Here is a 72,089-nt window from a genome sequence, read left to right on the forward strand (position 1 = left end):
AGTCTGGCTTGCCAGGCTACAAAACCGCTGGCTGCTAAACTTGGTGTACACAGACTGTGCACTGAATCCATGCAGCCTGCTGGCGGATCCGGACGTGACGTCACGAATCTGGCTCTATAAAAAACCGTTGGGATTTTTCCAGACGCGTTTTGTTATTTTATATTTTTTTTCTGCTGTAGACAGATGGCCTTGTGCAAAATGACCCTTCTGGATGAGTGTGTAAAGGGACATACTTTCATATAAAAGAGAAAAACACGAAATTGGTGCAGGATATGCACTTTAAAGCCTAATAATGAAGAGCAGAGCTGTTATGTAAACAGAGCTAGCCTGCCTGCCTGCCTGCCTGCTCAGGGAATGAAGGTTAAGTGTAAGAGAGTTCTCTTCTAACAAACCCACAGCGCATGAGGAGACCGAGTGTGAAGGTTCAGTGAGCACCAGCTCTCAGAACCCCAGGAGGACGGGATGATCTAAAGGGCAGGAACACACTGAGCTCTGTGCGTGGAAGCTAACAGTCACCTCGCCCTCCCTGTGCTAACTCATAAACACACACTCCGAGCTCATACTCACGGGTTTAAAGAGTCAGTGCGAGCGCTCAGACACGGGACAGCGCCCCAGGAACACAACCAGCATCTTCCACACGATAGATCACCACTAACGCTCCGCTTCTTCACGCCAGGAGAGCTGCTTTACCACCGCTGAGGAACAACCGATTCTCACTGACGCGTCCCCGGCCTGAACACCACTGCGCATGCGTAAGAGCTAAAAGCGAGCGGCTAGCAGTGCGCATGCGTAAACTCTGAAACCGAGAGGCCGGCAGTGCGCATACGGAAACTATGTTTAAAATGTAATTTACATGCACTTTATTTGTTCTTGTATTTTTTCCCTTACATGAATCCCCTAATCGTTAATTTTAATCCATATCCTCCCTGAGAGTTTGTATTTTTCCACTGTTCAATACTCTGAAAGCGAGCGGCCAGCAGTGCGCATGCGTAAACTCTGAAAGCGAGAAGCCAGCAGTACGCATGCGCAGGACAGCTCAACAAGCTGGCAGTGGATTCAATCACAAGGGGTTTTTTGATAGAATTGTTAAATGTCTTGTAGTTGCATTGTATTCTTCTCATCTCATCTCATCATCTCTAGCCGCTTTATCCTGTTCCCAGCTGACTACGGGCGAAAGGCGGGGTACACCCTGGACAAGTCGCCAGGTCATCACAGGGCTGACACATAGACAACCATTCACACTCACATTCACACCTACGGTCAATTTAGAGTCACCAGTTAACCTAACCTGCATGTCTTTGGACTGTGGGGGAAACCGGAGCACCCGGAGGAAACCCACGCGGACACGGGGAGAACATGCAAACTCCGCACAGAAAGGCCCTCGCCGGCCCCGGGGCTCGAACCCAGGACCTTCTTGCTGTGAGGCGACAGCGCTAACCACTACACCACTGTGTCGCCCCAAAACAAAAATAATACACAAATCTTGCAGAAAACGCTGAAAAGAAATGTCTCGTCTTTACCTTTATGCCTTTTGGTGATCAGTTCAGCTTCTGCTCACTTAACTATTCACAGTAACAGACATTTTCAGTAAGGGTGCTCAAACTTTTGAATGCCACTGTAAAATATATTATTAATGATGATGATGATTGGTTAGTTATTACTATTTTTATGAGATACTATTGGCCCTTTTCCACTACCCTTTTTCAGCTCACTTCAGCTCGCTTCAGCCCGACACGGCTCGCGTTTCGACTACCAAAGAACAGCACGACTCGGCTCGCTTCAGCCCTGCTTAGCCCCTAAAACTCGCACGGTTTTGGAGTGGGGCTGAAGCGAGCCAAAGCGAGCCAAGTGAGGCTGGGGGCGTGAGCAGATACTCCCCTGTGCACTGATTGGTGAGGAGGAGTGTCCTCACATGCCCACACACGCCCCGCAAGCATGCTGGGATCTGTAAACACCGTAAACCCGGAAGAAGAAGAATTACGAATTACGAGAATTTCTGAAGCCTTATGCGCCTCGCCTCATCTATACGCTCTTGCCAGTATCTGTTGGCGTTGTCGGTGACAACAAGCCACAGCACCAAGACCAGCAACACTAACGACTCCATGTTTATTGTTTACTATTCAGGTCGTGAGACTACCGCTTAAAAGCTCACTGATGTCACTGTTTGCGCTGCTTAACGACATCACGTGACGTCCACCCACTTTCACTAACTCCACCCAATGTGTCCACCCACTTCCAGCCAGCACGGTTCAGCACGGTTGTAGTCGAAATGCAACTCCAACAGCCCCGCTCAGCTCGACTCAGCCCGACTCAGCCGTGTTTGTAGTGGAAAAGCGGCATAAGAGAGTAAGAATGTTTACTCTGAATTGCCTGGTTCTCTGTACTCTGGTCTTACCAAGAAAAAGCAAGATCGTCTGCAGACAACTCAGAACAAAATAGTTCGATATCTACTCAGTGCCTCTCCTCAGACCCATATACAGGTAGGTCATGTTGAGTTTGAGCAGGTCAAGATGTTGCCAGTGAGCCTACGAGTCAAACAGCTTAAATTACATCACATGCACAACATTATTCATGGTAACGCTCCGCAATATCCAACATCTGCCTTTGTTCCAAATTCTTCCCGCCGTAATACCCATTCAGGCCCCGTCTCTCTGTTTATCCCTTCTGTTAGATCTTCTGGACAGTCCTCTTTCACACATACTGGTGCTTGCCTTTGGAATGGTTTACCTAGTCATATCCGGTCTCAGTCTTCCAAACACCTTTTTATCTCAACAGCTTTTAGAGGAAGAACTCAACCCTTTTATGATGTTATAATCGAACTAGTCCTCTGTTATTATATTGTCTTTGTCCTGTTAATTTTGATACAGGTATTTGTTTACTTGTATTTTGCACTAAGTACTTTTGTACAGTATTATCTTTTTATATTATCATATTTATTTATACTACTCGTGTAATTTGTTTTGCAAGATCCTCAGCAACTTCTACAGCTGCGTGATTGAGAGCATCCTGACCAACTGTATCACTGTGTGGTACGGCAGCGCTACAGCTATGGGCCGCAAACACCTGCAGAGAGTGGTGAAGACTGCTGAGAGGATCACCAAAACTCCACTGCCCTCTCTGCAGAGCATCTACCACCGCAGAGTCCACAGGAGAGCTGCCTCCATCCTCAAAGACCCCACCCACCCCCAGCACGGACTGTTCACACTTCTACCCTCAGGCCGGAGGTACAGAAGTGTGAAATGTAAGACTGTCCGACAGAAGAACTCTTTCTTTCCCACCGCCATCAGATTCCTGAACAGCTGACAGGAGTCTATAACCATGGACTGCCTCCCTTGCACATATTTGCACATTACTGCCCTTTTTATTTATTTATATTTTTTGCTGCTACATCCGATCATTGCCTTATTTTTATATCATACTGCCTATTTTGCACTACATTTACCTTTATTTTATGCTATAATGGTTTTTTGGGGTGTTTTTTTTCTTTTATTTTGCACTACATTGCCTTTACTTTGTATTATTTATTTATTTGGCGTTCATGGTGGACAGCAAACTAAGGTGGTGTTTACATTAGACCGTATCCGTATCGTTGTCGTTGCGGATGCACTGTCCGTGCACATTAAAACGCCGGGAAACGACTCCACAGGCGGAACAGTTTGAATCCGCCAGGGCCCACGTATTCAACCCAGTACGTATCTGATCCGGTGCTGTGTAAACATTGAGGAACGAGGATACGCAGTGCTGAGCTCTAGCTGACGTCGTCATTGGACAACGTCACTGTGACATCCACCTTCCTGATTCGCTGGCGTTGGTCATGCCACGTTGGTCATGTGACGCGACTGCTGAAAAACCTTCTCCTCTTTAGTCCCAATGACACGGCGTCCCTGATTTCCATAAAGAACTTCAAATTTTGATTCTTATGCTCTCTCACACTCTCTCGCTCACTTGCTCTCTCTTTCTCTCTCTCTCTCTCACACTCTCTTGCTCACTCTCTCTCGTTCACTCGCTCACTCAATCTCTCACACACTTTGTGCTTGCAAGTGGTGAGTGACTTGCGCATGCCCGATATGCACTGGGATCATGTGACGTGCCGTCTAATTAGTCATGTGATTAGCGTATCCGTGTATTGGCGTTGCTGTGTGCACGGGGAACGGTTTTGTTGTGGGCACAGAAATTTTGTGTGTGTACGCGAATCGTTTTAAAAACGTTAATCTGATGATCCGCTGATTCGAAATAATGTAAACAGGGCCTAAGAATTTCATTGAGCAAAAGGACATGTCCTTACTGTGCATATGACAATAAACACTTTGAACTTTATTATCAATATGTATATATACACCGGGCAATTCCACGAAATGGTCAACCCAAGGGCTGAAAATTCATTTTGTTTATATGGTGTTAAATTTGATTGGGTTATTACTCATGTCACATGACTGGTGGCCATTTTGAAATTGGCAGATCCAAGCACATACTTTAAAGTGCATAGCCTGGACCAATTTCGGTTTTTTTTATATGAAAGTATGTCCCTTTACACACTCATCCAGAAGGGTAATTTTGCACAAGGCCATCTGTCTACAGCAGAAAAAAATAAAATAAAATAACAAAACACGTCTGGAAAAATCCCAAAGGAGTCTGGAGCCAGATTTGTGACGTCACCTGCGGAAGCGCCAGCAGGCTGCGAGAGCTTGCACGGTTTCAGTGCACAGCCTGTGTAAACCAAGTTTAGCAGTTAACGATTTTGCATTGAAATTTGGAATTGTCACCTGAGCACAATGTTACTTCACCTTTGGATCAAGAATATAATGAGATGTCAGAATTGGGGCTTCATCTGCTTGGATTTGATTCAAGTAGTGAAGACGACGGAGACAACACCAGGGATGTAAATAATACGGTCGTTTTCTCATAAACAAACCAGCACTGACGTAGGATTCAGAGGGAGGCGTCCCGCACGCGAAGTCACAAAAATCAATGTTTCCCGGGAAATCCAAATGCCAAGTTTTTTCAGAGGCGGACCAATTCGCCTCAAATGGCTTGATTTCAACTGAATTTTTCTGGTATTGCGCAAGGTAAAAAAATTGCACAAAATGCAGAATGTTACAGATATTTGACCAAAGTTGAATATAAAATAGGAGAATTACATTGATCTTGCTCCTGAATTTACCCGTGATATGCACTTTAAACCCAAAACTAACAGACACAAAGAAGCACTCAAACTGCTGTCAAAAGTCCTCACCAGCAGAGGTGGACAAAGTACCCAACTTCATTATTTAAGTCAAAGTACAGATCCCACTGGTCAAATGTTACTCCGATACAAGTGAAAGTTGTCCAGTTAAATTTTTACTTAAGTTAAAGTACTGAAGTACTTGCTTTTAAAAATACTTAAGTAGTAAAAGTACATTTTCTGTCAACGCATCGTTGTATTATTGCCACAACGCTTACAAAACCTAACGCCTCTGAAGCAACGGACTGGATTTTCTGACTAACTTGTAGAACCTGCAGTGCTGAAGCTCCACCTGAACTCTTTTCAAACTCGAAATCATACTGGGTCACTAATGTTACTAGAAAAGAAAGATTGCGACATTGTTTATGTGGCAAGATTATGCTAATGTTAGCGTAACTCCATTTTTACATGCTACTGTAACTAACAGTGTCCAAGTTAAACGTTAGCCGTGGACAAGGCTACGGCAACTTGGCAGGCAAATCCATAGAAAGTCATTTGACGAACCAGACTGCATAGCTATTGCAATGTTATCGCTAGCTCTAAAAGCACACACAACTTTGTTGCAAGCTTTCTCTTGGAATAAAACGTTTACAGACCTCAATATGCTTCCGCGGGTTGGATGGCGAGTTTTTGAAGGCCGTGATGTGGTTCGTTTTCGACAAACAAAGCAAACATTTAAAATGAAACGAATCTTTAGTCCTTTCTGAAAACTGAAACATGGGTTCGAGGTATGGCCATGAGTGTGTGAAATTGAACTTGATTTCATCCAGTCTATAAACGTGACCCTAGCGATTACTGATCGGCTGTCTCAGTATCACCTGCGAAAAAAACAATCACGTTTTATAAAAGAAAACAAAACACATCCACTTTCAAAGCCGCTTCAGATTAACGAGGACCTTGACAGAAATGTAGAAGAGTGAAAAGTACAATATTTTCTTTTCAAATGTAGTGAAGTTAAAGTCATAGGTTTCCAAAAAAAATAATACTCAAGTAAAGTACAGATACTCAAAAAGTGTACTTAAGCACAGTACTCAAGTAAATGTACTTCGTTACTGTCCACCTCTGCTCACCAGGTAAGTTAAACTGTGTTTTATATCAAATGGACCTTATTCTTTACATTTCCATGAAAAAATTGATACCATTGAGCAGGGCTTTGAACCGGAATTTTTTTCCTATTGGTTTGTTCCGAACAGAAACGGAATTTTAACGTTTCCGGTTTTGGGTTCCACCATTAAACAGACATTCCCGAACCGGTTAGAACAAAAAAATTTCGTTCCCGGAACGGTTAATTACGTTCCCTGTCAGCTGTTTAACAAATGGCTATAAAATTATGTCTCTGTCTCATCCAGCTTAAGCCAAATGTAGGCTAATTCTATTACAACCTTCATTAAATAAGACAAGAAATAATTCAAAACAATTATTATTTCAAATGTTGGCAATTTGGATTCTCAGTATGTCTTCCCATCTACACAAACAGAAAAAGTGCCAAAAATGAAAGATAATTCGTTTAGTGTGTTACCAAAGGCTAGTCAGGCCCTATAGAGGGCTACCGCATGACGTCACCGCGCCGCGAGATTTTGTTAGGCGCCATATTGGAAGACCAAGTACACATCTATGCAAGTACATACATACATAAAACAAACTACACCTGAAATGTAGCCAGGGCCGGTTCTGCCCTCATCTGGACCCGGGTGCAACATCGCGCAACCCCCCCCCCCCCCCCCCCCCCAAAAAAAACACCAGTCTAAATCAGGACAACCATCACATAACTATAACTATAAACATTTTATATCAACTATTTTAACTAAATGGGCTATAATAAATAAGCCTGCAGGCAGCCACGGCGGGCTGCCTCAGAAAAGTAACCATTTGTCCTACCTTAAAACTCGTTTTGCATTTTCTGCCTCCTTTTTTGTATTTTCAACCCTCCGTTTATTTTCTTTCCTTTTCTGAAAACCCGATTTGTGTCCAGACATTTTGTTCTGCTACCAACGAACTAACTCGTCAGGTCTCGTCTCTCGAGCCCGCGATGATTCCCGTGGGAAGGGCAACAACTGATACATTTTTACAAACAGCCAATAGGGAGGTTGCAACGTTCAGGCTCTTCTTTGCTTAGACGCTCAGTAATTCACTTATTATCACATGGAGACGTGATAGTAGTCCACCTTCCCGCTCTCTCCATTCAGTCAGCGACCGTCACACAGGAAGTGAACCCCAGCGGGTCATAGAAACTTGTGCAGGATAAGAATGGCTTTTTTATTTGTAGGCTACGGAAACTTTGAGGAACGAAATAAAAACCGGTATTAACCGGTTACCATTATTTTTAATAAGCGTTTCTGTTCCGGAACATAAAAAATAATAAAGTTTCTGGTTTCGTTTCTGTTCCATGTGAAATAGAAAAAGTTCCCGGTTTTCGTTCCTTGAACCGGTTCAAAGCCCTGCCATTGAGTAATTATGACAGCTCTGGGGCCTTTTAGATCTAACAAGTAGCTTTGTTCACTGATTGATATTATGACTAAGAAAGAGAAAATTACCACATTTCTCCTCTGTCTGTACATCATTTATTTATAAGCTTCGCCACAAAGGCAGGGCGACCCCACAGAGCATCGCTCCACTACGGGGACCCAATAATCAAATTACATCAAATCATACCGTATGTAAATTTGTAAAGTGTTGCGTCAGTTACTGTACATTCCATGATCTCAACTATCAGTTCTAAACATTTTTCATAGTTTATTTCTTTTATTGTACATGTATACTATGGCGTATTAAAAGCAAAGTTGGAAAAAATGTTAATAAAATTGCAACAAGTTTTGCAGAAATTGCCGTTTGTACTTGTGTGTGTTCACAGTTGTTGAATTCTCCAAATTGCGTCAGTTACCGATGTTATCTGCATGCCACTAAATAAATTATTCATATCTGGGAAAAACGGTGGCGTAGTGGTTAACACTGTCGCCTCAGAGCAAGAAGTTCCGGGTTCGAGCCCAGCGGCCGAGGGCCTTTCTGTGTGGAGTTTGCATGTTCTCCCCGTGTCCGCGTGGGTTTCCTCCGGGTGCTCCGGTTTCCCCCACAGTCCAAAGACATGCAGGTTAGGTTAACTGGTGACTCTAAATTGACCGTAGGTGTGAATGGTTGTCTGTGTCTATGTGTCAGCCCTGTGATGACCTGGCGACTTGTCCAGGGTGTACCCCGCCTTTCGCCCGTAGTCAGCTGGGATAGGCTCCAGCTTGCCTGCGACCCTGTAGGACAGGATAAAGCCGCTAGAGATAATGGATGGATCTGGGAAAAACTCTGTGTTGCCCAAGATGGCCTTCGGGCCTTAAGTCATCATACATTTGTTTGAGTTTGCTCTTTCTATTGTATCATGTACAGCACTTTGGTACCTTCTGGTTGTTTTTAAAGTGCTTTATAAATAAAGCTGGATTGGATTGGATTTCTATAATAGCCACATGGTTTAATTTTAAACCCTCTGAACGTTGCGTCAGTTACCCTACCATGTTCTTCTTTATTTAAATTTTAAGTAAGCACAACTTTATTCAGGGCGGCACGGTGGTGTAGTAGTTAGCGCTGTCGCCTCACAGCAAGAAGGTCCGGGTTCGAGCCCCGTGGCCGGCGAGGGCCTTTCTGTGCAGAGTTTGCATGTTCTCCCCGTGTCCGCGTGGGTTTCCTCCGGGTGCTCCGGTTTCCCCCACAGTCCAAAGACCTGCAGGTTAGGTTAACTGGTGACTCTAAATTGACCGTAGGTGTGAATGTGAGTGTGAATGGTTGTCTGTGTCTATGTGTCAGCCCTGTGATGACCTGGCGACTTGTCCAGGGTGTACCCCGCCTTTCGCCCGTAGTCAGCTGGGATAGGCTCCAGCTCACCTGCGACCCTGTAGAACAGGATAAAGCGGCTACAGATAATGAGATGAGATGACAACTTTATTCATCACACACTTGTGAAATTCCTCTCTGCATTTAACCCATTTGAAGCAATGAACACACACATGCGCACAAGTCAAGTTTATTTCTATAGCGTTTTTAACAATAAACATTGTCACAAAGCAGCTTTACGGAATTTGAATGACTTTAAACATGAGCTAATTTTATCCCTAATCTATCCCCAATGAGCAAGCCTGTGGCGACGGTGGCAAGGAAAAACTCCCTCAGACAATATGAGGAAGAAACCTCGAGAGGAACCAGACTCAAAAGGGAACCCATCCTCACCTGGGCAACAACAGACAACATGACTATAACATTAACAGTTTTAACATGAAGTCAGTTTCGTTGATGTTATAAACTCTTCACTGACGGAAACTTGAGAGCAAAACTGTTCATGACAACTGCAGTCCTAAAGTTAGCAAGTCAACTGTAGTCCTCAGCCATAAAAGCATTACTGTAAGTGTCCGGAGCGTCCTCCAGGTGTAACTTTCAACTGTCCATATGGAGCCGTCCTCCACAGGAGCGATGTGATGAGACTCCAACCAGACACAGGGCACCAGGACGGATCAGGCAGGTCCGAGGAGCAGAACAGGTCAGGATCTCGATCCCAGGACCGACATGTAACTCACACACACATACCCAGAGCAGTGGGCAGCCATGCTAACAGCGCCCAGGGAGCAGTTTATATTTTCCCTTCATTTTGTCACTTGATTTTATGGCCCACAATAGAAATAAGCGTGGCACGGTGGTGTAGTGGTTAGCGCTGTCACCTCACAGCAAGAAGGTCCGGGTTCAAGCCCAGCAGCCAGCGAGGGCATTTCTGTGCGGAGTTTGCATGTTCTCCCCGTGTCTGTGTGGGTTTCCTCCGGGTGCTCCGGTTTCCCCCACAGTCCAAAGACATGCAGGTTAGGGTAACTGGTGACTCTAATGCTGTGTTCACACTTATACCGGTACGAAGGTGGTATAACTGTATCGATACAAAGTATACCGGTACAGTTTAGTGCATCTGTCCACACTAGCGAGAAATGTTTGCGGTTTTCTTTCACGATAGTTGAAACGCGCGTGCGCAAAATGTTTCCGTGGTTACCGAGTAACTTCCTTCCGAGAATATGGCAGATGAAACAACGTGTGTGTGCTTTTTGTTGTCAATGTACAGTCTGTATTTCTGGTGGTCATTTATTCAGTCGAATCGTATAAAACGCGCGAGGCAGTTGAGAAAGAAAGAAACAAACGAATCTCTGTTCTTCACTATTTTATTCAGCGAAGACATCGATTGAGGTGTGTGACTTTGCGCATGCGCATTATATTTGTATCGATACAGAACCGCTTCATCTGTCCACACTATGTGAAGTGCTACAGTACCGATACTGTACCGGTACGAAACCCATACATTTGTGGGTTTTGTACCGATACAGTTATACCGCTACAGTACCGGTATAGTTGCTAGTGTGGACAGGTGTTGCGGTACGAAAGTAGTTTCGTATCGGTACAAAATCCCTAGTGTGGACAGGGTATAAATTGAGCGTAGGTGTGAATGTGAGTGTGAATGGTTGTCTGTGTCTATGTGTCAGCCCTGTGATGACCTGGCGACTTGTCCAGGGTGTACCCCGCCTTTCGCCCGTAGTCAGCTGGGATAGGCTCCAGCTTGCCTGCGACCCTGTAGAACAGGATAAAGCGGCTACAGATAATGAGATAGAAATAAGTGTTTTCACTTTCTTGCGTCATCCATGTATTTTTAATGTATTTACATAAAATCAATCAACTTGCATGAAAAATAAAATGTAAATATTATTAAATTTTATTAATATTCTTACCATTCATTGATTTATTTGTTTATACTAAACTTTAAAAAAAATAAAATAAATTTTGATTTAAAAAAAAAAAGTTTTGACGCACCCACGTGATCACTTCCCACCAATCCCGGAACAGCACCGGAATACGTCACACAGTGACCCGTTGCAATGCTCCATTTTGTCTCGGCGCAGTGAGACTCGGGCTGAGTGTGATGGAGAAGGCCTGAGCTGAGCTGAGCTGAGCTGAGCTGGGCTGAGCTGAGCTGAGCTGAGGGCTGTGAAGCAGCAGGTCCTCTGTATTTGTGTGTGCGCCTGTAAGAGTGGATTTTTTTCCAGTTCCGGTGAGTAGCCATGGTAACCCGCGGTACCGGTGGGCCGATGGCCTGTCTGTTTTGATTGGCCCGTGTGGTTTCTCTCGCCATGGCGCGTGCGGTGTGGGCGGTTCTTAGGACGGTGGCCGGTGAGGGACAAACGCTGTTAAAACCCGTTACAGTGGCCAGCCGGAGGCCTTCAGAGAAACACACAGTCCAGCTGTCTGCAGGGCTCTCCAGGTAAAACAACAACATTATTATTATTGGATTATATTCATGCCTTCGATCAAATTCAATATCGTTTCCATAGTAACAGCTCGTTCACAGGGAAGACGAACAAAACCCAGAATTAATAATAATAATAATTATTATTATTATTATTATTGGATTTATTATATTTATAATAATTTATTATTATTGGATTATATTCATGCCTTCGATCAAATTCAATATCGTTTCCATAGTAACAGCTCGTTCACAGGGAAGACGAACAAAACCCAGAATTAATAATAATAATAATAATAATAATTTATTATTGGATTATATTCATGCCTTCGATCAAATTCAATATCGTTTCCATAGTAACAGCTCGTTCACAGGGAAGACGAACAAAATCCAGAATTATTATTATTATTATTAATAATAATAATAATAATAATAATAAAATATTATTATTATTATTATTATTATTATTGGATTATATTAATGTCTTCAATCAAATTCAATATCGTTTCCATAGTAACAGCTCATTCACAGGGAAGACGAACAAAATCCAGAATTAATAATCATCATAATAATAATAATAATAACTAGACTGCATTTCCGCAGAGAAAATGCAGTGTGCTTGCTGAGCTGTTGCAGAACAGCTACCATGCTAGCATGCTAACAACTAGCATGCTAACAGTTAGCATACTAACATGCTAAAAGCTAGCATGTTAACATGCCAATAGATAACATTCATTCATTCATTATCTCTAGCCGCTTTATCCTTCTACAGGGTCGCAGGCAAGCTGGAGCCTATCCCAGCTGACTACGGGCGAAAGGCGGGGTACACCCTGGACAAGTCGCCAGGTCATCACAGGGTTGATACATAGACAACCATTCACACTCACACCTACGGTTAATTTAGAGTCACCAGTTAACCTAACCTGCATGTCTTTGGACTGTGGGGGAAACCGGAGCACCCGGAGGAAACCCACGCGGACACGGGGAGAACATGCAAACTCCACACAGAAAGGCCCTCGCCGGCCACGGGGCTCGAACCCAGGACCTTCTTGCTGTGAGGCGACAGCACTAACCACTACACCACCGTGCCGCCTGCCAATAGATAACATGCTAATGATTAACATGCTATTTGTTAAAATTCTAACACTTTAAGGTTAATATGCTGACAGCTAGGGCTGGGGCTAACCGATTATTTTTAAAACGATTAATCGGACGATTATTTTATCGATTAATCGACTAATCTAACGACTAATTGGACGATTAGTCTAACGATTATTTTTCCGTTGTTCGATTAATAAAAGCCATTTCGTATCTCAAATAAATACCAAAAAAATCTTAATAATATAGTTTATTAAGCAGCACTGTTGTTTTGCACAGTAAAATAAATAATATAGAATAAAATAGAATTGGAATAAACAAAATAAAAAGGCCAGCCTGTTTCTCTTAAAGTTCAACAAAAATCTCTCTTGTACAAAATTTAGGCCTGTAGCGACGCGTCGATGACGTCGACGAGTCGACATCAAACTTGGATGTAATGTTAATTTTAATGTTTTCAATGCTCATAAAACTGATTCATTCATGACCACTGCGCACGGCCCTTGCCTGGACATTGTTTGGCTCCGTTTGACACTGGGCCTGGCGAACTAACGTTAACATAGTGAATCATGACAATAAGCTGGCTAACGTTAATGTTACCTTTCACCTGTAAATGACCACAACATGAGCTCTCTGTCTAAACGTAGTTTGTTTGTGCCGGTAGCGGCCAGGCAGAGCTGTGTTCTGCAGCCGTAAGCTAGCTGCCATTCCAGCCAACAATAAATGCCAATACAATCGCATGGATAGTTAGCTGGCACTACAGAAATGCTCACAGCTCAAGCTGCACAACACACTACACAAAAGTGAAATCAACTTAACGCTAACCAAAGTTAGTAGGCTACTTACTTATTGTTGTCCCCTCCACGAGAGACAAGGGGGTGTCTCCGCTTTAGATGTTCCAACATCGCCGTTGTGCTGGTGTGATATGCCAGTTCGATTTGGCAAAGACTACAGATGACGATGCCTTTGCGTTTGGTACTGAGTTTAAAGTATTCCCATACCTTCGATGACCTCGGCCGAGCAGTTTTCTTAGGGCTTTTTTCAGGGCTTTTTTGCTTTGAGGAGGTCGCCGTTTCCTTCTCCATTTTGCCGAGTGCCAACTTTGTTTTGTTTTTCTGACTCACGTGTGCGTGGCGATACGTCGACGACTAAATATGACGTCGACGATATTTTGATGTCGACTCGTCGACGTCATCGACGCGTCGCTACAGGCCTACTGACAGCTATCAGGCTAATGCCTAATATGTTAACTTTTAACATGCTAACACGTTGAGGGTGACATGTTAACAGCATGCTAACAGTTAGCATGCTAACATGCTCAGGTGAACTCGCTAACAGCAAACATGCGAACTTGACTTCCGGTTCCAGCTGAGTGAACGCTGGCGCAACTGGCTGCCACTGCTCACCGGCAACTTCTAACCACTTATAAAGTGATTTTAAGGGTTTTAATGTTATTTGGACCGATGAACTATGTAAGGGGGGCGGCACGGTGGTGTAGTGGTTAGCGCTGTCGCCTCACAGCAAGAAGGTCCGGGTTCGAGCCCCGTGGCTGGCGAGGGCCTTTCTGTGCGGGGTTTGCATGTTGTCCGCGTGGGTTTCCTCCGGGTGCTCCGGTTTCCCCCACAGTCCAAAAACATGCAGGTTAGGTTAACTGGTGACTCTAAATTGACCGTAGGTGTGAATGTGAATGGTTGTCTGTGTCTATGTGTCAGCCCTGTGATGACCTGGCGACTTGTCCAGGGTGTACCCCGCCTTTCGCCCGTAGTCAGCTGGGATAGGCTCCAGCTTGCCTGCGACCCTGTAGAACAGGATAAAGTGGCTAGAGATAATGAGATGAGATGAACTATGTAAGGTTCTCATATGGGAGTTTCATCCCACATAGCCGGATCGACAATTGAGCTGACTCTCCCATGTGGACCTGTGCTGCGTGCGACTTGTTAGCCTACCTGTCCTGTCATATCCAGCCTCACCTGGCTCTGCTTGCCCTGGCGTCCAAGGGACTGGGTCCCTGTGCACAATGTGGTCCGATATAATCCATATCTGGTCCATGATTATCTGGCCTCTCCTGTTGCTGGTCCACCAACCCGCGACTGGTTTGCTCCAGTACTCAGCTGTGGAGCTTCTCCAGCTGCGTTTCCACCTGTCTGCGCCTCCGCCGGCTTTACTTCACCTTCATCCGGACATCGCCTCCCAGCCTCGCCGGAGATACATTCACCGTGGATCCCACCAGAGCCTTCATCAAGACACCTCGACGGCAATAAAATCCATCTGGTCCATCTCTCGTCGCCCTCCACGAAACACCAGTCGAGTTGTTGACCACAGTGTGCTAGCCAGCCCGGCTCGGTTGGCTAACACTGCTGTCATAGGCGACAACACCACTGTCGACTTCGGTCTACTCAACATCCGCTCCCTTACGAGCAAAGAGTCTCTCATCCAGGATCTCCTCATTGACCGTAAGTTTGACTTTCTCTGTTTAACCGAGACATGGCAACAACCTAATGACTTTTCCCAACTCAATGAATCAACTCCTCCGGGGTTTGTTTACATCTGTCAACCTCGTGGCTCTGGAGGAGGTCCCGCGATAATTTACCGCGATAAATGGAAAGTCTCCCCAGTGTCTCTACCTGCCTTCAGCTCCTTTGAATTTATGGTATGTCAATTGTCTGGATCTACTCCCACCATCATTGCAATTGTCTACCGGCCCCCCAAACCAAACAAAAACTTTTTAAATGATTTTGCTGCTCTGCTGACACACCTCTCCACTCTCTCACCAAACATTATTCTGTTGGGAGGTTTCAACATCCACATGGACACTATCAACAACACTCTTACCAGAGACTTCTCATCCTGCCTTGAGAGTTTTGGTTTTCAGCAGCACACCAATGTTCCCACTCGCTCCAAAGGTCACATCTTGGACTTAATTTGTTGTTCTGGTATCTCCCCCCTTGACTGTACAGCAGATGAACTCCCTATAACTGACCACTTCCTCCTCTCATTTAATACCAAACTCTCTCTCCACTACTAAGCTCCCTCGTCTTATTTCTTTCCGTAAGGGCATTATTAAAAAGCGTTCTGTTTCCGGTCCACCGGCCGGGCGAGTGCCGTTTGTGCGGTTGAATTTTTTTTTTTAACGCCGGTTTTTCGACATTTTTTTCGGGTTTGTAAATCTAAAATCGAACTTGACATTTCCGCATTCCCAGGGCTTTCCACTAAGGCTCATACTAGCCAACCATGACAAATAAGTAGCCGGGGGGGAGTAAACACAAAATAAACTCCTGTGCACGCAGTTCCCAGGATTAAATGTATTTTCCACAGACCATTTATTGATTCACTTTACTCAAATACAAAGTAAAATGGCAGTAAATCTTCTTTCTTTTCTTGCGTATTGCATCATGAGGCGTTCCTGGCTTGTAAATCTCTTATTTTCGGTGCATGACACATTCACGCAGCTGAGCATGCTATGAATTAACAACGACAACGGTCTGCAGTGGGGCGACACAATTACACACTCAGCCAACATTTCTCCATTTGTGTATGAAAATCCACTCCAACCACTCAGTTTGGCTTCATTTACAACCAACGGTGTCTTTTGATGCCAGCACGGAATTGAACGAGAGAAGACTGGTTTACCGGAGACAAAATAAGCGTTATCTCTGCTTCTGTTCCCTCCGACGGCCCCGACACACTACTGCCTCCGCCGAGTGCGCGCACACACCGCATGTCGGGGCCGCGGATGAGTTACTCTCCCTTGATCAACGAAGTCGGCGGGGAATTTGTGGTTATTATCGGTACAAACAGCGCGAATCACAACTTAAATGAGTGTGGTTCAGTTTGACATTATTGTCAGTCCGTTAGATACCGTATTTTCTGGACTATAAGCCGCTACTTTTTTCCTAGGTTTTGAACCATGCGGCTTATACAAAGGTGCGGCTATTCTGTGGATTTTTCTTCCACCGCTAGGGGCGCTCTAACCGGAAGTAGAATCAAAAATAAGATAGACGAAAAATCAATGCAAAGAAGAATTAGCAGATCTTTAGCAGATAGAACACGCACGACAAATTACTAACTGGTAATTATTTTCAAATCCAGCAAAGATGATTAAAGTGACTTGTGGTTTCAAACACAGGAGAAATGAAGGTAAATAAATACCGGTTATTTTCTCTTGGTTCTGTTCCGTTTTAATCAGCAAAGCTGCTGCCGTGTTAAAAGGCACTGTTCGGAAAGAATCTGTTCAGGTACATACATGTACATTTACAGTACAAAATCTTTCTGTACATGCAGTAAATATCTAATTTTTCAACATGGATATCTGTAGCTTATAGCCCGGTGCGGCTTGTATATCTTTTTTTTTTAAATAGAGCGGATGCGGCTTATATACAGGTGCGCTCTATAGTCCAGAAAATACGGTAAACATTTAATTTTAGTCGGCTGTATGGCCGGCGGCCGGCGCTTGTGGAAAGCCCTTCATTCCGCACAGAATATAGAATCGAATCAGCTCTGCGCATGCGCCGTGCGGCACAAAAAAACGCCAGCCACCATGAAGGAAGGAGATCCGGAGTTTTCAAACATTTGCTTAAGTGTGAAATCGCAAAATGGTATTCTAGCGAACAACAAAATAGTAAAGATTCAGAAAAACAAATCATTCAGTGATCATTTTAATAGTGTAATTTCATCCGAACTCGGCCTAACGCTCGATTTAGAACTACAAAAAGTCCGTGTGTCGGACATTTTAAGTACCTTTGTAAAAGTTTTGCAAATGTTGCAGTCAGCATTTAAAATGCTAAAAGTTTTTGTACAAGTTTCAGTTGATTAAACTGTCATTTTATTAAATGTGTCTGCTTTTGTAATAAAGTACTGAAAGAAAAAGCAAACACAGCATCGCGATTTCTTATCCATCCATAATAAAAAAAAAAAAAAATCCCTCCCTCCCGACTGAATTTTTTTGCTCACCCGGTGGACAGGAAACGGATTTTTTTTTTTTTTTTTTAAGGATGGCCTCATATAAAGGATATCAAGTTGAATTCTCTCTCCTCTAGCATTGACTCCCTCTTGGACATTCACAATTTAACCACCCCGGAAGAGCTGGTCTCACAGTACAACACTGGCCTTCGCACCATCCTTAATTCCTTTGCTCCACTAAAAACCAGGTCCGTCTCCTTCTCCCGTTCTGCTCCCTGGTTTACACCTGAACTTCGGCTCATGAAAGCCAAAGGCCGACAACTGGAGCGACTTTACAAGAAAACTGGACTATCTGTTCATAAAGGCATGTACAACAATCATGTACTTCATTACAAGGACTCAAGCCAAATCCAACTATTTCTCTGGTATAATCTGTTCTAACGAAGGTAACACCAAATCACTGTTTTCACTGCTCAAGAACTTCAGCCAACTCCCAGACTCCCTACCACCTCACCTGTACTCACCTGCTTTCTGTAACTCCCTCATGTTATTCTTTGCTGAAAAAATCCAACCAATTCACCAGCATCTCGGTTCACAATCCACCCCCATCAGTTTACCTGAACTTCCTCCACCCTCTCACTCCTTCTCCTCCTCCTTCCAGCTTCCCACCGCCTCAGAAATCTCAGATCTCATCCGCAAGTCTAAGCCATCCACATGTCAGCTGGACCCCCTCCCTACTGTTCTTGTTAAAGCCTGCCTTCCTTCTCTGGTCCCTCTCATCTCTGCCATCATCCATTCCTCTCTTTCCACTGGAACTGTTCCTACATCCTTTAAGACTGCTGCAATAACACCAATATTGAAAAAACCTGGTGCAGATCCTACCAACTTCAATAACCTACGCCCTACCTCTAATCTACCCTTCATTTCCAAAATTCTTGAAAAAAAACAGTAGCTAATCAACTCCACTTCCATCTGTCTCACAACAACCTGTATGAACAGTTTCAGTCTGGTTTCCGTCCCCTCCATTGCACAGAAACGGCTCTAATCAAAATCACCAATGATCTCCTCATGGCAGCTAATTCTGGTTTACTCACCATCCTCATCCTCCTTGACCTGAGTGCAGCCTTCGATACCATTTGTCACTTCACCCTCTTCAATAGATTAGCATCTATTGGTATCATTCACACCCCCTTGACTGGTTTAAATCTTATCTCTCCTGCCGCACTCAGTTCATTCAGCTTAAATCTTTCACATCCTACCCTTCCCCTGTCACTTCAGGTGTGCCCCAGGGCTCTGTCCTGGGGCCCCTCCTTTTCATCATTTATCTCCTTCCCCTTGGCAACATCTTCTGTAAATATAACATCAGTTTCCACTGCTATGCGGATGACACCCAGCTCTACCTCTCCAGTAAACCCACTTCCAACCTCCCACCCTCCTCCCTTACTGACTGCCTAGCAGAAATAAAAACCTGGTTCTCCTCCAACTTCCTCAAACTAAACAGTGACACAACTGAGGTTCCCCTCATTGGCACTAAATCGTCACTATCCAAAATTGACAGTTTCTCTCTTTATATTGACAATTGCTCCGTCTCCTCCTCCCCACAGGTTAAGAGTCTGGGTGTCATCCTCAACAGCACTCTTTCCTTCCAATCCCACATTAATAACATTACCCAGTCTGCGTATTTCCATTTATGCAATATCAACCGTCTCCGCCCCTCCCTTACTCCCCATGCCACTGCTATTCTTGTCCACAGCCTCATCACTTCTCCTCTGGATTACTGCAACTCCCTCCTCTCTGGTCTCCCTCACAAATCTGTCCATAAGATCCAACTGGTCCAGAATTCAGCTGCCCGCATCATCACCAGAACTCCCTCCATCCACCACATCACGCCCATCCTGCAGCAGCTCCACTGGCTCCCAGTCAAGTTTCGAATTGAATTCAGAACCCTTCTGTTAACTTTTCAAGGCCATCCACAATCTCGCTCCCCCATATCTGTCCGATCTCCTCCACGTTACCACTCCCTCTCCTTACCTCAGACCTTCTTCTTCCATCCACTTGACTGTCCCCTCCGCCCGTCTCACCACCATGGGGAGCAGAGCTTTCAGCCGCTCTGCTCCCCGGCTTTGGAACTCATTACCTCCCGAACTTAGAAATATCAACTCCCTTCCACATTTTCAAATCCTCACTCAAAACACATCTCATTATCTCTAGCCGCTTTATCCTGTTCTACAGGGTTGCAGGTGAGCTGGAGCCTATCCCAGCTGACTACGGGCGAAAGGCGGGGTACACCCTGGACAAGTCGCCAGGTCATCACAGGGCTGACACATAGACACAGACAACCATTCACACTCACACCTACAGTCAATTTAGAGTCGCCAGTTAACCTAACCTGCATGTCTTTGGACTGTGGGGGAAACCAGAGCACCCGGAGGAAACCCACAGGGAGAACATGCAAACTCCGCACAGAAAGGCCCTCGCCGGCTACGGGGCTCGCACCCGGACCTTCTTGCTGTGAGGCGACAGCGCTAACCACTACACCACCGTGCCGCCATATATAAAATATTTTGTAGCTGGTCTCTTTTTGCAAGCCACTGTCTCTGTCGTGTAAATGGTTGTCTGTGTCATAATAAATTGGCAACCTGTCCAGGATGAATCCGACCTCTCACCCATTGTCATCAGAGATTGGGAATCCGTGACTCGCAGTGGATAAAATGTGAACGTCAACATCATACTCATTACCTTACAGGGTGTGATTTTATATCTACAACAGTTAGGGGTTAGGTACCTTGCTTAAGGGCACTTCAATCATTCCTGCTGGTCCAGGGAGTCGACCTGGTGACCTTTTGGTCCCAAAGCTGCTTCTCTAACCTTTAGTCCATGGCTTGTTCAGTAGATAAGCTCATACCATATATAGTAGTACTTTGAAAGTTTGTGAACCCTTTAGAATTTTCTATATTTCTACATAAATATGACCTAAAACATCATCAGATTTTCATACAAGTCCTAAAAGTAGATAAAGAGAACCCAGTTAAACAAATGAGACAAAAATATTATACTTGGTCATTTATTTATTCAGGAAAATGATCCAATATTACATATCTGTGAGTGGCAAAAGTATGTGAACCTTTGCGTTCAGTATCTGGTGTGACCCCCTTGTGCAGCAATAACTGCAACTAAATGTTTGCGGTAACTGTTGATCAGTCCTGCACACCGGCTTGGAGGAATTTTAGCCCATTCCTCCATACAGAACAGCTTCAACTCTGGGATGTTGGTGGGTTTCCTCACATGAACTGCTCGCTTCAGGTCCTTCCACAACATTTCGATTGGGTTAAGGTCATGACTTTGACTTGGCCATTCCAAAACATTAACTTTATTCTTCTTTAACCATTCTTTGGGAGAACCACTTGTGTGCTCAGGGTCGTTGTCTTGCTGCATGACCCACCTTCTCTTGAGATTCAGTTCATGGACAGATGTCCTGACATTTTCCTTCAGAATTCACTGGTATAATTCAGAATTCATTGTTCCATCAATGATGGCAAGTCGTCCTGGCCCAGATGCAGCAAAACAGGCCCAAACCATGATACTACCACCACCATGTTTCACAGATGGGATAAGGTTCTTATGCTGGAATGCAGTGTTTTCCTTTCTCCAAACATAACGCTTCTCATTTAAACCAAAAAGTTCTATTTTGGTCTCGTCCATTCACAAAATATTTTTCCAACAGCCTTCTGGATTGTCCACATGATCTTTAGCAAACTGCAGACGAGCAGCAGTGTTCTTTTTGGAGAGCAGTGGCTTTCTCCTTGCAGCCCTGCCATGCACACCATTGTTCAGTGTTCTCCTGATGGTGGACTCATGAACATTAACATTAGCCAATGTGAGAGAGGCCTTCAGTTGCTTAGAAGTTACCCTGGGGTCCTTTGTGACCTCGCCGACTATTACACGCCTTGCTCTTGGAGTGATCTTTGCTGGTCGACCACTCCTGGGGAGGGTAACAATGGTCTTGAATTTCCTCCATTTGTACACAATCTGTCTGTCTGTGGATTGGTGGAGTCCAAACTCTTTAGAGATGGTTTTGTAACCTTTTCCAGCCTGATGAGCATCAACAACGCTTTTTCTGAGCTCCTCAGAAATCTCCTTTGTTTGTGCCATGATACACTTCCACAAACGTGTTGTGAAGATCAGACTTTGATAGATCCCTGTTCTTTAAATAAAACAGGGTGCCCACTCACACCTGATTGTCATCCCATTGATTGAAAACACCTGACTCTAATTTCAGCTTCAAATTAACTGCTAATCCTAGAGGTTCACATACTTTTGCCACTCACAGATATGTAATATTGGATCATTTTCCTCAATAAATAAATGACCAAGTATAATATTTTTGTCTCATTTGTTTAACTGGGTTCTCTTTATCTACTTTTAGGACTTGTGTGAAAATCTGATGATGTTTTCGGTCATATTTATGCAGAAATATAGAAAATTCTAAAGGGTTCACAAACTTTCAAGCACCATTGTATCATATGTTAGTTATCTTAGTATGCAGCATGTTAGTGCAGCGCTCCTGTGTACCTATTATACTTGTTTATGGATTTGTGGATGTTTTCATAGGTGTGGTGCTGCTTTCTGTAACCGGGCCGGTGTCAGGATGCCAGAAATAAACACGGATAATCTGGATGAGAAGCAGGTCCGCCTGCTGGCTGAGATGTGCATCGTGGTTGACGAGAACGACCAGCAGACAGGAGCAGATACGAAGAAGAACTGCCATCTCAACTCCAACATCAGCAAAGGCACGTCTCATCTCATCTCATTATCAGTAGCCGCTTTATCCTTCTACAGGGTCGCAGGCAAGCTGGAGCCTATCCCAGCTGACTACGGGCGAAAGGCGGGGTACACCCTGGACAAGTCGCCAGGTCATCACAGGGCTGACACATAGACACAGACAACCATTCACACTCACATTCACACCTACGGTCAATTTAGAGTCACCAGTTAACCTAACCTGCATGTCTTTGGACTGTGGGGGAAACCGGAGCACCCGGAGGAAACCCACGCGGACACGGGGAGAACATGCAAACTCCACACAGAAAGGCCCTCGCCGGCCACGGGGCTCGAACCCAGGACCTTCTTGCTGTGAGGCGACAGCGCTAACCACTACACCACCGTGCCGCCCTTGTTTTTAAAATCTTTAAAAAAAAAAAAAATCAAATGAAGCAAAAAATTTACAAGTACAAATGATGCAGTAATTTTTAACATTTTACTTTTAATAATTTTTACTTTTTTCAATGATTTTATTTTTGTTTCAGTGGTTTGTCTTCGATGTGTTATAAAAAAAATCAATTATTGGACGAAGTTGAACAAAATATCGTGGGTTTTGTTTTGTTTGCTTGCTTTTTTTTTAACACAATTATTGGACGAGGTTGAACAAAATTATCATGGTTTAATTAATTTATTTATTTATCTTGCACAATCCATTATTGGACGAGGTTGAGCAAAATATCATGGGTTTTTTGTTTGTTTTCCACAATTATTGGACGAGGTTGAACAAAATTGTGTTTTTGTTTGTTTGTTTTTACACAATAATTGGACGAGGTTGAACAAACTATCGTGAGGGTTTTATTTATTTATTTATTTTACACAATCCATTATTGGACGAGGTTGAACAAAATATCGTGGGGTTTTTTTGTTTGGTTTTTTTGTTTGAGTTTTTTTTTTACACAATCAATTATTGGACGAGGTTAAACAAAATTATCATTTTTTTGTATTTTTTTGGGGGGGGTTGTTTTTTAAACACAATCCATTATTGGATGAGGTTGAACAAAATATCGTTTTTTTGTTTGTTTTTTACACAATCAATTATTGGATGAGGTTGAACAAAATGTCGTGGGGTTTCTTTGGGGTTTTTTTTGTTTGTTTTTTTACACAATTGGATGAGGTTGAGCAAAATATCGTGGTCCCCCCCGTGGTGAGCAAGCAGCAATTATTTACCGATCTCGAAGGCAGGCACTAACAAATCACAATATTTTACTTTATCATTGAAATAATGTTTTTTTGGAAATACTGATTATGAAATTCACGCAACAAGTGAAACGATGACAAAGAAATCGGATGCAGTCACTGTTTGTTTTATTTACATCTACAACTCAAAATACAAGTGTGAAGTAACTGTGCATGAGCAGACGATTATTTACAGTTCACTCAGCCAATCAAAACAGCATGAAAATAATTCGAATGATAAAAACTTATGTTTGCCCAAAATATAATAATAATAATCAGATTACGTCACAGAAACAGCAGGATGTTTTTGTAAGCCTGTTTATTAATATCGTTCTTGTTGTTTATCTCGTCAGGATTACTGCACCGAGCTTTCAGTGTTTTCCTGTTTAACAGTGAAGAAAAGCTGCTCTTGCAGCAGAGATCTGACGCCAAGATCACTTTCCCAGGTTTGTCTCTTTTGGAAGAAAAGAAAACAAAAAGGCACTCTTTACAAATTTTACATCCATTAAAGCACACTGCTGATGTGTTCATGATTGATTACTGTACTGTACCATCCTGTAGCGGTCTCTGAACTGGAACGAATGAATAATATTCATTAATCATTAAATGTGCTTCTTATTGTGCTCTTCATCAGGGTGTTTCACGAACACGTGCTGCAGTCACCCTCTGTACACACTGCCCGAGCTGGAGGAGCAGGACGCCATCGGGGTGAGACGAGCTGCACGGAGGAGACTGCAGGCTGAACTGGGCATCTCCACCCATCAGGTACAGAGTCTCTGATGACTGTTTGTTAAAATGCTTGTGTAACTTAACTTTTTGGAGTTTTACAGCCTGGAGTTGAAACGGACTAAACATGAGGGTTTGTATTATTGATTTACGCAATCTGTCTAACGTTTAAAGGTCCAAAATATATACTTCTATGTGTCACACAAGTTAATTACACATAATAGCAGGCAGTATTGACCTGCAAGTCCGTCCATCCATCCATCCATCCATCCGTCATCTGTACTGAATGAATAAATGAATGAACCCTTTATTGCCACTGTTACCAGTGAAATTGACCATCAACCTGTCCTTACAGAGGGGGAACAGGACAGGAAGACAGGGATAAAAGAAACACAGTAGTAACATGAGGAAAGATGAGGGAAAAAGAACACCCCCCCCCCCCCCCCACTATGCTTCTGTCAGGAGTACAGTGTGGGAGCATTTAAAAACCTCCGCACAAGCACACAATAACACAAACAACAACACAAGTACACTTTAAACACGGGGCTTGAGGGGGGGAATCAGGGGTAGGGGAGGAGGTAATCCAGCTCAAGCAAGCAGCTGTCCGCTCCTGCAGCCATGAAGGCGCTGGTCACGCACCCGCTTGTCACACTGGGGGTAAAAATGGCGACCGCGGAAAGTTAGAGAAGGAATGCAAGAGTGTCTCCCGGCAGTGACCTTCAAGGGGAAATGCTTTCTCAGCAACGGCCTGAACCAAGGCCGATGCTGTCTCAGGGAGCCGAATGTTGATAAGATATGAATTGTTTGGTCTTTCCAGACGCAGTCTTTGCACGTCCTCACTGCTTGTCCATATCTGTCCATTCCATCCATTCTATTCAAATTGATCTCCGAAAAACGTATTCCTTGCAAAGCTGAAAGCTGCTCCGAGATAACCATTTTGTGGTTAAAGTTCTGAATGTCCACAGTCTGAGTGCCAACAGCTTTGCCCATCACTCCAATCATATCGGGCAGCTTTGTGGGGCTTTGAACAGCTGTCACCGTTGTCTGATTTCCTCGATATACCAGGGCAATGCCTAATCCAATCAGCAAAAGTCCTGTAATCATGGTTCCGAATAGGTAGATATCTTCAATGTCCTCCACAGAAAGAATCACCAGGCACACGACCCGCCTCCGCTCCCACGCGTCCATCGTGTAACCAGCCGCAAACGTTCCGGCAGGACAGACGGGTTCCCCCGAACCCAAACTTCTCGTCGAGAAAACTGTCAATTTCATTAGGAGACCAGTTTATCAATTCCATGCTGTTTTAGTTTAGAAAGTAATGCAGGGAGAGTCTCTTCAAAAAGTGCAGCAGACGAGACAAGACACAGAAGCACAACCAGGGAAAAAAAGGAGGGAGAGGGAGAGCAGAAAATGCGACCGCCTTCCGTGGAAGCACGGAGAGAAAAAAAAAAACTGCCAGGGGAAGCTGGAACCAATCCCAGGTGCGAGGCGGGGCACAATCTGGACAGGTTATAAATTCTTTGTGTGCAATCACGTGACAAAATAGTGTGACATATGCATCCGCCGCCATGTTGGATGATGTACAAATCCAGAATGCAGTCTCATGTGAACAATAACTGTGATGCATCTCTGACTTTCTGAAAATATTCTGATTCTCTGGAGTCCTCTCTCTGCCAAGTCAAGATTCAGAGAAAATGGTGAAATTTGTGGCTTTGAGACGTATATGTTAAAGCCGTCCGATTATACAGAGGATTTAACCTCATTACCACTGACTGAATACCCTGATATCAGTGTGAACTATCTCGTTCTATGAAAAAAAAAAAAAAGTGCATAAGTAAACCTGGCTTACTGGAACGGCATCGCTAATATCTCACCTGGCAAAGTCGACCCACACTGCTCTCCTTGTGTATCCAAACTCGCTAAGGTTTCTCGTGCTGCTTCTAATCTGGCTTTCTTAGCAGATTATCCTGTTGCTTCTCGATACCGCGAGATGAGTTTTCTTTCGTCTTGATCTTATCGTGTCCTAATTTGAGTCTTGGTGCCCAATCTGGATTGGTTTTATCGTGTAGGTTTGCCGGTGCTCCTGTGAGGTGAGAAGCAGAGAGAGAGTTCGCGCAGAAGCTCAATTTAATGAGCAGTAAACTCTTACCAGATATAAAGTGGTCACCGCACGCACGCACGCGGGTGTACAGTGCCGAGCGTAAATGAGTCCACCCCCTTTGAAAAGTAACATTTTAAACAATGAACACAAACAATTTCCAAAATGTTGACAAGTTTAATATAACGTCTGTTTAACTTATAACGTGAAAGTAAGGTTAATAATATAACTTAGATTACACATTTTTCAGTTTTACTCAAATTAGGGTGGTGCAAAAATGAGTACACCCCACAACAAAAACTACTACATCTAGTACTTTGTATGGCCTCCATGATTTTTAATGACGGCACCAAGTCTTCTAGGCATGGAATGAACAAGTTGGCGACATTTTGCAACATCAATCTTTTTCCATTCTTCAACAATGACCTCTTTTAGTGACTGGATGCTGGATGGAGAGTGATGCTCAACTTGTCTCTTCAGAATTCCCCAAAGAAAATAATTTCTTTCCACCACAAAGGTGAAGGCTACAAGAAGATCAGCAAAGCTTTACTTATCAGTCAGAATACTGTAGCAAAAGTGGTATAAAATTGAAGAAAGATGGAACTGCAACCATCTCACAGAGACGTCCAGGTCGTCCACGGAAGTTAACACCTCGACAGGAGTGTCTTCTGATGAGAAGGGTTGAAGAAAATTGGCATGCAAGTTCACTGCAGTTATCTAAAGAAGTAGAAAGCCAAACTGGGGTGACTATTTCCCGTGACACAATACGGTGTACACTGCAGAGGAATGGCATGCATGGATGCCGTCCACGAAAGAAGCCTCTCCTAAAGCCCAGGCACAAAAAAGCCCGCCTAGAGTTTGCCAGGGCCCATGCTGACAAAGATGAAGACTACTGGGACTCTATACTCTGGAGTGATGAGACCAAGATAAATGTTTTTGGAACTGATGGCTTCAAAACTGTATGGCGTCGCAAAGGTGAGGAATACAAAGAAAAATGCCTGGTGCCTACAGTGAAACATGGTGGTGGCAGTGTCCTTATGTGGGGCTGCATGAGTGCTGCTGGTGTCGGGGAGCTGCATTTCATTGATGGCATCATGAATTCACAGATGTATTGCTCTATACTGAAAGAGAAGATGCTGCCATCACTCCGTGCCCTTGGTCATCGTGCACTTTTCCAACATGACTAAACACACATCTAAGGCCACTGTTGGATTTCTGAAGAAGAACAGGGTGAAAGTGATTCAGTGGCCAAGTATGTCTCCTGATCTGAACCCAATCGAACACCTATTTAGCTTTTTTTTCCTCCGTTAAGTCCTTACGGTGGATGTTTTTGAACCCCAGCGTACACGTGGTGCTCTCTGGACAGTTCTTCATCTCTTTTGTCACCGTTTTTAATTATTTTGGGAGTTCTTTCTGAAGAACAGTTTCTCTGTCACGAGTAGCATTATTATTACTGCGATTATATCCCGCACACACAAAGTAGGGATTGTCTTTCTTCAAAGGCAAAGAAATCAAAAGAACATCACGAAGCGTTACAGCAGCTCACATATGAAGCGCCACCATCTTGGTTGTCATCATCAAACATGGCGGAATTCCGGTTTGGAAAATAAGCATGACGTCACTTGTACACGAAGAATCTATCATAGGGTTAAGACGGACACGAACAACCATCGCACTCACATTCACACCTACGGGCAATTTAGAGTAGCCAGTTGACCTAATCCTCATGTCTTTGGGACTGTGGGAGGAAACCGGACCCGTCTGGAATATTTTTCCATCAGCTTTGCGGAGCTCGAGCCTGATAATTTTCCCGTTCTTCTTGAAAACATTTATTGTCGTCATCTTCTTGAAGAGCAATTTTGAAGTCTTGCTGCTGATTCCAGAAAGAATTAGAGTCTGGGCTGTGATAAAGTTGTTCTACAATCGGGTTCTTGGTTTCATTCGAAGATTGCCCTGAATTTGGTGCTATCTATCTTGACCACAACCCTGAGCTTGTTTCCCCAGTACCTGCTGATGAAAAGTATCTCCATAACATGATGCTCCCACCACCATGCTTCACTGTAGGGATGGTGATCTCAGGGTGATGACTTGTGTTGAGTTTCCAGCTCCAGCAAACGTAGCCAAACTGTTCAACTTTTAGTCTCAGCAGACCAGAGACAGTTTTTCACATTTTTTTTGAGTCTCACGTGGCTGCGATCATTTTACATTTCGTGTATATTTATGCAGTCACAACATTTAGTCTTTTTTTATGGCTTGTAAGAATGAGTGGAACAATAGTGCACCATGCATACGCATAAGCATAACAATCACCAGAACGGTGAATCGTGATCTCGCGATACGAACAGTTGATCTTGCGTTATCAAAGGTACACGAGAACGAGTGGCGAAGCCGCTAGGTCATCGTGTTGTAAGAATGAGTGTAACAATAGCGAAACTTCATAACCAATCAGCACTCATCCTGATCAAGTTCGATTACCCGTTCTATTTCTTGATAAACTTCGGAACCAATCAGAACCAGAAATGAAACAAGAGAAACCTTGTTATAACTTCGTAGTATCTGAAGATAATCGGCAGATAAAAAGATAAACAAAATTCACCTCGTGGATCGCCAAGCCTATTGGTTCGATATTAAGTAAGTGGTGTTGATTTTAAGAAAATGTACCTTTTGATTATCACAGCTTTTCTTTGGTCCTTCTGAAAGGTCACATGAAAGGGTTTTTTGAACGTTTTGGCAGATATTTACGCCAATAATTCCAGCCATTCAACAAAAACTCAAGAAGGCAGCGAAGATGACGTTGGAATCTTTTGAGCGATCCGCTCGGTTTGCGATTATAAAAATCCCATGTGGGAATAAATCAGCGACTTTGCGAAAACTAAGAGTAAAAGTAGAATTGGTCAAACTTCTGCTATTCGCTTTAATTTTTTAATTTTGTTTTTTATTTTCAAGTCTTTACACTACACTTGTGAAACAAAATGTGCTCATTAGTACAACCCCGATTCCAAAAAAGTTGGGACAAAGTACAAATTGTAAATAAAAACGGAATGCAATGATGTGGAAGTTTCAAAATTCCATATTTTATTCAGAATAGAACATAGATGACATATCAAATGTTTAAACTGAGAAAATGTATCATTTAAAGAGAAAAATTAGGTGATTTTAAATTTCATGACAGCAACACATCTCAAAAAAGTTGGGACAAGGCCATGTTTCCCACTGTGAGACATCCCCTTTTCTCTTTACAACAGTCTGTAAACGTCTGGGGACTGAGGAGACAAGTTGCTCAAGTTTAGGGATAGGAATGTTAACCCATTCTTGTCTAATGTAGGATTCTAGTTGCTCAACTGTCTTAGGTCTTTTTTGTCGTATCTTCCGTTTTATGATGCGCCAAATGTTTTCTATGGGTGAAAGATCTGGACTGCAGGCTGGCCAGTTCAGTACCCGGACCCTTCTTCTACGCAGCCATGATGCTGTAATTGATGCAGTATGTGGTTTGGTATTGTCATGTTGGAAAATGCAAGGTCTTCCCTGAAAGAGACGTCGTCTGGATGGGAGCATATGTTGCTCTAGAACCTGGATATACCTTTCAGCATTGATGGTGTCTTTCCAGATGTGTAAGCGTCCCATGCCACACGCACTAATGCAACCCCATACCATCAGAGATGCAGGCTTCTGAACTGAGCGCTGATAACAACTTGGGTCGTCCTTCTCCTCTTTAGTCCGAATGACACAGCGTCCCTGATTTCCATAAAGAACTTCAAATTTTGATTCGTCTGACCACAGAACAGTTTTCCACTTTGCCACAGTCCATTTTAAATGAGCCTTGGCCCAGAGAAGACGTCTGCGCTTCTGGATCATGTTTAGATACGGCGGCTTCTTTGAACTATAGAGTTTTAGCTGGCAACAGCGGATGGCACTGTGAATTGTTTTCACAGATAATGTTCTCTGGAAATATTCCTGAGCCCATTTTGTGATTTCCAATACAGAAGCATGCCTGTATGTGATGCAGTGCCGTCTAAGGGCCCGAAGATCACGGGCACCCAGTATGGTTTTCCGGCCTTGACCCTTACGCACAGAGATTCTTCCAGATTCTCTGAATCTTTTGATGATATTATGCACTGTAGATGATGATATGTTCAAACTCTTTGCAATTTTACACTGTCGAACTCCTTTCTGATATTGCTCCACTATTTGTCGGCGCAGAATTAGGGGGATTGGTGATCCTCTTCCCATCTTTACTTCTGAGAGCCGCTGCCACTCCAAGATGCTCTTTTTATACCCAGTCATGTTAATGACCTATTGCCAATTGACCTAATGAGTTGCAATTTGGTCCTCCAGCTGTTCCTTTTTTGTACCTTTAACTTTTCCAGCCTCTTATTGCCCCTGTCCCAACTTTTTTGAGATGTGTTGCTGTCATGAAATTTCAAATGAGCCAATATTTGGCATGAAATTTCAAAATGTCTCACTTTCGACATTTGATATGTTGTCTATGTTCTATTGTGAATACAATATCAGTTTTTTGAGATTTGTAAATTATTGCATTCCGTTTTTATTTACAATTTGTACTTTGTCCCAACTTTTTTGGAATCGGGGTTGTACTAAATAGTGCTTCTAAGACGATTCATGAACAAGTGCGCTCTTACTATTTTGAAAATAGATCTAGTTCACAGCACTGTATTTTGAACAAAGCCCTGATGCTGCTCACAGCTTGGTGATGCTTGTAAGAGATGAGGCGAGTATAATTGATAACATGTATATATGCTATATTTACTGTCTGGACATGGGATCAGAAAACTATTTTATTTATAAGCAGTAGCCACGTGTACACACAGGGTACCTATTTTTCTTTATAATAAACACTATTTTCCACTCCACTTCCAATCTCAGTCCACGTTGTGACACTACAAAATGTGGAGATGTTCAGGGGGTAAATACTCATGCAAGCTTCTGCAGCAGTAAGTGATGAGTTCAATGCTTTACTGCTAGGTGTCTCCAGAGGACATGACGTACCTGACCCGTATCCACTACAAGGCCGAGTCGGACGGGGTGTGGGGCGAACACGAGGTGGACTACATCCTGTTCCTGCAGAAGGACGTGGAGCTGCAGCCCGATCCCAACGAGGTGAAAAGCCATCGCTACGTCTCGAAAGAGGATCTGAAGGAGCTGCTGAAACAGGCGGAGCGAGGCGAAGTGCAGATCACACCATGGTTCAGCCTCATCGCCAACACCTTCCTGTTCACATGGTGGGACAACCTGCAGAACCTTAAACAGTTCACGGATCATAAGCACATCCACCGCATGTGATGGGATGGGATCAGTGCCGCTTCAGACACCGAGATCCACTTCATCATCCGAACAGACCTGGTGTAAGACACCGAAGCATCTCAGGGTTTGTCCACAACCCTGACCAGTTTCCAAATCTCTGCACGTGATACTGCCACCACCGTGCTTCACTGTAAACATAGGGTTCTCCGGTTGATGAGCAGTATCATGTTTTGTTGCACTTTGTGCCAACGTCAAAATGTTTGATTTTAGCTTTTATTACTGTAAAGAAAGCACGTGTAACGGGTGAAACTACACTAGTAATTTAATTCATGGACTGGTGTTTGCTCTCAGCATGCTTCTTCATGTTCACCAGTTCTATGATTTGAATGAAATTTTACTTTTGGGTTGGATTCAAGGCTTGACACGTGCTGCCCGATTTCCTAATTATTACTTACTTTCTTGTTTCCATATTAATTAATATTTTTCTCTATATATTTCCCAAACAGAATATCTCATCAGATTTTTTTGGAGTATTTATTTTAAAGCATTTTAGGTTTATTATTTTTAAACAGTCAGATGGAGAGTCTGCTTCTCACCACCAGCTGAGACGTTTCATTTAAGGGTAATATATATAGTGGACATTTGATATTGAGGTTCACTGTGAATTGTACTGAAGTGTACATTAATGTAAAGTAAATTGTAGATAAATAAATGTATTGAATTAATTTTTGTGGTCTGGTTTCTTCACTGTTAGAAATAGGGCTACAGTAGGAGTCCATTTCTGTACCCCATGGTACAATCTACACTAATGTACACCTTAGGGCTTGTTATTGCACCTCAAGGTAACTGTGTATGTTTTTAGGGCCAAAAAGGTACATATATGTTCCCAAGCAGTATATAAAGTCAAGCCAAGTTTATTTGTATAGCGCTTTTAACAATAAACATTGTCGCGAAGCAGCTTTACAGAATTTGAACGACTTAAAACATGAGCTAATTTATCCCTAATCTATCCCCAATGAGCAAGCCTGTGGCAACGGTGGCAAGGAAAAACTCCCTCAGACAACATGAGGAAGAAACCTCGAGAGGAACCAGACTCAAAAGGGAACCCATCCTCACCTGGGCAGGAGCTTATTGAAAGGGTACAAATAAGTACCTTAGAGGGTTCTGCCCCACTGACAAGCCAGTGTACCACTAAAAATATAAGGTATTTTATTTTCTGACAATGTTGGTATTAACCGTCAAGGCTGTTTGTCCTCAACCCTGACCAGTCTCCAAATCTCTGCACATGATGCCGCCACCACCATGCTTCATTGTAAAGATAGGGTTCTCAGGTTGATGAGCAGTATCAAGTTTTGTCGCAATTTGTTCCAATGCGAAAATGTTGTATTTTGGTCTCATGGGATCAAAGAACATTTTTACATGATCGTAAAAAAGTTCTTATTATACACAACTGAAGAAATTTTCACTTACTTATGATGTTTCAATATCTTTCTTAGCTGACATCTTGATCACATCTAATGCTTGGCGTCTCTGGCCACCGCCGAACGGTGCACATGACCTAGAAAAAACTCAGAATTTTTGTAGATGTCAGCAAAGAAAGATATCGAAACGTCATAAGTAGTGAAAATTTCTTCAGTCGTATATAATAAGAACTTTTTTAAGACTGGTAATCAACCAACTGGATGAAACCTTTTGAGATTTTTTTACATGATTGCTAAGAACCAACATTGCCAACCATATTGGCATATGCCAGCCATATGCCAGCCATATTTATTTATTTATTCTTTTTGCATGGTACCTTTAGAAATCCGCTAGAAGAAATCAGAATCTGGAAAATAAAGCAATCAGGAAATTAAAAAGTTCTGGAGATTTTTCCCTCGAAGGAAAGGACAAGAAGTCTGCAGTTTTAATGGAAATGGCAGAGTGTATACACTCCCATGAAGCTAGTAGCTTCTATTTTAATTCTAATTATATTTTATTTCAGAACTTGGGCGAAGTGTTAAGGATCTTGGCCTATTTAAGAGAAGTAAATCATTACATTACAGGCATTTAGCAGACACTCTTATCCAGAGTGATTTACAACATACCCTGGGGAGCACTTGGGGGTTTGGTGCCTTGCTCAAGGGCATTTCAGCCATTCCTGCTGGTCTAGGGAATTGAACTAGTGACGTTTTGGTTCCAAAGCTGCTTCTCTAACCATTAGGTCATGACTTCCCCCATTGGCAGTGGTAGTTTTCAGCAATCATGTAAAAATGTTCTTTGATCCCATGAGACCAAAATACAACATTTTGGCATTTGATACTGCTCATCAACCAAAGAATCGCATTTTTACAGTGAAGCACGGTGGTGGCGGCATCATGTGCTGAGATTTGGAAACTGGTCAGTAATCCAGGCATTGCCCGAATGCCCAATTTACCCGACCAAGATAAAAAAAAAAGTCAAAATCCTTCCCACGCCTTACAGTACCTGGTATTCCTAGGCAGTCTCCCACTCAAGTACTAACCAGGCCCAACCTGTATGTGGCACATCAGGCAGCACCGATCTCCGTTTCCATAGCCCTCGGCCTCTCACCTATTACATAGCTAGGGTTACAGTGGGGGGCTAGTCCTCTGGTAACCACGAGAGTTTAACTCCCCATGCACATCTGTATTGCAGCATGCCTTGCCAGATGGCAGTAGGTACCATTTTTTATGATGGTCTTTGGTATGACCCGACCATGAATAGAACTCACGATCTCCCGATCGAGAGGCGGACACGCTACCACTAGGCCACTAGTTGGTACACCCGACCAAGATGCTCGGGCAAAAATATTTTAGCGAGTTAGGCCTGTTCGGGCACACCTATGGTCAGCTTCTTTAAGCACAAAAATGATTTTCGAGCGAGTACATTACAAAAAACAAGACGTATTAACCAGCATCCTCGCCTCCCCTGTGATCGCCATTTTGTTTTTTTCTTCCTGATTTGTAATGGCGATTCTGATTGGCTCACTTCAGGCGCATGAGCACCTGTGCTTTTCATCACTACAAGTGGTCGCTGGTGCCCTCTACATTTTCCCGAGTTGACTTCAGGACGTCCACATACACTTATGTGCAAAATAAGAGCAGTGTGTTTAAAACAACTGAGAAAAAGCTCAATCCTCATAATAGCATTTATTTCCATATACACAAAGGCACTGGGAGCACTGCACATTCAATTCCAAATGAAAACATGAACAAAATATCAATTTTAAACTGAAAATCAAGAAAAAAGAATAATAGGCTGTTCAAAAAATAGCAGCGTCTGCATTTTCATTTACAAACTCGAATATTTACAGTATAAACTGAAATTTGTTTTCAGATTTAGCTTTTCTGTTAGTCACTGAACTGATATTTAGTTGTATAACCTTTATTTCTGATAACTGCTTTACATCTGTGTGGCATGGAGTCAACTAGCATCTGACACCTGCGAAGAGATATTCCAGCCCAAGCTGACTGGACTACATTCCACGGTTCTTCTGCATTCTTGGGTTTTGCATCAAAAACAGCATTTTTGATGCCACTCCACAAATTGTCAATCGGATTGAGGTCTGGAGATTGGGCTGGCCACTTCATAACATCAATCTTGTTGGTCTGGAACCAGGATGTTGCCCGCTTGCTGGTGTGTTTGGGGTCGTTGTCCTGTTGAAACACCCATTTCAAGGGCATTTCTTCTTCAGCATAAGGCAACATGACCTCTTCCAGTATTTTGATCTATTCAAACTGGTCCATGGTGCCTGGTATGTGATAAATGGGCCCGACTCCAAAGTATGAGAAACATCCCCAAACCATTATGCTTGCACCTCCATGTTTTACAGTCTTCACAGTGTACTGTGGCTTGAATTCAGTGTTTATGGGTCGTCTCACAAACTGTCCGTGGCCTTTAGACCCAGTAAGAACAATCTTGCTCTCATCTGTCCATAGAATGTTGCGCCACTTCTCTTTAGGCCAGTCAATGTGTTCTTTGACAAACTGTAACCTTTTCAACACGTCTTTTTTTCAGCAATGGTACTTTACAAGCAGTGGCGGCTGCTGGTTTTTAAAACAGGGGAAGCCCATTTTACACATTCATCGTAAAACCTGTAGGCCGGATATCAAAGCATAGAAAGGTGTGCCCCATTAGCATAGTGAACTAGACAACCCTACCTAGTGGCAGAAAGTATTTTTGCTTGTACATTTCATGTTATAGTCTGGCTTGCCAGGCTAGTGCCTCATATCCTTAATCAAAAATATCAAACATCAAAAATCACTGGCTATTCAACGAAGAGCCTTGAACATCATACCCTGATATGCAACACAGAGTCTTTAACACAACACCCAGCTGTGCAACACATCCTTGAACATCTTCTGCAACACAGTCTGGAAATTCATAACCAGGTAGGCTATGCAACACACAGAACCTTGAATATTATACCCAGGTATAACCTATAACACAGAGCCCACCATTCTCTTAACATTACTGAACAATATACACACTTCAGATTCATGAACATGAACACTATTTATACACAAATTCTGCCCTCCGCTCCTTTTCCAGAAAATGGTCTGTGACCCTGTCATACCAGCTGGTTGTGCTTTCCCGAGACTTCACCAATTTCTGTTAGCAGCTAGCACTGCAGATCCCAATAAGGCTCAAGCTAGCCTACAACCAGATTGAACTACAAATGAAATAAACGAGTGAATTCACGAATGATCAAACTGATAGAATGGATGAAAGTTAACGGAGCACAACGAGTAATATTTACATTTATTTACAGAGTAATGTACAGAGACATCAATGAGAAGAAACGTTTATATGAAAAGAAATTCGGACAGCACTTTGGCACACGACTACACTTTCTCGACATCCGCTAGGGACTGATCATGCTTCCGTGTTCCTCGCCGAAGTACCGCCCTCCTCACGTCTTTCAAACACTACCTCCAATAATCCTTTATCAGCCCGGCTTCTTGTCCCTCCCACTGTCTCGTTTAGTCCCAGAGAAGCCCGGCTTCCCTGGAAGTGACGATTTTGTTGATTTTAACCAATAACAACTAGCCGAAATTGGCTGTTCAGAGCCGTCTCGTAGACTGCAATGGATACCCGGCTGCCAGTCAGTGTTGCCAGATACTGCGGACGTTTTCCATCCCAAAATATGTTCAAAACCCGCCAAAATGCACTTAAAACCGCCCAATCTGGCAACACTGCTGCCAGTCCATAGAGCCCATTGAAATAAGAAAGGTTACAGCCTGGCAGCAAAGGTAAATTCTCGTAGCGAACTGCAAGTTCGTCAGACATCACTCAAATAAGTTACAGGATAGTTATGAACATAAATACAATCTTGGGCATATATTATGTTATGCAAGTTATTGTTTTAATGAGAATTCAACGTCGTAGACGCCGCAGTTTGGGGAGAGAATTTTAGGGGAAGCTCGGCTTCCCTTGTTGTCTCTGAGAAATCGCCCCTGTTTACAAGGGTTTCTTGCAAATAGTTTGGCTTCACATAGGCATCTTCTGATTGCTGCAGTACTCCCAGGTAACTGAAGATCTTCTTTGATTTCCCTGGAGCTGATCATTGGATGCTTATTTGCTGTTCTTGTTATTCTGTGATCTACGCGGATGGTAGTATTTCTTTTCCTACCACGTGTTTCGGATTTTGTTTGCCATTTTAAAGCATTTGAGATAACTTTAGCTGAGCAGCCAATTATTTTCTGCACTTCTTTATATGTTTTCCCCTCTCCAGTCAACTTCTTGATCAAAGTTCTTTCTCCTTTGGTACAATGTCTGGAACGACCCATTTTACTCACTGAGCAAGGGTTAAAACCAGCAGGTACAACATTTGCTGCCCTCCTTCTTTAAATAAGGGCCATAATTGACACCTGTTTCTTCATAGAATGAGTGACCTCACTAACTGAACTCCACACTGCTATTAATTTGAACACGCTGCTATTAATTTGAACACGCCCCTTTCATTAAATGAGTCAATTACACCCAATTAGCAGAGTGCATGTCATGACTGTTGATTCTGTTGGTTGCCCATTACTCATGTAGGTGCAACAGGCTTATTGAATCAGGCTCATGTAAAAAGGGATCAGTCTCATAAATTCATTAATCATTAATTCAAGTGTCTAATAGTTTATTGCTAAACTATTAAAATCAATGGAATAACTTAGTGGTGATGCTGCTATAGTTTTAGTGAGTATTGTAGCTCTAATGTAATATGTTTACTCTCGATCTATAACATTTATATAACAACCAAATGGGCGAAGGCAATTAGAATACTTGTTTGGCAGAGGTTGGCACTCAGTGAATGTTGTAGCAATAGACAGGACATGGTCTACTCCAAAGATACCATTTATTGAAATCAGGGCTTTGAACCGGTTCAAGAACGAAAACCGGGAACTTTTTCTTTTTCACATGGAACAGAAACGAAACCAGAAACTTTATTATTTTTTATGTTCCGGAACAGAAACGCTTATTAAAAATAATGGTAACCGGTTAATACCGGTTTTTATTTCGTTCCTCAAAGTTTCCGTAGCCTACAAATAAAAAAAGTCATTCTTCTCCTGCCCAAGTTTCTGTGACCCGCTGGGGTTCACTTTCTGTGTGACGTTTGCTGACTGAATGGAGAGAGCGGGAGGGTGGACTACTATCACGTCTCCACATCTTAAATAAGAGGTAAATATTGCAGTCTATCGTTATTCAAAAATGTCAATTTCAAACACGATATCAATATATTTGTCCACGTTAATGAGAGGCTCGCGAACATTAAATGACATTAACCTCTGTTAGCCTATCAATGCATAGGGCCTGACTAGCCTTTGGTAACACACTAAACGAATTCTCTTTCATTTTTGGCACTTTTTCTGTTTGTGTAGATGGGTAGACATACTGAGAATCCAAATCGCCAACATTTGAAATAATTGTTTTGAATTATTTCTTGTCTTATTTAATGAAGGTTGTAATAGAATTAGCCTACATTTGGTTTAAGCTGGATGAGACAGAGACATAATTTTATAGCCATTTGTTAAACAGCTGACAGGGAACGTAATTAACCGTTCCGGGAACGAAATTTTTTTTGTTCTAACCGGTTTGGGAACGTCTATTTAATGGTGGAACCCAAAACCAGAAACATTAAAATTCCGTTTCTGTTCGGAACGAACCAATTGGAAAAAAATTCTGGTTCAAAGCCCTGATTGAAATAGCTGAACTAATACTGATCAGATATAGCATCAATAGCAGCCAAGGAATAATTCAATATAAATGGTGATACAATGTATACAGGTAATAATCAGTAGTGTATAAAGTAGTGCTGTCAAGCGATTAAAATATTTAATCGCGATTAATGTCGCGACTGTCATAGTTAACTCGCTATTAATCGCAATTTAATCGCACATTTTTGTCACATGAAAAACCATTGTAATTCTCTTATCAGCATAAAAAAGTGAATGGGCTTAAGCATAACACGTCTTGACACAGCCACTGCAAAGTGAAACCTAAGCCGAGCACCAGTGCTAGCAAAAGAACCATGAGTGAAGTGATCTACTGCTTGAGTTAGTCTACAACTCACAGTGACGGTAGGCTTGACATGCTTGATTATAATATAAAGTACACCATTATATTAACTTTAAGTTGTTCGTTGATAAATATTGCATTGAATCTGATCTTTACTGTTTCAGCTCACTTAACACATTTTGTACTTTTACACTTTCTGCCTGTTGATGCGTCGCGCTGTCCAATCAGAGGCGGCCAAATTTGCATAGTACAGGAAGGATTTCTGGGATAGCATTGAGTTTACAGTTCAGAGGGATCTGGCTTCTTTAGACGCTGTCTTCTTAAAACTGAATAAATATTTAAAAAGAGCCAAATGAGCCAGTCTTTTGAACGGCTCTTTTCAAAGAACGGATCACAAAGATGCAGATCCCATCAAAGAGCCATAAATCCCATCTCTACTAGTGCGCCCTGCCCGCGCTGGTTCTTTGGGGGGGAGGAGGGCAGAGGACTCTGGCTGTGCGGGGCGTGGCATTACGGTCTAGCTGCTATCGGTTTTCTGTTCCAAGTTCCTGGCAGTTTCAAAAGCTTATGAAAAACCTACATCATGTCACAGAGCGTTAATCTCGCGATAAAAAAATTATCGCCGTGAAAATTTAGTCAAGTTAACGCGTTAATAACGCGACATTTTTGACAGCACTAGTATAAAGCAATAGTCAGTAGTCAGTAGAATAATAACCAGTAGTAAACAGAGTAAGAAATCAGCAGTGAATATGATGATAACTAAGGCGCTAATGGTGATCAGAAGTAATGGGCTATATGCAAGTGTTCAGTGTAGGGGTGAGTGGATGTTAAAATGTGAGACGGAAATCACGTGTTTATGTGTGTCTGTGTGAGAGTATGTGTGTGTGGGTGTAGGCGTATGCGTGCCAGTGTGCAGCTGCGCACTAATGAGATGAGGAGGAGCTAGGGAGAGAGGACATGCGCAGTCGCACGACAAGGAGGAGGGGAGTGAGGAACGAGGCTGTGTGTGCGCTGGCTAGATGGTGTGGTATGTGAATGTAATGCGTGAGCCTTTGTGTTAGATACCTGCTGTAGCAGTTCGTAGGAGGGGGAGGAGCACAGAAAGACGGCAGGCCAGAATAAAGTTCCATAACTCTTTTATTGCTCTTTTCAGACGCAATATTTACTCTCCTCCAGGCACACACGCGCGCGCACACACACACAAGTCGTCTGGTTCAGGAAAGAGCCCCCTTCCTCTGCTCTCTCTCTCCTTATATAGGGCGCGGTCACTGGGAAGACACACAAACAGGTTAATTGACATCAGGTGTAGTGATTCTGCCACTTACCTTCCCTGACTCCACCCTCCGGTCACAGACCAGCGCTTGACCACGCCCCTGCTGCCACACCTGCAAACTCAGAAGGTCTGAAAAAGGTGACAAACTTTTTTACCACCCCCGACTTAAACCAAAACCCAAGCCCGCCCCCTCTCCGAAAAAAGGTGCAACATAGCTACAGGTAAGCAAAAAACCTGTTTATTAACATAACCTTGTTTTTTGGTCAATCAGTGCAAAATGGCTGATGGTCAATCAACAAAATCAACCACAATCAAGTAACAACAATGTCAAGCTGAGTAATTTACGAATAGTAAATCACATTTCTTCATTTTTTTTGGCCTGGACAAGCCGTTCCATGGCCAGTTTCCTCTGCTTTGCCATATGTCTCTTTCGGGCAACATAGCAACAGGTAAACAAAAAACCTGTTTATTAACATAACCTTGTTTTTCGGTCAATCAGTGCAAAATGGCTGATGGTCAATCAACAAAATCAGCCACAATCAAGTAACAACAATGTCAAGCTGAGTAATTTACTAACAGTAAATCTCATCTCATCTCATTATCTCTAGCCGCTTTATCCTGTCCCACAGGGTCGCAGGCAAGCTGGAGCCTATCCCAGCTGACTACGGGCGAAAGGCGGGGTACACCCTGGACAAGTCGCCAGGTCATCACAGGGCTGACACATAGACACAGACAACCATTCACGCTCACATTCACACCTACGGTCAATTTAGAGTCACCAGTTAACCTAACCTGCATGTGTTTGGACTGTGGGGGAAACCGGAGCACCCGGAGGAAACCCATGCGGACATGGGGAGAACATGCAAACTCCACACAGAAAGGCCCTCGCCAGCCACGGGGCTCGAACCCGGACCTTCTTGCTGTGAGGCAACAGCGCTAACCACTACACCACCGTGCCGCCCACAGTAAATCTCATTTCTTCATTTTTTTAGCCTGGACAAGCCGTTCCATGGCCAGTTTCCTCTGCTTTGCCATGTGTCTCTTTCGGGCAACAGTCTCCTTCTCTATCACCTCTGCCCTACTCTTTGCTGCACTGCTGGATGGTTGGCAGCCAAACTCCACCCTTCTCTCACTCTTTTCCAGCAGTCTTTGTTGACGCTGGGCTTTGTCCTGTGTTCCAGCTGGTCTGATGTTGCTGCACAGCCTCCTTTCTACCACCCCAAACTTAATATCATCCTGTCTGAACATTTCCACTCCACTCTGCTTCCTGCACAGCGAAGTGTATTTCACAGTCTGGATAGCGCTGAAGGTGGAGATATTCATGCTGGTGGATTTTTGGTCAATGATGTTACCCATGATATTAAATGATGATTCCACCAAAGGCCCATGGAAGATTGACATGGCAGCTTTCACTGCTCCACACAGGCCTGGATATTTCCCAGTATCAAAGACCAGCGCCCACCATTTCACAACGTCATTTCCATCCTGGAAACTTGGCAGCGACTGGTTGACATTGTACTGGAGAATTTCAAGGTCTATGTCCGTCTCCGGTGGCAGCAGGTGGCCCATAATTTCCATCAGTTTCCTCAGTTGGAATGCAGTCTGAGAGTGCCTCCTCACAACTGGGTCTATGGCTGACAAAGCCTGCAGTGCCTCACTCTGCAAAGGCAGCTTTTTCTGCAAGTATTTTGCACATGCATTGAATGCATGGCTCAGTTCTTGCAGGAATGGCTTCAGCAGCTGAAACAGGTCAACACCACTTACTATTGTTCATGCAGTCATACAGAGGCTCCAAACCAATCAGTAGTCATTCTAATTACGTTATAGAATTTAAAGTACTTACAGGGTGTTGTGGATGTGCTGCTCTGAATCGATCAGCCTCCCGTCCCACATACATCTCCCTCAAAGGTAGCAGCTTGTTGTCAAACTCCATGGTTGCTCGACTTTTGGGTACCATTTTCAGGTGTTCAGATTTGACAAAACAGGCTAGGAAGTTCATGAAGACCTGTAGCTGTTTGTCATGTAGTGTGTGGACAAGTGTCTGACTGCCCTATAAGGAAAAAAACATGAACATTGTGGTTTAATGCATTGGTTCTTAAAGTGAGGTCAGCAATTTTTAAATGTAATAGCAGTTAAAATTGTTGTACTGAATGAGAGTTCAAAATGATCTAAGATAACAAATGGCTACATGCCTATATGATTAAATGTACATTGCGATTATGAGGTGTCCTTGGAAAAATTTTCTGCTCCATGAGAAAATGTCAGCAATTATTAGACATAGGATTACTATGATTTACTTTTTAGATGCAGACACCACAGAGTCCTGTTACATTTTTTGTCAACATAACCTAATTCTCATAGTTGGTCTCATAGTCCACTCACCTGGAACACCATGACATACTCTTTAAGAATTGCCAGCACTCCTGTATAAACACTGAGGTGTAGCTCAGTTATAGTGGTTTCATGCCACACTTTCCGAATCATCCTCTTTTTCCTGTCTTTTCCAAGCTGAGTCATTCCTGGAAAAAAATAAATAAATAAATTTTAAAAAAAGGGCGGCACGGTGGTGTAGTGGTTAGCGCTGTCGCCTCACAGCAAGAAGGTCCGGGTTCGAGCCCCGTGGCCAGCGAGGGCCTTTCTGTGCGGAGTTTGCATGTTCTCCCCGTGTCCGCGTGGGTTTCCTCCAAAGACATGCAGGTTAGGTTAACTGGTGACTCTAAATTGACCGTAGGTGTGAATGTGAGTGTGAATGGTTGTCTGTGTCTATGTGTCAGCCCTGTGGTGACCTGGCGACTTGTCCAGGGTGTACCCCGCCTTTCGCCCATAGTCAGCTGGGATAGACTCCAGCTTGCCTGCAACCCTGTAGGACAGGATAAAGCGGCTAGAGATAATGAGATGAGATGACAATTTTAAAAAAGGCATGACAAAGCACTGTACAAAAGCTAACAATTATTTGGTGCAGGTAGGTCACAGAACCAAGGAGTAACAAATGTGATTAGTTACCTTTTTTCCCAAGGTCTTCATGAAAGAAACGAATCTGTGTCTGAGCTTTTTCGCTCACATTGTAATCAGCAAAGATCTGCTTCACGGGGTCCTTGTAGAGGGCCTTGTCTTCCTTGTCCATAAAGCCATAGTACAGAACCTTGTAGGCAGCGAGAAGCCTCTGGGTGCTAATGGCAACGTCATAAGATGATAGCCAGCGATGCTGAACAAACCTTTTGGGAGCTGAATAAGGAATCCCCATGAACTCGCATATCTCTCTGAGGTATGCCAACTGAAAGAAAAAAAATATAATTAATGTGTGTGTGTGTGTGTGTTTAAAGGGCTTTAGAAAGACACATACAAAGATTTGCTTGGATTTCTCTCAGAATTAGGTTTAGTATAGAGGCAAACATTGCAGTCAGTAGCATGCATCATTACAGGGGTGCAGATACGTTTTTTGAACTAGGGGGGACAAAGCTGCCAGCAAACCAACCCCACCCCCAACATGTGTTGTCAACATGTGTTGACAACATGTGTTGACTTTCTAACTATGCCTGTGTGTTGCGTGAGCGGCAGTCAGTCAACAACTCTTCGCAAAGTTTCCTTATGAAACAATATGCTCGCTGAAATTATGGCAGGGAACGCCAGATTAAACATTAAAACTGCCTTCTGAGCACTGTATCTACAGGCTACCACCGAAAGAAGGAGGCTACCAGAAAGGCATCTCTACTCCGTACGAGTTTACTTTCACTACGACATTACTTTGAACAGACTATCAAAAAATTGCAAGGTGATATGATAAAGTAAGGCACAGTTTACTTACAGTCGTTGTTTTTTGAAAAAACAATGCAATCGTTTTCTGCCTTTTCGGTTTGGCACCCTTCATCATGCCGTGTCCTGAACTAGGGGTCCTGAACTAGGAGCTGTCCCCGATATGCCTGTCAAACTTGTTGTGGGTAACCATAGCAACCAAGCTCGAGCTCGCAACCTGTGCAGTCTGCCCAGCTCAACCAACCGAATATCAGTCTTTGTTTTGTTTTATGTGAGTTGTTGCAACTATGTATGTACTGCTATGCACCTCAATAAACCGAATGGTAATTAGTCTTTTGATTTTTCCGTGAGGTTTGCCTTCTGCAAAGAAAGACAGCATAGACGTTTTTTCCTCCCTATAAGTGGGGGGGACCGAACGAAGTAAATTTAAATCTGGGTGGGACGAATCCCACCCGTCCCACCCTCTATCTGCGCCCGTGCATCATTATGAACTAAAAAAAAAAATCTTTAAAAAGGAAACTGAATATTATTAACTAACCTGGTCTGTGGTCCATTGATGATCAGTATGCAGGTCAGTGAACAGCTTTTCATGATGACTGTTGAAAGGAGCTGAAAAAACTTTTGCAGCATTGTGAATATGGTGGCAACTGTCACCATCTACATCAACCAGGCTTGGGCAGTGGTTCTGGCACACTCTGGTTTCCAACCCCCATCTTGCTTCCTCGCATGACACCACAGGAATCCATCAACATGCTTTCAAGGTTGGACCATGGGATGTTGTGTGTTTTAAAAAAAATATCCAGCAACTTCTCGAGCTTGAGAGCACTAAGTTTCAATACCTCTAAAGAGGCAAGATGTTCCACATCCACCGTCTTCCTATCTGGATTAAAGTAGCTGACCAGGATGGAAAGCACTTTTGTTCACCATTGGTAGTACTCTCATCAAGGTTGATGGAAAATGGATATTTCAGTGTATTACTGAAGGTCCGCTCTGAAAACGTTAATCCAAGGCCATGCACCATTTTGTAAGATGCCCACTAAGGGCTACTTTGTCTTCAGCCAGCACTTGGGCCAGGTTCACCATCACTGGTGCAAAGGTGAAAGGAAGTGAATATTCAGCAAGAGTAGCCAGAACCATTGCCTAAACAAAGAAAATATTATTCGATTTACATTATTAAAGCTGGTTTAATATTCACAAACTTATATTGCTATTACAAAGTTGTTAAGACTGGATCCTCATTCCAATAGACATGATCTAGGCTACGGTAGTTAATCTCTAAATTAACTAAACATGCAATGTACAATATTTTTTGGTAATGTAGGCTAGTCTACTCCTATTTTGCCTAACATTAGCCTACTGGGGTGTGAATGTGAGGGTGAATGGTTGTCTGTGTCTGTGTGTCGGCCCTGTGATGACCTGGCGACTTGTCCAGGGTGTACCCCGCCTTTCGCCCGTAGTCAGCTGGGATAGGCTCCAACTTGCCTGCGACCTTGTAGAACAGGATAAAGCGGCTAGAGATAATGAGATGGGATGACATGAGATGAGATTAGCCTACTGGCAAATATCAAGTAACTTGTTAAACAGTGAAATGGTAGAATTACAGAAAACTACAAGCCTAGCCTATTTAGCCTAATCTATACACACCTCTGCACTGGCAACTCGCTGAAATGTAGGTACAGGTACCCTAACTCACTCCCTCATAACATCAAGCCCCTTGGAAGCACTTTGCTCTAGGACTGGAAGGACACTGGATGTGGTCATAACAGTGCACACTTTGACGGTGCACCTCTGTTTGGCAGTGTGCCAAAAGAGCATGAGAGCCTTTGTTGCTGTAATTTATTTCTTTTTGGCAAAGGCTGCATTTTGAATACCCGGCTTTGTTTATCTTATGAAAAAACTGTGACAGCGGGAAGCTGTGCTGAACTCCCTTCACTTCAGTCTTGACCTTGATTTTTAGCCAGGCCCAGCTCCACCTACACCTCAGACCTGCATCAAGCTTTGCTACATAAACAGCGTCTTCCTCTTTAAGCTCCCTCATTCTGGAAAAGAATGGACCACATATTATCGGCTGGGTCAGGGCTCCTTTTTGTTACCATAAACGTTTGCAAAGGCTAACTCTAACAACATCCATCCATGTTAAATGATCCGCCGGAGAAGGTGTTTCAATCACTTAAAAAACGCCGGTGTACTAATGTTAATGTTACGTGTTCGTTTTCATTCCTCATCTTGTGACAATGTCACATTATCATCAGATAACAGTACGGATGCAGTAGAGATAGCCTTCATAAAAATTATTCGAACTGAACCGACTGGCATGAAAGGTTAACGTTAACACACAATTCACTGATGTTAGCTGACATCCTAGCTAACGTTAGCATACAAGCTGAAAAACTTTACATTATGTATAACGTTAAACAGGGCGGCACGGTGGTGTAGTGGTTAGCGCTGCTGCCTCACAGCAAGAAGGTCCGGGTTCGAGCCCCGTGGCCGGCGAGGGCCTTTCTGTGTGGAGTTTGCATGTTCTCCCCGTGTCCGCGTGGGTTTCCTCCGGGTGCTCCGGTTTCCCCAACAGTCCAAAGACATGCAGGTTAGGTTAACTGGTGACTCTAAATTGACCATAGGTGTGAATGTGAGTGTGAATGGTTGTCTGTGTCTATGTGTCAGCCCTGTGATGACCTGGCGACTTGTCCAGGGTGTACCCCGCCTTTCGCCCGTAGTCAGCTGGGATAGGCTCCAGCTTGCCTGCGACCCTGTAGGACAGGATAAAGTGGCTAGAGATGATGAGATGAGATAACGTTAAACATGTTGGAAAAGGTTTCATGTCACGACACACGTAACGTTGCTAAAGTAGGATTATCTTTGACAAACCAAGTTTAATTTACACAGCATATTACATTGTTGGCAGATAACGAGACTTACCTCAAGTCTGTCGCTAGTGTCCATAGATCTCTGAAGTCTCTGACGCAGGTCGTATGTTTACTGTCTATGGTTTAGTCAGGCAAAGGTTTAGTTCGCCGTGGGAAAGACGGATTGACTTGGATGTTTGTGATTGGCCAAATGAATAGCGTGTGATTGGCCAAATGACTCTTGTGAAGATGGCAATCCCATTTTACTGAAAGTCACATCCACTGCTGATCCCCTCCCCCCCACAAAAAAAAAAACTCTTCGGATCTAGATGAATCATGAGAATGACATATTTTGTTTGCAAAACGGTGAATTTCGCTGAAAAGCGACTAGTTTGCAGGTATGGTGCTAGGCCTTAAACCCAAACTTCTACTCAACCTTAGCTACTCCTGAAATCCCAATGTTGAGGGGTGTAGTGCAATGGAGGGAGTTAAAAAGAGAGAGAGAGGGAGAGAGAGAATGCATGCACGATCTAACTAAATACAGATAGTAAACAAAGCAAATCAAACAACACACGGTCTAAGACCGACTTTCATCTCATCTCATTATCTCTAGCCGCTTTATCCTGTTCTACAGGGTCGCAGGCAAGCTGCAGCCTATCCCAGCTGACTACAGGCGAAAGGCGGGGTACACCCTGGACAAGTCGCCAGGTCATCACAGGGCTGACACATAGACACAGACAACCATTCACACTCACATTCACACCTACGGTCAATTTAGAGTCACCAGTTAACCTAACCTGCATGTCTTTGGACTGTGGGGGAAACCGGAGCACCCGGAGGAAACCCACGCGGACACAGGGAGAACATGCAAACTCCGCACAGAAAGGCCCTCGCCGGCTACGGGGCTCGAACCCGGGCCTTCTTGCTGTGAGGCGACAGCGCTAACCACTACACCACCGTGCTGCCACCACATTTAAGCCATGAATGAATTCAAATAAACAACACTCTTCACATTAACTAGCCACAACTAAGACTAACAATTGCCCAGATGCCAGCCTTACTTGAGATTGCGCTTGCTTGGTGACTGAAAGTGCACCGTCTGTTATTCGAAGACAGCATGGAGCGCAGGTCCAGGGAGAAAACAGTTCTGTTCCTTTTGCTTTTACAGCTCGTCAGCTGAAGATCTTCGGTGTCCTGTCAGTCGTCCGATGATCTGGAAGGAATCTTGTTTGTAGTTCGTCGACATTGCGAAAGGGAAAAGGGATCCGGTCGCCTTTTCTCTTTAAAATACAACCCCGATTCCAAAAAAGTTGGGACAAAGCCCAAATTGTAAATAAAAACAGAATGCAATAATTTACAAATCTCAAAAACTGATATTGTATTCACAATAGAACATAGACAACATATCAAATGTCGAAAGTGAGACATTTTGAAATTTCATGCCAAATATTGGCTCATTTGAAATTTCATGACAGCAACACATCTCAAAAAAGTTGGGACAGGGGCAATAAGAGGCTGGAAAAGTTAAAGGTCCAAAAAAGGAACAGCTGGAGGACCAAATTGCAACTCATTAGGTCAATTGGCAATAGGTCATTAACATGACTGGATATAAAAAGAGCATCTTGGAGTGGCAGCGGCTCTCAGAAGTAAAGATGGGAAGAGGATCACCAATCCCCCTAATTCTGCGCCGACAAATAGTGGAGTGATATCAGAAAGGAGTTCGACAGTGTAAAATTGCAAAGAGTTTGAACATATCATCATCGACAGTGCATAATATCATCAAAAGATTCAGAGAATCTGGAAGAATCTCTGTGCGTAAGGGTCAAGGCCGGAAAACCATACTGGGTGCCCGTGATCTTCGGGCCCTTAGACGGCACTGTATCACATACAGGCATGCTTCTGTATTGGAAATCACAAAATGCGCTCAGGAATATTTCCAGAGAACATTATCTGTGAACACAATTCACCGTGCCATCCGCCATTGCCAGCTAAAACTCTATAGTTCAAAGAAGAAGCCGTATCTAAACATGATCCAGAAGCGCAGACGTCCTCTCTGGGCCAAGGCTCATTTAAAATGGACTGTGGCAAAGTGGAAAACTGTTCTGTGGTCAGACGAATCAAAATTTGAAGCTCTTTATGGAAATCAGGGACGCCGTGTCATTCGGACTAAAGAGGAGAAGGACGACCCAAGTTGTTATCAGCGCTCAGTTCAGAAACCTGCATCTCTGATGGTATGGGGTTGCATTAGTGCGTGTGGCATGGGCAGCTTACACATCTGGAAAGACATAATCAATGCTGAAAGGTATATCCAGGTTCTAGAGCAACATATGCTCCCATCCAGACGACGTCTCTTTCAGGGAAGACCTTGCATTTTCCAACATGACAATGCCAAACCACATACTGCATCAATTACAGCATCATGGCTGCGTAGAAGAAGGGTCCGGGTACTGAACTGGCCAGCCTGCAGTCCAGATCTTTCACCCATAGAAAACATTTGGCGCATCATAAAACGGAAGATACGACAAAAAAGACCTAAGACAGTTGAGCAACTAGAATCCTACATTAGACAAGAATGGGTTAACATTCCTATCCCTAAACTTGAGCAACTTGTCTCCTCAGTCCCCAGACGTTTACAGACTGTTGTAAAGAGAAAAGCGGATGTCTCACAGTGGTAAACATGGCCTTGTCCCAACTTTTTTGAGATGTGTTGTTGTCATGAAATTTAAAATCACCTAATTTTTCTCTTTAAATGATACATTTTCTCAGTTTAAACATTTGATATGTCATCTATGTTCTATTCTGAATAAAATATGGAATTTTGAAACTTCCACATCATTGCATTCCGTTTTTATGTACAATTTGTACTTTGTCCCAACTTTTTTGGAATCGGGGTTGTACTGCGTGGGCTGCAGTAACTAACCGGTTCAGTTATTATTACAACTATGCGAAGATCAAATACATTGAACTTTGGCTAAAGGTCCGGTATCAATAGCTCATTCTTTGTCCTTTGTTCTTCTGTAGCACAGATGCAACGATGTCTCTTTCACGCGTGGGGATAACGCCAGAGAGAAAGAATTTCGATTTCGCCGTGGGTTTAAAGCACAGTCGTAATGTCACTGTATTTGGCATCTGGTATCATCTCTGTATCCAATACCATTACAGGGAGTCAGAAGAATGGGCAGAGATAGAACATGGCATTGAGTACAGGGATTTTTGTGTTCAATGCTGTAACAGTGGAAGGGAGAAGATGGTTCATAAAGTGAAGCAGGGAATTGGTTACTATGGCTATGGCATGGCAGCCCCCCCCTACACTCGGCTACACCTATTTTTTCCCATGTTGTATTATCTTTTCTGCCAAAATCAGTAATTAAACACATTATTGATGTTAGACTGCTATTATTTTGCACATAACTGTGTATATGTAAAAAAAAAAGCTAGTGGTAAGTCCATTCAACGAATAAAAAGACATGCTTTTGTATCTCAAACAGTAAACCACACGCTCTACAGTAAATATATATCATTTACATAGTGAATGATCCCATAGATATAGATAAATATAGCTTACCCCATTTATCTTTGTAATATTGCTGGTCATTGTTAGCCAAAACAAAGTGTGTCTCATCTCATTATCTGTAGCCGCTTTATCCTGTTCTACAGGGTCGCAGGCAAGCTGGAGCCTATCCCAGCTGACTACGGGCGAAAGGCGGGGTACACCCTGGACAAGTCGCCAGGTCATCACAGGGCTGACACATAGACACAGACAACCATTCACACTCACATTCACACCTACGGTCAATTTAGAGTCACCAGTTAACCTAACCTGCATGTCTTTGGACTGTGGGGGAAACCGGAGCACCCGGAGGAAACCCACACGGACACGGGGAGAACATGCAAACTCCACACAGAAAGGCCCTCGCCGGCCCCGGGGCTCGAACCCAGGACCTTCTTGCTGTGAGGCGACAGCGCTAACCACTACACCACCGTGCTGCCATAACTCAATTATACCTCAAGAAAACATATCAGTACTGCCTTGAACCGTGTGCTTGAAAACTTGCCGAAATACCGCAAAATTTTAGGGCAAAAGGAAATTCAAGGGGGGCAAAAAAATTTGAGGCCATTTGCCCTGCAGGGCAAAAGGTGTCAAAAGTTAACGTTGAGGCCTGGGTCAGGTTGAGGATAAACCCCAGAAGATTTGATGGTAAATCCCAACACTTCATTATCAGGAAAATTGTTATGAATTTTAAAAAAAAGTTTTCATTTGCTCTGCACTTTTCTTTTCTTCTTAACGCCCTGAGTGTTATTTCATAGCATGAATGTCTTCATTATTATTTTATGGTTGAAAATAATAAACGTGAAGACCTGTTGTGTCCAATAGATGGCAGCACATGCTATAAAATCAACCGTAGTTAGCTTTCACAGCTGCAGGGGCCCAAGGAGGTTACACACATGGAAGATTCAGTTGGGTTTTTTCCTTTGAAATGTGTGACATTAGAAAGAGTGCTAGTAGTAGTAGTAGTAATATTTCCTGTCCCTTATATGAGTTGCTTCGGTCCTGACAGTACAGAATAATCGTCCTAAACAATCATATTGTTCCAGAGCTTTCTGTGCAGATTGATCTACTGCACAGTGGTAGACATTTCTTTAATGGATGTGTGAAACAGAAATTGATGAAAATCCCGATATATAAAGAGTCATGGTTTATTATATACGCCGATCAGCCATAACATTAAAACCACTGACAGGTGAAGAAGTGAATAATGTTGATTATCTCATTACAATGGCAGCCGTCTAGTCTGGTTAACACCAGACCATATCACAAGTGAAATATGGTCTGGAATCCGCCTATTGAATTTCTCGTAAGGGAGGTGTGGTTTACGATTGTCAACGGCCGTTTATTGGACGTTGCAAATGTCTATCATTTGGCGTATACATAGCCCATGGCCAATCATGGCAGTTGTACCCGGTGACGTAGTTAGAGCGACGAAGAAGACGAAGAGGCAACTCTTGATAGCATTTTCCTGCTCTGGACCAAGCTGTGCCGCAGAAATCCCGAGATCGCCTGCCTCCTTTACCTGGTCTTCCACCAAGGCAGTCAGTGGCGAGACTACCGCAACGACCGGGGTTTAGCTAAACCCCATCTGCTTAGCCACTAAGGGGGCTAGTTGGTAAATCAGACTTTTACCAAACCCTGTCGGGAGCAAGGCAAAGGCATCTGTCTTCGTGTCAACGAAAGACTGAAATGCCAAACGCTGTTCTTTTTTTAAAACAAACTTTCGCTCTAAACTATTCAGAACAGTGTCTAAAGCTTGATCGAAAGTTTAGTTCGTATCGCTCGCCGCCATGTTAAATGTGATCCGTAAACAGTCCCAAATAAACTACAAGCTTCCGTTTGTCGAGTAGTACGCGTCACCGTCTTTCCACCCTCCCCACTCTCTGATTGGCTCCCTAACTCAGGCGAGCCTTTAGACCATAGTTTCCATGCTGTCTTTTCAGATCGGAACGATTGTGCAAAGCAGCATGGGATTTCCCAGGCTAGCAGCCGTCAAGGGGTGGGATATATCAGGTAGCAAGAAAACCATCAGTTCTTGAAGTTGATGTGTTGGAAGCAGGAAAAATGGGCAAGCGTATAAGGATCTGAGCTAATTTGACAAATTGTGACGGCTAGATGACTGGTCTGAGCATCTCCAAAAGGGCACATCTTGTGGGTTGTTCCCAGTATGCAGTGGTTAGTACCGACCAAATGTGGCCCAAGGATCCAAAGGACAACCGTTCCATCAATTGAAGAGTTTATAACGTCAACGAAGCTGACTTCATGTTAAAACTGTTAATGTTATGGTCATGTTGTCTGTTGTTGCCTGGATGAGGATGGGTTCCCTTTGGAGTCTGGTTCCTCTCGAGGTTTCTTCCTCATGTCGTCTGAGGGAGTTTTTCCTTGCCACCGTCACCACAGGCTTGCTCATTGGGGATAGATAAGGAATAAAATTAGCTCATGTTTTAAGTCATTCAAATTTTGTAAAGCTGCTTTGCAACAATGTTTATTGTTAAAATTAATGCAAATAAACTTGACTTGACAACCAGTGAACCGGCAACAGGGTCATGTGTATCGAAGGCTCGTTGATTCACTATGCCCATATGGTCCAATCTGACTGGAGCTACTGTAGCACAAACTGCTGAAAAAGTTAATGCGGGCTAAAACAGAAAGGTGTCAGCATTAACTTTTTCAGCAGTTTGTGCTCCACTTGCTCTTCTGTAGGATTGGACCAGATGTTCTAGCCTTCATGCCCTATGTGAATCAATGAGCCTTTGACACCCATGACCCTGTTGCTGGTTTACCAGTTGTCCTTCCTTGAACCAAATTTTATGGCTGATTGGTGTAAATTCTTAAGTAATAAGACTGAACTGTTATTGGCGATCTGAATCAAATGATCTGACTCGCAGGAAAGATCTATCACTTTTAGCAAAGCCTCAGATCTGTCAGTGTGTGGGTGTGAGAGAAAGAAATGATGGACACCATACAATGATTCATTATATAAATTCTTTTTGAACAGCAGCATCTCTGAGAAACAAAGGCATGTTTACATGGTTCATATGGTGCACCAACCATCCACCTGATTGTAAAAACATAATGTACACAAACTACATATGCACAAGAACATGCTTGAAGAGATATGAGGCATTCTTCAGCCTGCATCAGGAGCCGAGCTGACCTCATATCTCCAAACACAAGCACAGGTTTCTCAAAGCTAACCAAGACCAAGAAGAAGAAGAAGCTTAGGATCAACAGTGGAAGCAAACAGCTGCTGTTGCTGGTGTGGAGAAAGGAATCAAGCTTCAAATATTCACATTCAGCTGGGGGATGGGTTGAAACCAAGGAGGTTAGGAACAGGTGCAGTTTGTGATGGAGCCACCAGGGGATGTGTTATGGTCGCGTGAATGTCACACAGGGGAACAAAGCGGGGATTAGTAGGCGTTCCTCTGGCTTTCTGCTTTACCCGAGACGCTACATGAAAACCTGCTGTTCTCCAGCAGGAACCATCTTATCTTATCTCCTGCTGCAGAAAAAATCTGCACACACCACTGATATCATACAGTTTATTGTTCCTGTATGGAGGTGGATTATAGATGTTATTTATCATAGCAGTAATTATACATCCATGATATTGAATGCAGGAATATGTGATAGTATTTCCAGCTGCAAGGCAATACACAGGTTTATCTTAACGCCCTCATTCTCATACGTTATTGTTTCTATAGTAACAGCTCATTCACTTGTAATAATAACAAGACCATCAATGACGGTGTAGCTCACTCCGGCCCCGTCTAGTCCAGAAGGAACGATCTAAAGTAGGCCATCTTGCACAATAAATGTTGCAAGCTATATACACTATATATAAGTTATGTATAGAAATGATATTCACCCTAGGAATACCGACCTATTTGCCAGAAAGAATCCAAAACGGCGAGGAATTGACCAAGAAGAAGTGATTTTTGTTGAACTGCTCATTAAGGCTTAATTAGTCCATAACTTCATTAATAATTGTAATGAAGCAAATCTGGGTAGAAGTTATATGCACCCTAGGAACCCCTACCTTCATGCCAAAAATAATCAAAATCGGTGAAGAATTGAGGGAGAAGAAGCGGTTTGTGTGGAAACTGCTCGTTTGGGATTGATTAATCACTCTATATCTTCATTATTAATTGAAATTATGCAAATTTGGGTAGAAGCTATATGCAGCCCAGGCAGACCCACCTTCCTGCCAAAAAGAATAAAAATTGGTGAAGAACTGAGAGAGAAGAAGTGATTTGGGTGAAATGTGGACGACAACAGACAACACATGATAGCATAAACTCATCACTTGTCAGCTGGATAATAATAATAATAATTATTATTATTATTATTATTGGGGCGGCACGGTGGTGTAGTGGTTAGCACTGTCGCCTCACAGCAAGACGGTTCTGGGTTCAAGCCCAGTGGCTGATGGGGGCCTTTCTGTGCGGAGTTTGCGTGTTCTCCCCGTGTCCGCGTGGGTTTCCTCCGGGTGCTCCGGTTTCCCCCACAGTCCAAAGACATGCAGGTTAGGTTAACTGGTGACTCTAAATTGACCGTGGGTGTGACTATGAATGGTTGTCTGTGTCTATGTGTCAGCCCTGTGATGACCTGGCGACTTGTCCAGGGTGTACCCCGCCTTTCGCCCGTAGTCAGCTCGGATAGGCTTCAGCTTGCCTGCGACCCTGTAGAACAGGATAAAGCGGCTAGAGATAATGAGATGAGATTATTGGGGTGGCATGGTGGTGTAGTGGTTAGCACTGTCGCCTCACAGCAAGAAGGTTCTGGGTTCAAGCCCAGTGGCTGATGGGGGCCTTTCTGCGTGGAGTTTGCATGTTCTCCTCGTGTCTGTGTGGGTTTCCTCCAGGTGCTCCGGTTTCTCCCACAGTCCAAACACATGGGGTTAGGTTAACATGGGGCAGCCATGGCCTGAGGTTGGGCTGAAGTGCCCTTGAGCAAGGCACCTAACCCCCAACTGCTCCCTGGGTGGTGTAGCATAGCTGCCCACTGCTCTGGGTATGTGTGTGTGCATATGTGTGTTCACTGCTTCAGATGGGTTAAATGCAGAGGACAAATTTCGCTGTGCTTGAGTGTGCATGTGACAAAGGCTTCTTCTGTTATTATTATTATTATTATTATTATTATTATTATATTAAACACTGGCATTTATTTATTTATTTATTTATATAAACCCCCTTCATGGTGCCCAGTGACACTGTAAAGTTATGACAAATAATGCACAAATTCATAACGTCATAGTAGCAAGTGAAACAATCAATCAGTAAATAAATAAAACTGTCAATTATAAAGGTGAGCAAAGCGGCATGAAAAGAACATAATCTCTGCAAATGTGTATACAAAACTATGATATAAAACTTAAACAATAAAGACTACAATAAGACTGTGTGCAAGAGTCTGTAGATGTGAGCAAATGCAAATTGGAAAAGATGAGTTTTATTTTTAAAAATAGTAAAGGGAATGTTACAGAGAGAACACTCCACATAATCTAAAAGCAATCATGATTTAAAAAAAACAAAAAAAACCCCACTATGATCATTAATACGGTGAAGCTTTCTATAAGATGCATGGAAGGAGTCTCCAGTGTCAGCACTTTGTTACAGTCAGAGGTTACAGCTGTAGCTCTACATTTTCCACCACAGGGAAATTTCATTAACTTCAACAGAACGTGAGCAAACCACTTCTCCCAGACGTTCTTCAAGATCAAAGAGGCACTGCACAGTTCAATATGTTTTTTGAGCTATAAACTCAATGATATGACTGTACTGTGATGAAACACATCAATGCTGGTGTTAATTATGTGCAAACTAATTAATAATCTTTATTTAAAAAAAAATCAGTATTTCATGGGTTGAAAACGGCTCAAAAAAAAAAAAAACATCTGCTGGTTCAGAAAAAAAAAAAATCATCCTGAACCTTGCAAGGCCGATGCTGGTGTAGAGTCGCCCATTTGGTACTGCTGTACATCATGGGACGTTTATTCAAAAAAAAAAAAGAATGTTAATGCCGTCTAATCAGAGGTAGGTGGTCCACCTCTCCCAGCCCCCGCCCTTGAGTGGGAGTCTGTGAAACTGCACTCATTTTCAAATATATGCTAACAGAGGCTCATCGTTAATAGGAGTTTACTCCTCCCCCTTCCCCACCCTGCCCACTTTCTAGCCTTTTTTCAAAATTACGCAGTAGGTGGCATTAAGCTCAAGCCTGGGGTTGAAAACAGACTTTAAATGTAACTATAAGTGGATAAAATGTCCATCTTGTACATTTACTGAATAATTAAAATTTGTAATCGCTGTCAAATCAGAGGAATAGCAGTAACCCCACTTTATATCAGGCTGCATCACACCACCTTATGATTGATTATTTTCCTAAAACAGCACACCACCAAGTACAGAGAAGTAAACAGGTTTATGGTAAAAAGTAAAACTAGTTATAACATACTGCATCATTATGCTGAACTGGTATCTGCAAGTCATAAGTTTAGACACGCGAGATTGCACACATACATTATATATTTTTAATTATCTTAAAGATACTTGTGATAAAACAAATATAAATCCATCCATCCATCCATTTTCTACTGCTTATCTGGATCCGAGTTGCGGGGGTAGTAGCCTAAGCAGAGCAGCCCAGACTTCCCTCTCCCCGGCCACCTCCACCAGCTCTTCCGGGGGAATACTGAGGCATTCCCAGGCCAGCTGAGAGATGTAATCTCTCCAGCATGTCCTGGGTCTGCCCCGGGGTCTCTTCCCGGTGGGGCATGCCCAGAGAACCTCCCTTGGGAGGCGTCCAGGGGGTATCCTAACAAGGTGCCCGAACCACCTCAACTGGCTCCTTTCAATGTGGAGGAGCAGCGGTTCTACTCTGGGTCTCTCCCGAATGACCAAACTTCTCACCCTGTCTCTCAGGGAGAGCCCAGCCACCCTGCAGAGAAAACTCATTTCTACCGTGTGTGTCTGCGATCTCATTCTTTCGGTCACTACCCACAGCTCGTGACCATAGGTGAGAGAGGGAACATAGATGGACCAGTAAATTGAGAGCTTTGCCTTTTGTCTCAGCTCTCTCTTTACCACAACAGACCAGTTTAGCATCTGCATCACTGCTGATGCTGCCCCAATCCATCTGTCCAACTCCCTCTACCCCTTACCCTCACTCATGAACAAAACCCAGAGATTTTTAAACTCCTCCATTTTAGGTAGCAACTCCGCCCTGACCCGAAGTAGGCACTCCACCTGTTTCCGGCTGAGCACCATGGCCATGGACTTGGAGGTGCTGATCCTCATCCCAGCCACTTCGCACTCGGCCGCAAACTATCCCACTGCATGCTGTAAGTCACAGATTGATGAATCCAATCTATGACTTACAGATTGGCTTCATGAAAACAATGAAGAAAACAAATGTAAATAGGAAAGTTAAAGCCCATGGTCATTTGAACCGGATTTGGTTAACTTGGCCGGAATTGCAGCAGTCAGGTGGCCAGTTCCTTTCTGCACACCTACACCTATGGGCAATTTAGAGTAACCAGTTAACCTAACGGCATATCTTTGGACTGTGGGGGAAACCAGAGCACCCAGAGGAAACCCATGTAAATTCAGGGAGAACATGCAAACTCCACACAGAAAGGCCCCTGTCAGCCACTGGGCTCAAACCCAGAACCTTCTTGCTGTGAGGTGACAGTGTGAACCACTCCACTGCCCAAAGCCCATGGCAGCTTTTATCCATCCATCCGTTATCCATAACAGCTTATCCTGTGCAGGGTCATGGGCAAGCTAGAGCCTATCCCAGCTGACTACGGGTGAAAGGCGGGGTACACCCTGGACAAGTCACCAGATCATCACAGGGCTGACAAACAGAGACAAACAACCATTCACACTCACATTCACACCTATGTTCAATTTAGAGCCACCAATTAGCCTAACCTGCATGTCTTTTGACTTTGGGGGAAACTGGAGCACCCAGAGGGAACCCACACAGACACGGGGAGAACATGCAAACTCTACACAGAAAGGCCCCCGTCAGCCACTGGGCTCAAACCCAGAACCTTCTTACTGTAAGGTGACAGTGCTAACCACTACACTACCATGCTGCCTGAAGCCCATGGTAGCTTTGACTTAAAATCAAATTGTTTCCCCATACAAAGAATTTACATTTAGAATGGTTTCTAAAGAATATCTTCCTCTTTGCAAAGTGCTTTATCCTGGTCAGTTTGTGGTGGATTTGGATTCTATCCCAAACAACACCAAGCATAGGACAGGAATACGCCCTGGATATGATGCTAATCCACCTATGGACACTACACACACACAGTTAAAGAAGCTATGGCTTAATGGTTAGATGTACAAGGAGCACACACACACATACCCAGTGCCTGGGGAGCAGTTAAGGGTTAGGTGCCTTGCTCAAGGGCACTTCAGCCATGGATTTTCTTGCCCTTCCATGGAATCCAACTAGTGACCCTTTGGGCCCAAGGCTGCTTCTCTAACCTTTAGGCCATGGCTGCCCCAAATGTATTGAGATCAACACCAAGAGGGGGAATCCATGACCTAATGATTAGGGAACCAGCTTTGCGATCAAAAGGTTGCTGGTTCGATTTCCTGGACCAGCAGGAATGGCTGAAGTGCCCTTGAGCAAGGCAACTGCTCCCCAGGCTGCTCTGGTTATGTTGTACGTTGCTCTAGATAAGAGCATCTGCTAAATGCCATTAATGTAATGTAAAGACAATTTAGATGAGACTATACACCCACAGGCATGTTTATGAGAAGTCAGAAAGTCACAGAAGCTGTAGGAAAAACTCATGAGAAACTTCCCACATAATTCCTGTCATTCACTTAGAAAAATGTAAACAGGTTATTATAATGAGAACTTTTCATTCCACCTTTATTTTTGAAGTCCAACGTCCATTACATTTTCATTGTTGCTTAATTCATCAGGATCTAATGAGACTGAAATGAGACTGCATCACTGACCTCCAGCAGTCCAGACCATCTTCTCATCTGCATGAGCTTCAGTAAATTAGCTTTTCCGGAAAAGAAATGAGTAATGCTCAGTGAGGAAAAGAAGATACTAAGTGATGAGATAAGACAGCGTGGGTGAGGAAAGTCTAAAACGCAGTGGATAAGGCCTCGAGCTGAAGCAGACTCATATTTGTCTGAGAGAGCGAAAGAGCTACAGTGTTATGGTGTTATATACAGCATTCATCACATGTCCTGCAGCTAGAATCCTGTATAAGAAGATACTTCTATCAATAATTATATTGTACATTTACACTCACCGGCCACTTTATTAGGAACATCCATACATCCACCTGCCGCTTAATGCAGTTCTGTAATCAGCCGATCCCTTGACAGCAGCCTAATGCATCAAATCATGCAGCTACAAATCAAGAGCTTCAGTTAATGTTCAAACATCAGAATGGGAAAAATTGTGATCTCAAAGAAAGTGTGACTTTCTTTCACTGTGGCATCATGGGTGTTGGTTTGAGCCAGATGGTTTGAGTTGGTTTGAGTATTTCAGAAACTGCTGATCTCCTGGGGTTTTCACACACAACAGTCTCTAGAGTTTACACAGACTTGTGCAAAAAACACTGAGTTGAGTGAGGGACAGGTCTGTGGGTGAAAACAAACGCCTTGTTGATAAGAGAGGTCAGAGGAAAATGGACAGATTGATTTGAGCTTTTTTCCCAGGAAGTATATATTAATCTATCCATCCATTATCTGTAACCGCTTATCCTGTGTAGGGTCGCGGTCAAGCTGGAGCCTATCCCAGCTGACTATGGGCAAGAGGTGGGGTACACTGTGGACAAGTCACCGGATCATCACAGGGCTGACACATAGAGACAAACAACCATTCACACTCACATTCACACCTACAGTCAATTTAGAGTCACCAGTTAACCTAACCTGCATGTCTTTGGATTGTGGGGGAAACCGGAGCACCTGGAGGAAACCCACGCGGACATGGGGAGAACATGCAGGTGGTGTTTACATTAGACCGTATCAGCGGATCATCAGATTAACGTTTTTAAAATGATTCGCGTGCACACAGCAACGCCAATACATGATTCGCATGCACACAGCAACGCCAATACACGGATACGCTCGGCTCCGCAGGCATCCTGCGCTCCAAATCACTCCGCCCTGAACAGCGAGTGCCCTCTGGAGGGTGCGCACTCCGGCCCTGTGCAGCTCACAGATCGCACGAGTGAAGCGCACGAGCAGTGATTTGGGACAAATAGCAGGAAGTGAAAGTCCGCACCGTTTTTCAGCAGTCGTGTCACATGACCAACGTGGCATGACCAACGCCAGCAAATCAGGAAGGTGGATGTCACAGTGATGTTGTCCAATGACGACGTCAGCTAGAGCTCAGCACAGCGTATCCTCGTTCCTCAATGTTTACACAGCACCGGATCAGATACGTAATGGATTGAATACGTGGGCCCTGGCGGATTCAAGTTGTTCCGCCTGTGGAGTCGTTTCCCGGCATTTTAATGTGAACGGATAGTGCATCCACGACGAAAATGAGACGGATACGGTCTAATGTAAACACCACCGCAAACTCCACACAGAAAGGCCGCTGTCAGCCATTGGGCTCGAACCCAGAACCTTCTTGCTGTGAGGTAACAGTGCTAACTACTACACTATCTTATAAGTACCTGGGTGTTCACCTGAACAATAAACAGGACTTAACTGATAACACCACAGCACTGTACAGGAAAAGTTAAAGCAGACTGTATCTGCTGCGGAGGCTCAGGTCTTTTGGAGTGCAAGGGGCACTCCTGAAGACCTTTTTTGACACTGTGGTGGTGTCAACCATCTTTCATGGCATGGTTTGCTGGGAGAGCAGCATCTCCATAGCTGACAGGAAGAGACTGGACAAACTGATCAGGAGGGCCAGCTCTGTGCTGGGATGCCCCCTGGAGCCAGTGGAGGTAGTGGGTCAGAGGAGGATAATGGCTAAGCTGTCATCTATGATGGAGAAAGACTCCCACCCCAGGCTCCAGCTTGCCTGCGACCCTGTAGAAGGATAAAGCGGCTAGAGATAATGATGATGATGATGATGATGACTCCCACCCCCTATAGGACTTATTCACTGGACTGCAGAGCTCCTTCAGCAGGAGGTTGCGCCACCCTAAGTGTGTGAAGGAGCATTACTGCAGCTGTTAGACTGTACAACCAGCACTGCTCACAGTAGACTCACATCTGTATGTCTGTCAATAGTTGTTGAATTTTTTTTTCTTGGTTTTTTTTCTGTTTTATCTTTTGCAATTACGACCGCCTGATATGTGCAATAAGTGTGTTTAATCTACTTCATAATTCCTCTAATTTAGTATTTATCTTAGGTATATCTTTTTTCTTTTTAATTTGTGTGTATATATATATATATATATATATATATATATAGTAAGACAGATTTATAGTAAATTTATAGTAAGACAGATAGATGACGTTATTGCCTCTGGTGGGAATTTTGGGAAGAAAACTGGCTAGAGAGAGCAGTGGATGGTTTCGACATCTGGGTTCTGGGCCCAGCGCGCTTCTGGTGCACCACTCTGCACACCCCACATGTGTCTCAAACCCACAATCACTGACTCATGGAAAACGTTGGAGTAAAAGTTGGCAGACTTAGCAGAGGATGGGTTAGATCCATTGACCTCTGGGTTCTGGGCCCAGCACGCTCCCGCTGCTGACCTCTCACTTTCTGTGGGTCTGGAGTCTGGGATACCTGTCTCATGGGAAACATTGGATTAAAAAGAAGACCAACTAGCAGAGGATGGTTTTGATCCATCGGCCTCTGGGTTATGGGCCCAGCACGCTCCCACTGCGCCACTCTGCTAACCTCACACCCCAGATGGGACTCAAACCCACAGTCCTTGGCTTAGGAGGCCAGTGCCTTATCCATTAGGCCACCGGGGCTCTGCCATGCTAGGCTCAAAAAGTGCAGGCACTCAACAATAGCCAGGCTTGTTCCTCAGCCATATCTCATCTCCACGACAGAATCTTCTTCTTCAGTGGTTCTTGAAAGTTTGTGAACCCTTTAGAATTTTCTATATTTCTGCATAAATATGACCTAAAACATCATCAGATTTTCACACAAGTCCTAAAAGTAGATAAAGAGAACCCAGTTAAACAAATGAGACAAAAATATTATACTTGGTCATTTATTTATTGAGGAAAATGATCCAATATTACATGTGAGTGGCAAAAGTATGTGAACCTCTAGGATTAGCAGTTAATTTGAAGGTGAAATTAGAGTCAGGTGTTTTCAATCAATGGGATGACAATCAGGTGTGAGTGGGCACCCTGTTTTATTTAAAGAACAGGGATCTATCAAAGTCTGATCTTCACAACACATGTTTGTGGAAGTGTATCATGGCACGAACAAAGGAGATTTCTGAGGACCTCAGAAAAAGCATTGTTGATGCTCATCAGGCTGGAAAAGGTTACAAAACCATCTCTAAAGAGTTTGGACTCCACCAATCCACAGCCAGACAGATTGTGTACAAATGGAGGAAATTCAAGACCATTGTTACCCTCCCCAGGAATGGTCAACCAACATAGATCACTCCAAGAGCAAGGTGTGTACTAGTCAGCAAGGTCACAAAGGACCCCAGAGTAACTTCTAAGCAACTGAAGGCCTCTCTCACATTGGTTAATGTTAAGGTTCATGAGTCCACCATCAGGAGAACACTGAACAACAATAGTGTTCATGGCAGGGCTGCAAGGAGAAAGCCACTGCTCTCCAAAAAGAACATTGCTGCTCCTCTGCAGTTTGCTAAAGATCATATGGACAAGCCAGAAGGCTATTGGAAAAATATTTTGTGGACTAATGAGACCAAAATAGAACTTTTTGGTTTAAATGAGAAGCGTTATGTTTGGAGAAAAGAAAACCCTGCATTCCAGCATAAGAACCTTATCCCATCTGTGAAACATGGTGGTGGTAGTATCATGGTTTGGGCTTGTTTTGCTGCATCTGGGCCAGGACGGCTTGCCATCATTGATGGAACAATGAATTCTGAATTATACCAGTGAATCCTGAAGGAAAATGTCAGGACATCTGTCCATGAACTGAATCTCAAGAGAAGGTGGGTCATGCAGCAAGACAATGACCCTAAGCACACAAGTGGTTCTACCAAAGAATGGTTAGTCAAGTCAAGTCAAGTTTGTATAGCACTTTTAACAATAGACATTGTCCCAAAACAGCTTTACAGAATCTGAATGACCCAAGACATGAGCCAATTTTATCCCTAATCTATCCCCAATGAGCAAGCACGTGGCAACAGCGGCAAGGAAAAACTCCCCCAGACAACACGAGGAAGAAACCTTGAGAGGAACCAGACCCAAAAGGGAACCAATCCTCACCTGGACAACAACAGACAACATGACTATAACATTAACAGTTTTAACATGAAGTCAGTTTCGTTGATGTTATAAACTCTTCATTGATGGAAACTTGAGTGCAAAACTGTTCACGACAACTGCAGTCCCAAAGTTAGCAAGCCAAATGTAGTCCTCAGCCACAAAAGCATTACTGTAAGTGTCCAGAGTGTCTTCCAAGTGTGACTTTCAACTGTCCATATGGGGCCGTCCTCTACAGGAGCGATGTGATGAGACTCCAACCAGACACAGGGCATCAGGATGGATCAGGCAGGTCCCAGGAGCAGAACACGTCAGCACCTCGATCCCAGGATTGACATGTAACTCAGATGGACAGATGGGGGGGAGAGAAAAAATAAAGTTAATGTTTTGGAATGGCCAAGTCAAAGTCCTGACCTTAATCCAATCGAAATGTTGTGGAAGGACCTGAAGCGAGCAGTTCATGTGAGGAAACCCACCAACATCCCAGAGTTGAAGCTGCTCTGTACGGAGGAACGGGCTAAAATTCCTCCAAGCCAGTGTGCAGGACTGATCAACAGTTACCGGAAACGTTTAGTTGCAGTTATTGCTCCACAAGGGGATCACACCAGATACTGAAAGCAAAGGTTCACATACTTTTGCCACTTACAGATATGTAATATTGGATCATTTTCCTCAATAAATAAATGACCAAGTATAATATTCTTGTCTCATTTGTTTAACTGGGTTCTCTTTATCTACTTTTAGGACTTGTGTGAAAATCTGATAATGTTTTAGGTCATATATATGCAGAAATATAGAAAATTCTAAAGGGTTCACAAACTTTCAAGCATGCTTGATATGTCCTCTTCTGCTGCTATGCACTGTGCTGCTGCAAACAGGAAATTTCCCCATTGTGGGGTAATAAAGGTCTTCTTATCTTACACACAACCGTGCCACCCTAGGAAGGCTACAGTAACTCATATAACCACTCTTTACAACTGTGGTGAGCGGAAAAGCATCTCAGGCCATTATTAAAAAATGTTCTGTTTCCGGTCCACCGGCCGGGTGAGTGCCGTTTGTGCGGGTGAAATTTTTTTTTTAACGCCAGTTTTTCGGGCTCGTAAATCTAAACTCGAACTTGACATTTACGCATTCCCAGGGCTTTCCACTAAGGCTCATACTGCCTCCGCCAAGTGCGAGCGCACACTACTGCCTCTGCCGAGTGCGCGCACACACACCACATGTCGGGGCCACGGATGAGTTACTCTCCCCTGATCAACAAAGTCGGCGGGGAATTTGTGGTTATTATCGGTACAAACAGCGCGAATCACAACTTAAATGAGTGTGGTTCAGTTTGACATTATTGTCAGTCCGTTAGATAAACATTTAATTTTATTAAAATCGAAAATTAATATTTAGAGCCTGTGGGCTACAAAAATAGTCATTAAAGTAGCCGGCTGGACTGAATTGTGTAGTCGGCTGTATGGCCGGCAACCGGTGCTTGTGGAAAGCCCTGTCAAATCAGCTCTGCGCATGCGCTGTGCAGCACAAAAAAATGGCAGCCACCATGAAGGAAGGCGATCCGGAGTTTTCAAACATTTGCTTAAGTGTGAAATCGCAAAATGGTATTCTAGCGAACAACAAAATAGTAAAGATTCAGAAAAACAAATCATTCAGTGATCATTTTAATAGTGTAATTTCATCCGAACTAGGCCTAATGGTTGATTTAGAACTACAAAAAGTCCGTGTGTCGGACATTTTAAGTACCTTTGTAAAAGTTTTGCAAATGTTGCAGTCAGCATTTAAAATGCTAACGTACAGTTTTTGTACAAGTTTCAGTTGATTAAACCGTCATTTTATTAAATGTGTCTGCTTTTGTAATAAAAAAAGTACTGAAAGAAAAAGCAAACACAGCATTGCAATTTCTTATCCATCCATATATAATAAAAAAAAATAAAAAAAAAATCCCTCCCTCCTGACTGAAAATTTTTTTGCCCACCCGGTGGACAGGAAACGGATATTTTTTAAGGATGGCCTCAGCATGCAACAGCAGAAACCTACACTGGGTTCCACTCCTGCAGCTAAGAACAGGAATCTTAGAATCAAGGACAAGTTCCTATTAAAGTGGCCAGTGAGTGTATATTTACAGCATTTTCTAGATGATTTTATCCAGCATGACTTACTGACGGAAAAACATATCCTCACTCTATGGTCTAAAAATACCATAAAACGTGAAAAAAAAAAATTCCTGTTGCTTTCGGAGTTAGTGTGAGAATTACAGCAAAGAAAGAAGCATAAGACTTAGGATTGTTTAGTTGTTGTATATTTACACTGCAACTCAATGTCATTTTACTATGACAGCAATCTCAGTTATAGATTTCTATCCAAACTTCACTTCTTTGAAGGCAATCACATCACACTGTCTGTCTTTGTCTGTCACGGTGGTGCAATGGGTTCGATCCCGAGCTCAGGTTACAGTCTGTGTGGAGTTTCTGCTTTCCTCCCACCTCCCAAACCATGCTGGTGTGCTCGCATGCTGCATTTAGCAAAGCTTCTTTAAGCACACTTTTACAGTCACAGTCCTGGCTATTGGTCCTGTTCTACTATAGTAAAATTCAAACATTCATTCAATGTTTAGGCGGTACGGTGGTGTAGTGGTTAGTGCTGTCGCCTCACAGCAAGAAGGTCCTGGGTTTGAGCCCCGGGGCCGGTGAGGGCCTTTCTGTGCGGAGTTTGCATGTTGTCTGCGTGGGTTTCCTCCGGGTGCTCCGGTTTCCCCCAAAGACATGCAGGTTAGGTTAACTGGTGACTCTAAATTGAGTGTGAATGGTTGTCTGTGTCTATGTGTCAGCCCTGTGATGACCTGGCGACTTGTCCAGGGTGTACCCTGCCTTTTGCCCGTAGTCAGCTGGGATAGGCTCCAGCTTGCCTGCGACCCTGTAGAAGGATAAAGCGGCTTGAGATGATGAGATTCAATGTTTTGGACTGAAATTGCAGCACAGCAACAATAGCAAGCAGCTTAGCAACAAGCCAGCCAGCTAACATTAATGATAACTCATTAATTAGTTGATGATTATGTTCTCAAAACAGTGATTAGTATAGTCAGTGTTACACATTTAACCTTGTACAGTCTGTATATTAACTGATCTAAAGTCAATGCTTTAAACTAATTTAGTGTGAGTGGCCATGTTGATCTGATATCACTCTGTAAACAGGGAAGGAACTGGTAGGTGAGAAGACTACCCCGAGTTGATGAGTTGAAGTTTCAAGCTCTCTGCCATCACTTTATTTTACTTTTCAATATCTTTACCTTACAATATCACTTGTGGTTCCAAACCCTGAGCAAAAAGAAGTTTATTCAAGTGTACTATGAGTATACTTATTTTTTACTAAAACTGCAGAAGTATACTTGAAGTTGACTTTTTATAAACTATATTTTATATACTTAAGAATAGTATAGTGAAGTATACTTGGCTTATACTGAAAAGTATAAATAAAAGTCTAAGACTAAGTACATTAATACTAAGACTTATACTTTAATACTAAAACGTATACTTTAGTATACTTTTCACGTTTTTCTGCCACAAAGTACTAATACTTAGTATATCTTGCTCCAAGTGCATAATAAGGTCAAGTCATTGACTCATGCTTAACATTTAATTTATCTCTCATCTCATTATCTCTAGCCGCTTTATCCTTCTACAGGGTCGCAGGCAAGCTGGAGCCTATCCCAGCTGACTACGGGCGAAAGGCGGGGTACACCCTGGACAAGTCGCCAGGTCATCACAGGGCTGACACATAGACACACAACCATTCACACTCACATTCACACCTACGGTCAATTTAGAGTCACCAGTTAACCTAACCTGCATGTCTTTGGACTGTGGGGGAAACCGGAGCACCCGGAGGAAACCCACGCGGACACGGGGAGAACATGCAAACTCCACACAGAAAGGCCCTCGCCGGCCCCAGGGCTCGAACCCAGGACCTTCTTGCCGTGAGGCGACAGCGCTAACCACTACACCACCGTGCCCATTTAATTTATATATTAATATAATATAATGCTGGAGTTTAAAACTTTACAGTATATAGTATGTGTGCTCAATTGCATTATCTTTATGTACCTTAAAATCATACACAAAAACAGAAAAACTTTTGACTTGACTTTATTGATCAATTTCTCCAGTAAGGAAGGACTTGATTTCATAGGTCTTTATTTTTGAAATGTTTGAAAATATATCAAACTTGTTTTCAACATTCTGTCTTGTGATTTTGTAAATGCATCACACTCTTGTGTACATACAGTATGAGTAAACTTTAAGAATACATTAAGGAGTATATTTCCAGTATATAAATAGTAAGCTACAAGTAATATGCCAAGCAAACTTAAAGTATAACAAGTAAACTAGTGAAATAACCAACGTTTATAACAGTATACTTAAAGTATACAATAATAAACTAAAAATAGGGACTTGAAGTATGTAACTAAGGGGTGTTGTGGCTCAGTCAACTAAAGTGCCATACCATAAATCTGGGGACCTGGGTTCGATTCCAACCCAAGGTAATTTCCTGATCCCTCTCCTGCTCATTTCCTGTCTCTACACTGTCCTATCCAATAAAGGTGAAAAAAGCCCAAAAAAAGAAGTATATCGATAAGTGTACTTGTAGTATACTTTAAGCATGCAAGAGGGATATACCAAGTACATTGATAGTATATAGATGAGTGTACTTGTTGTATACTTTAAAGTGTACTTTTGCAAACTTAAAATGAACTTTAAAGTATACTTTTATAAACTTGAAATGTTCCAATTTAGTCCGAAAAAGTATTAAATTTGTATACTTTCTAGTACACTAAAAGTACATGGTCTGTAGTATACTTGCTATACTTATACTCATACTGAAGCATACTTAATAAAATGAACTTTAAGTATACTACTTTTTGCTAAGGGAAGGTTTCAACAGGAGAAGAAAAAGCTGTACTGAGTTTTGCAGTCATGGACGAGATTGATCAGATTAAATGCCCTTGGCTAACCACGCTCATCAGGGTAGGATTTGAGGACTGGCATGGACATTTAAACCATGTTCTTCAGATCTCCTGATTGCGTACTAGTGTGTGAAGCTTGTGTATTGGAGCTGGCTTTACTTTCCAACTCTAAGTCCTCCAGCCAGTGTTGTAGTCGAGTCACTCAACCTCGAGTCCGAGCCCAGTCTCGAGTCCCCAGTGTTCAAATCTGAGTCAAGTCCAAGTCACGAAAGAAAATTTCGAGTTGAGACCACTACTGATCTGAGTCGAGTCTGAGACCAAGACTCCAACCATACCATTTGACAGTGGCTGTTGCTGCCTTTATGTGAAAGCATCTCTACTACTGGGTTGGACTAGCATTACTGCTCAACTGCCCCATTTTAGTTAATAGGCTACAGATAACAAGCTTGTTCATCGCTCAGCAAGCCCCGCCCACTATCAACAGGGCAAATAACATGAGAGAGGGTTAACACTAGCTAGTTCATCGCTCAGCAAGCAAGCCCCGCCCACTATCAACAGAGCAATGAACATAGCATGTCCCTTACTTCTCTGGGTGGAGTCTTGGCAAATGACGATTGAAATTCGAGGTCGTCCCCGTCGTCTCCTCAATAGTTCTTCTACATACGGAACACATAGCAGTGCATTTTTTCCCACTGCATGAGAAGTCTTTATAAGCAAAGTGGACAATCCTAGGGGCTTCTCTCCAGGCATTTTAGCACCATCTATCCATCCATTATCTGTAGCTGCTTATCCTGTCCTACAGGGTCGCAGGCAAGCTGGAGCCTATCCCAGCTGACTATGGGCGAGAGGCGGGGTACACCCTGGACAAGTCGCCAGATCATCACAGGGCTGACACATAAAGACAAACAACCATTCACACCTATGGTCAATTTAGAGCCACCAATTAGCCTAACCTGCATATCTTTAGACTGTGGAGGAAACCAGAGCACCCGGAGGAAGCCCATGCAGACACGGGGCGAACATGCAAACTCCACACAGAAAGATCCCTGTCAGCCACTGGGCTTGAAACCAGAACCTTCTTGCTGTGAGGTGACAGTGCTAACCACTACTCCACCGTACCACCCCCTCCTTTATCTAATAAAAATTAATTTACTAATGGCTTGAAGAAACAACCATGTTTTCAGTCTCAACTTAAAAACTGAGACTGTGTCTGCATCCCGAACACTAATTGGAAGGCTGTTCCATAATTGTGGGGTTTTGTAAGAGAAGGCTCTGCCACCTGCTATAGTCTTGACTATTCAAGGTACGAACAAATATCCTGCACCTTTTGATCCAAGTCTGCATGGTAGATCATAAAAGACCAGAAGTTCGCTCAAGTACTGTGGCATGAGAACATTCAGTGTTTTGCTTTGCTCATTAGAGATAAATTCATCTCATCTCATTATCTCTAGCCGCTTTATCCTGTTCTATAGGGTCGCAGGCAAGCTGGAGCCTATCCCAGCTGACTACGGGCGAAAGGCAGGGTACACCCTGGACAAGTCGCCAGGTCATCACAGGGCTGCACATAGACACAGACAACCATTCACACTCATATTCACACCTACGGTCAATTTAGAGTCACCAGTTAACCTAACCTGCATGTCTTTGGACTGTGGGGGAAACCGGAGCACCCGGAGGAAACCCACGCGGACACGGGGAGAACATGCAAACTCCACACAGAAAGGCCCTCGCCGGCCACGGGGCTCGAACCCAGACCTTCTTGCTGTGAGGCGACAGCGCTAACCACTACACCACCATGCCGCCCAGAGATAAATTAAAAATTCATATCTATCAAAATTATATCCAGAATTTATATATTTCTGGAAAGCTGCTTTGTGACTATGTCTGTTTTTAAAAGTGCTACACAAACAAAATTTAATTGAAAATTCAATTACTGCTTATTTTGCAGTAAGCACAGCTGTAAAGAACATGGCGTGTGCACAAAGCCAGAGGACATGTCCTAATGTTCTAATGAAGACATCAAATCTGGCTCATTTTCCAGAACTAATTACTTTCCCTACAGCAGCAAGGATGCTGAAAATGAACGTCTTGAGCATCTAACCTTCCCTCACACCTTCAAGCTCTGATTTCTATCCCTGGTGTCTCTTTAGCGTATGCAGATGTGCCTGTTTTTGTTGCAAGCGAGGTTGAAGGGATGGTTGGGAGTCAGGCAGTGGATCCTTTACAGGCACAAGGAAAAAGAGAGGAATGAGGAAAACAAACAGTCAAGCCACGGAGATAAGCACTGAGTCATGCCTGATGAGCTTTGATGCTGAAAGCATGTGACATTTTTGGTCTGTGTGCAGTGCAGCAACATGAATGAAAAGTAATTACAGTATAACGCTTATGAAAAGAAGAGATAGTCTATAAACCTGCTGTGTGCAATTTCATATTGAGTACACGATGCTTACTGTTGGATTATTTTTTTCACCTTTACTTTGGAAGGAAAAAGGATATAATTAAATTTATGAGTAAAAAGTCACAAAAAATATACAGTTGTGGTCAGAAGTTTACATACAGTGACATGAATGTCATGGCAATATTTGGGCTTTCAGTGATTTCTCTGAACTGTTCTTTTTCTGTGGCAGAATGATTGTACAGCATACATCTTTAAAAAAAAAAACCTAGAATTCGGTGCACAATTTTCTTTGGGTTTTCTGAAATCAACACAGAGTCAAAAATTTACATACACACACTTAGATAATTAATTCAGAGGTGCTGAGACTTCCAAAATGTCTCTTATTTTGCTAAGGCCAAGGCCTATTAACTTCATGTTAGTTATCATGATTGACTACAGCTGGTAGCTTCTCTGTGCCTTCATAAAAAGGGTTTGTTTACAGCACTCATTGGATTGACCAACACACATTAAAACGGAAAAGTCCAAGGGGCTCAGTGCAGATCTGAGAAAGAGGATCACAGATATACACAACTCTGGAATGTCTCTTATGCCGCTTTTCCACTACAAACGCGGCTGAGCCGTGCCGTGCCGAGTCGAGCTGAGTCGGGCTGAGCGGGGCTGTTGGAGTTGCATTTCGACTACAACCGCGCTGAACCGTGCTGGCTGGAAGTGGGTGGACACATTGGGTGGAGTTAGCGAAAGTGGGTGGACGTCATGTGATGTCGTTAAGCAGCGCAAACAGTGACATCAGTGACAGTGGCGGAACAAGTCAGAGCCGGGCCGGGGGCGGGGCAAATGACCGGGCCCTTTATTAAAGCTTATCATAACATCATTTTAGGCTACAAA

The 72,089-nt window shown here is 43.3% G+C and overlaps 2 protein-coding genes and 2 non-coding genes across 7 annotated transcripts in view; 1 reads left to right on the forward strand and 3 right to left on the reverse strand.

The window, feature by feature from the left end:
- Window positions 1-757, reverse strand: part of wdr37 (WD repeat domain 37) — a 121,760-nt gene extending 121,003 nt beyond the window's left edge. For both annotated transcript variants that reach the window (XM_060922522.1, XM_060922523.1), the window contains exon 1: window positions 568-757. The gene's annotated coding sequence lies outside the window, so the exon portion shown is untranslated. The remainder of the gene's footprint in view (window positions 1-567) is intronic.
- A 10,349-nt stretch (window positions 758-11,106) lies between these two features.
- idi1 (isopentenyl-diphosphate delta isomerase 1) lies at window positions 11,107-32,273 on the forward strand. Of its 3 annotated transcripts, none has more exons than XM_060922524.1 (5): window positions 11,107-11,486; window positions 22,077-22,255; window positions 23,816-23,908; window positions 24,097-24,227; window positions 31,270-32,273. In XM_060922524.1, exons 1-5 carry the CDS (start codon window positions 11,356-11,358, stop codon window positions 31,585-31,587), a joined length of 852 nt encoding a protein of 283 aa, XP_060778507.1. In that variant the 5' UTR covers window positions 11,107-11,355; the 3' UTR covers window positions 31,588-32,273. The 3 variants fall into 3 exon arrangements, with proteins under 3 accessions (XP_060778507.1, XP_060778508.1, XP_060778509.1); XM_060922525.1 differs by having other exon boundaries at window positions 11,107-11,276; XM_060922526.1 differs by lacking the exon at window positions 11,107-11,486 and adding an exon at window positions 14,358-15,019.
- A 29,975-nt stretch (window positions 32,274-62,248) lies between these two features.
- trnam-cau (transfer RNA methionine (anticodon CAU)) lies at window positions 62,249-62,320 on the reverse strand. Its single transcript has one exon. It is a non-coding gene; the product is annotated as a tRNA-Met (tRNA).
- A 7-nt stretch (window positions 62,321-62,327) lies between these two features.
- Window positions 62,328-62,400, reverse strand: trnar-ccu (transfer RNA arginine (anticodon CCU)). The gene has a single exon. It is a non-coding gene; the product is annotated as a tRNA-Arg (tRNA).
- Window positions 62,401-72,089: the final 9,689 nt, after the last annotated feature.

This window comes from Neoarius graeffei, chromosome 5 (genome assembly GCF_027579695.1).
Source record: "Neoarius graeffei isolate fNeoGra1 chromosome 5, fNeoGra1.pri, whole genome shotgun sequence".
In the NCBI taxonomy this organism is placed as follows: Eukaryota; Metazoa; Chordata; class Actinopteri; order Siluriformes; family Ariidae; genus Neoarius; species Neoarius graeffei.

Excerpts from the sequence above, each read along its gene's own strand:
- idi1 (XM_060922524.1), top strand. The coding sequence starts at position 11,356 with ATGGCGCGTGCGGTGTGGGCGGTTCTTAGGACGGTGGCCGGTGAGGGA. Across the intron at positions 22,256-23,815 it reads CAACTCCAACATCAGCAAAG|GATTACTGCACCGAGCTTTC; the intron begins GCACGTCTCATC and ends TTATCTCGTCAG. Across the intron at positions 24,228-31,269 it reads TGGGCATCTCCACCCATCAG|GTGTCTCCAGAGGACATGAC; the intron begins GTACAGAGTCTC and ends CTTTACTGCTAG.